The following is a 60,948-nucleotide window of genomic DNA, read 5'->3' on the forward strand; positions in this document are numbered from 1 at the left end:
CTCCCTTTTAATTATTTGAAATTCATTTAATACTATTACAGAATTGAATTTGTCTACATTGTTCCACCTTATACATTTATATTGCATAAAAATACACAAATTTATATGTAGATCATTTCTTGTAAAAATATATTGAAATACATAGATTTGCAGTTCCTATCGTGGTATCAGAGCTTTAAGCCCTTAACCACAGTAGTTTTCTTTGTCCCGCTTGTACAAGCTTTAAGCTCTTAAGATTGGGCTTGCTTTTATGGATCTCTATTGTCTTCGTCTTTTTTGATTTTGCGAACCTCGCCTACTAGCAACAAAATGGTCACCCATAACATTCGTTACACTTCTTCAACCAACGAAAAGTCTTTGATCAATTGGAGTCCAACACCTAACTAATGCAAGCATCCAGCCGCTGCAATATTTGAGTTTTACATCAGTCTTTGTCATCGCAACCCATCTACCCCCATTGAAACCTCAACCCATAAATCTATCCACAATTGCTAAGTAAACCTCCTTCGTGACCATGGGGATCTGGATCTTTGGGAATAACAGTTGGAGAACTTACCACTAGGTCGAGTGTGGCACCTCCAAGTGGATGGTTATTATCATTTAAATGTCTGGTTCACCAGCTTCGAAAATAAAATTCCAAATAATCATTTGCCAATTTTTTTATCTTTGTTATGTAAAATTGGCCTTATACTACATCAACATATATTACAAATTATAATAAGGCGTAGGGGGAAGAGCATAGTTCAAAATTTCTCAAAATCTCGATCGAGATTTCGAAAATTTTGGATATTTCGACCTCCTCGAAACGAAATTCCACATCGAATAAAAAAAGCACAAAAATTCGATCGAAATTCTCAAAGTTTTGAGATATTTCAAGACTTTTTCAACATATCGCGAGATTTTGAATTTATCGAGAAATTGCTTTAAGCTCTGGTTTTGCACTTTTGTTTGGTTTTTTAAGGTTTTTGCTCATTTCTTCTCCATTCTTCCACTTCCCATTTGAATTTTTGCCTCATCTACGCCGAAATCACTTGGAAAACAAACTTCTTAGCACATTTGTGAAGCCTTTTCACAATTTCAGGTAAAATCATATTCTCAAAATTGATTATTTTTAGGGAAATGCATGATTAACATGTTTGTTTGTGATGAAATAAATATATGTTAGACACCAGAAGCCGATCTACGACTTCACGGTGTCAAATTTTTTTTTGATATATATATTATTTATTTATTTTTCTGTTTAAAAAATTGAATTTATTTACAACAAAAATAAAAAAATAATAGGGGTTATGTATATTGTATGGTGATAAATTAAATATATGTTAGACACCATTGGCCAATCTACAGCCTCATAGTGTCAAAAATATTTTTCTGTCAATAATTAATTATTTTAATTTTCAAAAATTATAAAAATATTTAGAAAATTCAAAAAAATAGCAAAAAATATGAGGTTTTTGTTTCAAAATTACTGAAAAATATCAAAGTAAATTGTACAAACTTCTTATTTGCTGCCCATTTACATATCTTTTCAATTTTGTTGTGCTAGGCTACTAATTATTTGAAAAATATTTTAAAAAAATATTTTTAAATATGAGGGTTAGGGGAAAAAATACAAAATAGCTATAAGTAAATTCTACATGTTGTTTTATTGCTGCCCATTTGCATAAAATTTTGATTTTATTGTGCTAGGCTAATATTTATGTGAAAAATATTTTTAAAAATGAGAAAAATATGAGGGTTAGGGAAAAAAATACTAAATAGTTATATATTTATATACTTGTGTTAGTGCTCTTAAATCTTAATTCTTAAACATTTAAACTAAAAGAATTGATGTGCTTCAGTGATTAATGAATTATCTTTTATTCATGCAACAGTAAACTAGTCCGATTATGACGGACCGTGGTAAACGACAGAGCCAGAGGCAAGAGGGGCAGAGGCAGTCGACCCAGAACCAGGGGGAGGGGAGCACACCCAGGCGCACTAGGGGTGACATTGCATGATTGCATGGCACTCCAATTGATGGGGATAAAAGAAAATCCCAATGCAATTATTGTCACATGCAATTTTTGGGAGGTGGTGCCACTAGACTCAAACAACATCTAGCTGGAAATTCTCCTGAAGTGGTTGCATGTCCTTTGGTCCCTGTGGAGGTATCTAGGGCTGTCATTGATTACATGAAGGGTGGGAGTAAGAGGAAGGCTCAGAGGGAGAAGGTAGATCTTGAGGAAGCAGTGAAGTGTACAGCGGGAGGCCAATCAGGCCATCGTGATGATGATGATGATGACAATGATGATGTCTATGTTCCTGATGATATAGAGGCTGAGCAAGAGGCTAGGGATTGGAGACAAGCACAGATGATGAGCAAAGCCAGTTATCATGAGGATCGGGAGAGACAGAGAGTTGGTGGTAGTGGAGGAGCTGGTACCTCTAGAGCTGGTGCTAGTGGTAGTGGAGGAGGTGGGTTGCCTAATCCCTTTAGGAGATCACAGAGTACGAGGGCAGCTCCCCCTCCGCCTCCACCACCACGAGATGACCCAACACTTCACCAAGCATCTAGTGTTTATAGAAAGAAAGGCAACAAACAACCAAAAATCAAGGGAGCATGAAAAAATCTGAAGGGGATGGTGAAGGAATCTATAGCTAAATGGATGTTATACCATACCATCTCAGCAAACACAGCACAAGACCCCTTTTATCAGACTATGATAGATTCCATTGCTGAGGCTGGCCCAAGGTATAAGGGGCCCACCCCATATGAGATTATGAATGTGTATTTCCACCAGCAGAAGAGAGAGCTTGAAGACTACATCAATGAAATGAGGGGGTTGTGGGAGAACTATGGGGTGACCATAATGTGTGATGGTTGGACTGCTCCTACAAGAAAGTCCATCATCAACTTTATGGTGCATTGTGATGGGAGGACAGTCTTTCTGAAGTCTGTTGATGCATCCAAAGAGAAAAATGATGCAAAGTATATCTACAAATTGCTAAAGGAAATGGTAGAAGATGTAGGAGTGGGGAACGTTATCCAAATTGTAACGGACAACGGAAGCAACTACAAGAGTACCGGTGAGAGGTTGATGCAAAACAGTAAGTACCAGTTGTTTTGGACTCCATGTGCTGCCCATTGTATAGACCTCATGTTGAAGGACATGGAAAAGATCAAATTGGTATAACATGTTGTGGAAAAGGCAAGGCAAATGACCAACTTTGTCTACAACCATGGGTTTGCACTAAACCTCTTGAGGGAGAAGTGTGGAGGTGACTTAGTGAGGCCAGGCATAACTAGATTCGCCACCAACTACATTGCACTCAAGAGTATAGAGACCAAGAAGTCTGGACTGAGATCAATGCTTGCTTCTGAAGACTGGTTCAACTGGAATGGGTCTAATACCCATGGTGGTAGGGAAGCACAAGCTACCATTTCATCAGATGACTTTTTATCTAAGTTGCATAAAGTGGTACAACTTCTGGACCCAGTGGTTAAGGTTTTGCATATAGTTGATTCTGCTCTCAAGGGACCAACCATGCCACATCTATATGCTGTCATAGACTTGATGAATGAAGGTGTTTACAATTCAAATCCACGAGGTAGCAAACGCTTTCTCAAAATTATCAAGGAGCGTTGGGAAAATCAACTTATGCATCCACTGCATAAGGCTGGTGAGTGTACACTCTTTGTTTTTAATGCATTACATCTTTTAAAGTTAATTTGAAGGATATATCACTAACTAGTCAATATGTAATATCAATTTCAGCATATTATTTGAACCCCAAGTACCAATACAGTCATAGGCTTGGGTTGAATAATAGTCTTATTGACGTATTCAAAGAAGTAGTTGTCAAGTTGGAGTTGAATAGTAAATTACAGGCGATATGCAATAATGAGGTGAGTCTTATAAGTTATAATTCATTTGAAATTACTTAATTCAATACTAAATAGTAATGAGTCATTACTAATTTTAAATATTTTTCAAATGATTATAGTTGAAGACTTTTAAGGATGCATTGGAAAGTTTTGGAACCGATGCTGCAGAGCAAGGCCGGACATGCGGTGATGCTGGTACTCATTAGTCATTACTCAATTCAATATCTTATTCTTTTGAAATAAAGGTGACATGTTTCTTTTGTTGTAATGCAGCTGAATAGTGGGTGTTGTATGGGGGTTTAGCAAACAATTTAAGAAAAATAGCAATCAAGGTTCTCTCCCAGACATGTTCAGCATCTGGCTGTGAACGAAATTGGAGTACATTTTCTCTCATCCACTCCAAGAGGAGAAATAGATTGGGTTCTGAACGTCTCTCTGACTTAGTGTATGCGCATTATAATTTGAGGTTGAAGATACAACACATACGCATAAGACAAGAGGGTATCATGGAAAATATGGATCTCGCCGACATTTTTCAGGTGGAGTCAGATGATGAAGATCCTATTGTTGATTGGATGAGGGTAAGAGGTGAGCCAGTGTTAGATCAGCCTGGAGGTAGACCTGACTCCATGATAGCTGAACACATAGAAGCTAATGTGGATGATTTCATGGCTGCAGAGGGTGAGGTACACGCACGGGATGCGTCACCCATACCTTTCCAGCCTACTGGTGGTGTTGATGGGGAGGATGAAGATTGGTCTATGTCATCCGGTGGAGATGGTGGTGGTGGTCCTGGTGGAGATGGTGATGATGGAGGTGATGATGAAGGTAATGATGGACGTGATGATGATGGTGATGGTGGTCAAGCATATGAGGGAACTCGAGTCCCTTTTGTGGTATAAGAGCAGCAAGAGATAATCCGTGCCCCCACACCAGCCACACGGCCCACATCGTCCACCTCGACCTACTCGAGAAAGCAGCGTGGCCAGTCCTGTCCTGGTGGTCGTGGTAGTGGTACTACTAGGTAGGCTGAGCTTATGGACATTGATGCCCTATTTGGCTCTATTGGTGGACTGAGTATTGGCGATAGAGACAGTAGATCGAGTGGGCATTTTCATGCCCCATCTTTTCATGTAGACAGGAGTCCATCTCTAGCACAATCAGAGCATGGTTCATCTCATTCACATCCATATGGCGAAGGGCATTCTAGGCAGTACCCTTGGGGGCAGCAGCCTATATCTTCTCTATCCATTCCCAGTTTTGAGTATGATTCCCACTCACAGGGATATAGTGGATTGTCTTTTGTGGATGACTTCTTTTCCTACCCTGGCTACCCAACCCACCAGTCGCAATCGTACAACCCATAAATGCTCCCAGAGCCGTTATATGACTCATATCATAGGGGATCAGTGGGTAGTACTTCTTCATAGTTTGGTGACCTATATCCTAGGATAGGTTACCTTCAGCATGTTGATGATGCAGTTTACATGGCCACTGTGGATGACTACACTCTCTTCTTCTCCCAGACTATGACGTGGCATGCATTGTCCTACAGTCGGAGAGCAATACACGTCGGCTCCAGCGGACCATGAGTGGGGTTGATCCTGAACAGCGGAGTAGTTATTATTAGCAAATTTATAAACATTTGATATGAATGATGACTAGTTGACTACTTGACTTGTAGCCTTGTAGGAGACAATTGGGGATATTGTGATTTGGAATGTTTGATATCATTTTCTTAAATCTTAACTCTTAAGTTGTTATTTGTTAACTTGTTATTGACTTGATGTCTTATGTACTTAATATTATGATTTATGACTTAATTTATGAATCATTATGTTTCCAACTTAGTTCCAAGTCAATTTACTTGTTTAATGTACAATGTGTATGTGTAAATGTGTAATTAGCTAAGTTATACATTAGGGCTCGACCGTAAGTTGCCAATCAATGGTGCACATCCAAAACACCATTTTGGGTGACTATTTTTATAATTTGAACATTTAAATGTGTTTAAATAGTCTAAAATAGGGTTTCCATGAAGTTTCAGGCCTTAACTTGGGCTAAAACCCACCGAAATGACCTATCGAAATATACCAAAAAAAATACAATATTTCGACCAAAATATCCGAAATTTTGAATATTTCGAATATTTTGGTTAACCCGAAATACCGAAACGAAACGAGTTCTAGAACTATGGGGAGGAGTATCCAAAGTGGAAGACAAGAGAGTCAATCCCTTAATCTTTGTTGTAAAGCCACTAGTCAACTACTCTAATAATTACCTTCATGGATCTTTATCTTCTCAAGTGTGGTGCACTGCCCAGTGCAACTCACTTGGGCATCAGACGATGCACTGGGCAATGCACCTTTAAAATTCATCCTCTCAGTCTCATGGCCATCGTCGGATTCTCAAGTGAGGTGCACTAGGCAGTGCACTGCACTGCACTTGAGAGGATAGAAATTCTTACCTTCTTATCAATTTTATTTCACCTTTACTCTTTTTTTTTCTTCTTCATAGACAATTGTTTCCATTATGAAACTATTTCTTATCACATAATACACTTTATGAAATAGATACTTTCGTATTTTAATTTCTAACCATTGTATTAATAAGGGACACCCCTCCCACCAAAAGTGAACACCACCATCATGCCCCATCTAATTAGGGAAACCATTTCCATTGATGATTAGGAAACCATCGTCAATGGAAATGGTGGTTTCAAAATTAGGTTGAGGTGATTCTCAACTACATTCTCCGTATATTTCTCTTCAACACATCTATAACGGCTCCATTTGGTTGTAAGGAAAATTAGAGGGAAGGAAAGTGAAATTTTAAAACCTAAAAGAAAACTTTTGTGACCATTACCCTATGTGATTGTATAAACTACTGAAATATCTTCTCATATTTCGTAATGATACATTTTACATCTTCTCATATTTGGAATGATTTTGAATTAGTGATATGGTTTGTGGTAATGATTGCAAGAATTTTCTTTTAGGTTTGAAAATTCTCACTTCCCTTCCAACCAAATGTAGCAAATAGGATTTGCAAATGAAATCTTGAAACCCCTAAAACCCATCTTAGGCCAAAGTTCAAGCATGTGGGATGCACAACGACATGATTGTGCAGCTCACGTTTATTATTGGCCATGTGAGTAAAGAGGGCCTCTCAAGTCTTATCAAATCTGATTAATAAATTTTCAAATAGGATTACCCATAACGCCAATGTGGGGAGGGATTTACACGCCACACTAATGATGGTACAAAGAATGGTATCATCCACATGGGACCCACATGTGTCAGGCCCCAACATCCCATAATGTGAGGAAACACAGTTAGAATCAACACTCACTTCTTTTTTCCCTCAAATTTTATTCTATTTTGTAGCCAAATTCCTTTGATTTGTGAATGAAAATAAAGAGTACATAAAAAAATATAGGGGCACTGTTCTAGCCGCCAAGGCACATGGGGGTGGACGCAATAACCACCCTGCCCCCCTGCATAGGCTACCTATGTGCTTGGGCACAGGCTATGTTGCGGCACAGAGAACATTCTCCCAAAAATATAATTACCACTTGGGAAAAAGATCTTTGCCCGTGAATCTCTCTCTCCTCTCCATATGAAAAGACACTTATGCCCCCTTATTTTGAGGAGGAGAGAGAAACACATGAGAATACTAGCATAAGCCACACTCCCAAAACAACTTCCCATACCACTTATGATAAGAGTTATAAGGCAAAAGTTTTCATACTACACCCATGTGAAAACTTCCACACAACAAGACGCAAGAAGGTGAACCCCACCCACTTTCTCCTCAAAACCCCCTATTTGACAGTTCACACCTCATTACCAAAAAAAAATAGACAGTTCACACCTTAATTAGTACTCAGGTGTCGTGGGAAACCCTCTCCTAATTAAATTACACAATCATCATTACAATTTTTTTTAAAGTAAATTTCACTTCCCTTCCCTCCCCTTCCGTTTTAGGTTTTAAGTTACACTTTATACTTTACAGGTTGGAGGTTACAAGGCTTTAGTTGTTTCGAATTTTCTAGCGTTTTCCTACGTAATCCAACAGCTTTCCTGCTGGCATGATGAGAGGCCTTAAGAGAGGGTATGGCCCAGAAGCTAACGAAGTTTATAGTCTGCAATGCCTAGACCTGTAAATTATAACAAAATTTCATGATTCCTCACACTAATATACTTTGTTTTTTGGGGCTAAAGGTAGGCAAAAGATTAAATTAAAATAGAAGGATGTACAAGAATTTAAATTCCAAGATGGGGAATATACAAATTTATCAACAAAATTTCATGATTCCTCACACTAATCTACTTAGTAAAGGTAATTTCTTTCAGTAAACATTGTTTGATCCAGTCAATCGAAGTTTAGCAGCGATTCCATTGCTGGAGAATGTTAGCTTTGAGGAACTGTTTCCAGATCCTCAAAGGACCAATTTCCTGAAAGCTTGTACATTTATTCTCCTGTATTCTGTTGTTCATAAATAAACCCTTTGCTGCAAACCCCATTAATCCAGTTGGGTCCATATAACCACGGATCCTTGACACAATCCCACCTTCATAAGAGAAACCTATCCTAAAATATCTATCAGAAGAAGTGTCTCTTGGTGCTTGATCAAGATTTACCTTCAGCTGGGCTTCAATTGCAGGTCTTAGAGAGGAATGATCTTCTGTCAGCATGTAACTTGCCATGCCAAATGCTTCCCAGTCCACCTGCTGCAAGAGTCCATTTGCACGTTGTGCATTTGGTAAAGTGTGAACTTCGACTTCAAGTAACTGTTCAAGGGCCAATCTATCAACTTGGAGTTTTAACTCTTTAAGTCGATGACCAATCCTAGATGATATGGCATCAAATAATGCTGCTCTAGATACTTGTTGGGTATCATCCACAGTAAGGAGCAAATCGTCAAATTGGATTGGATCACCAATAAGCACTGTCACCTATACAATGCACAAACACGTAAAGAAAGAGATTAAATCAACAGCAACTCATAAACATAGAGATTAACATGATTAAAAGTAAATCTTGCAGATTTGTATACTAGTTGTGTACAAGCCTACAATCTGCTGATTCAGTAAGCCTAAGCTTTACAGAACTGTCTCTTGAACCAGAAATGAAATTAGTTAAACTATTGCCCATAATTGTTAGGCGTTAGAAAAAAAAAACGTCTGAGATGTCTACTTATGTAGCTGCCAACTCCAATCAGAAGGCTGTTGCACCAGCCAAATCGGAACTTTGTACAATTTATCCAAGTACAGAAAATAGAACTTGTTGCTTAGAGTTCCCCCCAAATAAGAAAAAAAGGGAAAAGAAAGAAGAAAAGCAGCCAAGGAATTGGTGAGAAAGCTAGAGCAAATCAGGTGATGCTGTCATCAAGTTCTTCGATTTGAAACAATCTTGCTATGACAATATTACCCTGTTGAGTAATGACTTGCAATATACATAAACCAAGCAAGGACAGATTCTGTATTTTATCCTACATGCCCAAACTGCTCAAAATACAATTGGTACCTGGGTAAGGAAAGATGATCACTAATTGATCACTGATCATCACATAGGGTGTACCCAGTGCACGAGGCTTCCGCCCGCCACTGCAGGGTCTGGGGAGGATCATAATGTACGCAGCCTTACTCCTACTTTCACAGAGAGACTGTTTCCAGATCTGAACCCGTGACTACTTGGTCACAATGGAGCAATCTTACCTTTGCACCAAGGCCTGCCCTCTGATCACTGATCATCACAAAAGGTGTGTAAATCATAGTTGCCATGGCATCTACGCGACCCTAGGCGTTGGAGGAGGGGAAAAAAAACCAAGGTGACACCAACAAGGTGCCCTTCCAGCAAAGGTGCCTGGACACCTAGGCAACACCTTGACAACTATGGTGCAAATCATCACTAATGTCAGGTTCTGCTTGAGGAAGTGATAATCAACTTCTATATGCTTGGTGCAATCATGTCAGAGGCTTTTAGCAATTCTAATATTTTAGTTGTAAATTTCATTTCATATTGGTTTCTCTAAAATTAAAATATTTTTACATCCCAATAATTTTGGTTTAAAATTTTGACGAAAGAGATAGGTCTACAAAGTGATATTTAGGGCAAAAATTGGCTTTTAATACAGATGAGGCATCAGAATAATTTTTAAGCTGAAGCAGAGGTCCTGGTTGCATTCTCTCTTTTTTTTAGGGGGAGGGGGGGACAAGAATGCACATTAATTTTAAGCTACTCAAAGTTCCGCTTGTTTCACTTTAATTTCAAACATTGAGAACCTAACCTACTAGATTTTTAGTGTTTTATCAAATTTTGGCTGAATACCTGAACATTGTCCATAAAGCTCTCCTAATTTTCTTTTGGCTTCTTGCTCACTTCCCCCACCTCTTAACCTCCACCCAACGCCAACACCCCAAGGCGAAGGTGGGATATGACCCCAAGACATAGCTATGACATTGACGAGCCACTGCCCTTACCAGCAGCATTGGCTGGCACCTTCAGCTGTCATAAGTTGCTGCAAATCTAGATGTAGAAGAGGGTCTGGAGTCACATTATAGACCTAGTGCATCCTTTTGTTAGCTTTGGCATTGATAGCATGCAAACAATTTGGTAATTGTTGCCAAGAGTTTTATTATGCTTTTCTCATCCAATATAGCTAATTACATTGAAATCACAAAACTACTCCCAATATGTATAAATAATTATTCAAGTATTTATAAACCTAGAGAGACCAACTATCCTTGCACAACATTACAGTGATCTACCAAAAAGTAATGCTCATACAACGCTTCTCCTAAACCAACAATGAATTTTTCAAATGATCCTATATCCATCTTTTAAATGCCCACACACAAAATAATGCAGGAAAAATATCTACAAACTCTCAGATTCTTACAATCTTTGGTGTAAAAGATATATGGGACCAATGGTAGGCCTCGAAATCTCTATGCATAAAGGTCCCCTCATGTTTGGTGTATTTGTCTAGGAAGAAAATATGACTTCTTTCCACTCTTTGTTGGATGAAAGTATCAATGTTTCAGAGCTGAGAACAAGGCATAAAGGGGCTATCAAAAGATCAAAGAGTAAATACCGTCTTGCCAATCTTTGGGACACTTGAACCTATAGGCATGATATCTTGCATCCCTGTGTGTACAAAGGGAATAACAACAGGCATAGTGTCTGCATCCATCACCAACCTGCAGGAGAAGTGGAAATAAAATGAAGATTTCTTTTTTGACATAAAATTAAATAAAGAGTCAAATGAAAAGAAATATATTTGAAAATAAGGTAAAGAAGAAAAGACAACAACCAATAAAGTGAAACCTTTTCTAAGAAACAAGCAAAATGCCTTCTTTTGAGATCGAAACAAGCTAAGCAGATAATCACGCAAATCAAATAAGAAAAATGTATTACAATAGAATAGTTTCATTTTTATTTGGTTTAACTCTACCACTTTAAAACAGCAATTCTTAGGAAAGGCATAATCAGGTGATTAGGTTGTGCCATATGTTGATTATTCTTGTCCTACATCAGCCATGCTGATACAGCAACAACAACAACAACAACAACTCAGCCTTATCCCAACTAAATGGGGTCGGCTACATGGATCCTTTCAAAAACAAAGTAAGAGGAATGCAGGTTAAAAATGAAGAAATGGGATAAGAAAAGTAAGTAATGGAAAATGAAAAATGAAAGTAAGAGGAAAGAGATAGCTCAGGAAATCAGGAAAAACTCAGCTACATGGTGTTGATACGTGGATCCTTTCCCACCAAAAGGCTCTATCTGAGGTCATACTTGGCACAAGACCTAGACTAAGCATGTCATTCTTCACAACCTCACCTATGGTCATTTTAGGTCTGCCCCTAGCTCTTTTAGCTCCTTCAATCGGCATCAGATTACTTCTCCTTACTAGGGTGTCCCTAGGCTTCCGTTGCACATGGCCAAACCACCTCAGACGACATTCTTGGAGCTTGTCGCTGATCGGGGCAACTCCCACATCAGCTCTGATACAGCAAGAGGTCTAAAAATGAGAAATGAACCCTGTATTTCCCTTTTGCCTTGAAATGCCAAGACATGATGAGGGTGTTTGTGATGCGGAATTGGTACATCGATTGAGTTTCAAACTGGGTCCATACCTGGCCCATATTATGGTATTATTTAACCATCGGCCAGCTTTATTTGGTGGGAGCATATAGCTATTGATCTTGCTGATTTGAATGGGGATTAATTCCAGGTCAATCAGATTTATTTGGAGATAAGTTTGAGAAGATTCTGTGGGACCCATGCCAGCCTGCATTAGAGAAATATGCTACCAAGAAGCCATATTGCATGAGAGATTTTCTGGTGGGACCCAGCTGCTTAACGATGTGTTGGATTCCTTTAATTTAGGATTTTAAATGTATTGCTTATCTAGTCCTTGTGTGGGGGACTTAGTAGCTTTAAGGTTGTTTCCCTTTTAATTAGATTTGTTTATGTAGTTAGTTGTTTTTATTTCTAGGACTGATTCTATTTCAGTTATCTAGATTGATTGGATTTGATTTGTAATTAGTTTCCAATTAGTATAATGCCTAGCTTGTAAGGGGGGATTTCTTTCCACGCAAAGAATGATTCAATTGCTGTAATCGTTTAAAGGTTATAAATAAGGGTAAGGTGCTGGATTTCAGTGGCCAACGATGTGAAGAAAAAAAAAGAGAGTTTTGGTTTTTAAACCATGCTATGCTGTGAGATGCCTGTACCTGTGAGCGGGTGAGAGACCCAGGAAAGAGTAGGATACTCGATCTAATCCTATCCTTCTTCTCTCTTTTCTATTTCTTTCTTTGTTTCTATTTCAATTGATTTCATTGCGTGATCTGCTACAAGTTCATCAATTGTTGCCCAGTTTTTTGAAGATCAAATCAGCAGCATTAAACTTTGTTCAAGAGGATCCTGCCTGGGGCTAGGTCCTTCGTGATTCAGCTCTACATTATTTTGGTATCAAAGCCTACCCTAGGCAGCCATGAAGACGGACGTGCATAACAGGAAGCTTTGTCCAAGAACGATCAAAACTTGAGGACGAGTTTTTTTCAAGCAGGGGAGAATTGATACAGAATTGGTCCATCAAGAGTTCAAACTGGGTCCATACCTGGCCCATATTATAGTATTATTTAATTCCAATTTCCGAGCCTATTGGAGGGCAAGGATCCATGTTGCAGACGCCATTTAGCTAAGATTTTCCTGACTTGCTGGGTTGTACCTCTTTCCTATTATGTTCAATTTTCTTTTCTTTTATGGTCCGTTTCTCATTTGTCATTTCCATTTTTCATTTCTCATCTCATTTCCCATCCCTCTCTTCTCATCTTTTCATTCCCCTTTTTTTTGTCTGGACCTCAGTTTTCCTTACTTTGTTTTGTTTGGATCCATGTAGCCGACCCCATTAAGTTGGGATAAGGCTGAGGTTGTTGTTGTTTTACTGTATTTAAATCCAATTTCCCACCCTATATTCTGCCCAAGGATAGCCATCGGCCAGCTGTACTTGGGGGGAGAATATAGCTATTGATCTTGCTGATTTGAAGGGTGATTAATTCCAGATCGATCAGATTTATTTGGAGATATTTTTGAGAAGATTCTGTGGGACCCATGCCAGCTTGCATTAGAGAAAGATGCTGCCAAGAAGCCATATTGCGTAAGAGATTTCTGGTGAGGCCCAGTTGTTTAGCGATGTGTTGGTTTCGTATAATTTAGGATTTTAATTGTATTGCTTATCTAGTCCTTGCATGTGGGACTTAGTATTTTTAAGATTGTTTCCTTTTTAATTAGATTTGTTTATGTAATTAGTAGTTTTTATTCCTAGGACTCTTTCTATTTCAGTTATATAGATAGATTGGATTTGATTTGTAATTAGTTTCTGATTAGGATAATGTCTAGGTTGTAAGGGTATTCCTTTCGCCCCAAGGAAGGATTCAATTGCTGTAATCGATTAAAGGTTATAAATAAGGGAAAGCTCCTGGATTTCACTAGTCAGCAAATTGAAAAAAAAAAAGAACCATGCCTGTGAGATGCAGTGGGGAAGGGTGAGATGCCTGTACCTGTGAGAGGGTGAGAGACTTGGGAGAGAGTGGGATACTCGATCCAATCCTATCCTTCTCCTCTATTTTCCTTTTTTTGTTTTTTTTTTGTTTCTATTTCAACGATTTCGTTGTGTGATCTGCTACAAGCTCATCAATTGTTACCCAGTTTTTTGAAGACCAAATCAGCATTAAACTTTGTTAAAGAAGATCCTGCCTCAGGTAGGGTCCTTTGTGATCCAGCTCTACATTAGTTTGGTCTAACATTAGTTAACCCAACATGCCAACATCCTGGATCTCTAATGTCTTTTTAATAATAGATTAAGAAAGAACAAATCAACTATATATATTTATGACTTGTTGGATTTGAACTCATTAATTTTTTATTTTCTCTAAGTCAACAAAATAGCCACCCTACCATGAGGTCATTGGTTGCCTTTCATATATATTGCTAACAAACATATCTGATAAGATAAGTGATCCAGAAACATTTTCCTTTTTCCTTAGATCTCCAAAAGACCAATTGGAGTCAATTAGAGAACATTCTATTATTGTGGGAATATGGTATTGTAATTTGCTTTGAATTTTAGAGAGGTCTGCGCACATGTATGAGTAGTAGGGTTAGTCTAAATCATAGTTGTCAAAGTCCAGGCACCTTGGTCGCCTAGGCGTGTAGGCGCCTTGGTCACCTATGCTGTGTCGCTTGTGTCCAGGACCCCATAGTCCGAAATCTCGGGTCTTGGGGCCATCTCAGCCTTTGAAAAAACTGAGTTGGGCCGAGATCTTGTGCACTTTTTTTTTTTCCGACTCGGAAGCCCGTCTCATTGGGTTTTAGACCTCTGTTGGGTCTGAAAATCAGTAGACAGCCTATTTTAGGCTATTTAAACACAATGGCATTATTAGATTTTGCAAAAACAAAGTCCAAATATGACTTTTACATCGGACCCTGAGTTGGTAGGCGGCGACGTATTAAAATAGCATAGTATATGCATTAATGACATAATTTATGTACATAGAACTCAAACAAAACATTTAATTAATAGGAAAACAAGTTAATAAGCATTACAAACCATCAAAAACCTTCACAAACTTGAGCAATCCTCCAAAATTGAGCTGCAATCTTCACTTTGCCACCAAATTCAGCTTCCAAATGTTTCAATCCAACCAAAAAATGAAGAAGGGAAGAGAAGATTGAGAAAAGAAGAGAGTTAGAGAGAAGAGAGCCAAATAATAGAAAGCAAGGTTCGATAGAACCTTGCTGTTTACAGCATGTATATGCCTAACATTTTAAGTTAAATGGGTAAAGTGAGTGAAGTGACCCATATCCAGCAACCGAGACCCAAAACTCGACCCGAGATCTCGCCGAGATCTCGCAATTTGTCTTCTGTTTTTCAATAAAAATTCAAGATGATATCGAGATCCGAGATCTCTCGCCGAGATATGGTACTTTTCTGTATCCCTTGCCATCTCGACTCGGCTTTTGAAAAAATCGAGAATCTCGGCGAGATCTCGCAAGATTTCGGACTATGCAGGACCCTTCCAACGCCTTGGGTCAGCTAGAAATTGCGACAACTATGGTCTAAATGTGTTTCAGATAAGCCAAGATGAGCTTATTAGGTTAGCAGCTTGGTATACATAAAATTTAATAAGATTTGATAAGTCATATGGATTTAGTTGTTTTAGTCTTTTAGATTCATTGTCTATGAGACAAGTCCATAAGGAAAAGACTTATCTCGGCAGACTGGGGTAGCTTGCAAAGGTCTCCTCAAGAGATTTTATCCAACAAAAAGTTATTTACATATGCTGTACTTCTTTATCTCTTTAATTTTCTTTCAGGAATGGTATCTTTTATTGGTTTATAAATATTGATTGTGAATATGCTATAAAGAATTAGAACTTAGAACAAAGCCTAGCCCAATTAGTTGAGTTATAATAATCTGAATACTAGGATCAGTCACAAGCCATATCTAGTCTCAGTAAATTCTCTGGAGCAAGCAATTAATCTTGGCTGCAACTAACCTTGAGATATTCCTTCACAGAAAATTTACTAATATAACTTGTACATTGTACCAATTTTTACCTTCCAATTCCTCTCTTGGCAGATCCCATGGTTTTCCCACCATCACGAGAACGACTTCCTTCTGGGAAGATATGAACCCACCCACCAGAATTCAGTTTTGAAAGGGCCATGTCCAAACCCTGCAAAAGGTAGAATATAAATTGAAAAGTACTTGAGAGAAACACAAAAAACACTATATAGTGGAAGGATACTAGAACCACAAGGTCATAACATAATTATTGCAATAAGTCCCATAAATTAGGATTCCACATCAAGAATGCCATTCCTTCGGGTGAAAACACATAAGACATCCAATATGTCCTGAAGCACTAACATCCACATAAAATTAATCTGCACCCATAAAACTTTCAGAATCCAAAACTATCTATGCAGGGAGCAAATATGAAGAATCATCTAAGATCCACTTCAAGTTATATATATGCACAAAAGTTGGCATCTACATTAGGCTGCACCGCTGCAGCCATAAGCCTTTTAGAGTCCAAAACTTTCTCGGAAGGCAGGAGCAAATTGAAAAATTGGCTAGGAACTTTGACACAGATGGAAGTTGTTTCAATGGTTGAGCTCCAACCTTTAGTGCAAAGCTGTCAAAATTGTTAACAAGCAACTTGTCGACTGTGTGTTGGATGGTTAGATCTTAGATGTGTCCAATCCCTCAAATGTTTGGACAACAATCAAGAGTTTCAACAAAATTACCCAAGTCTCATCATTTTTCCTCGAAAGAGCCACTTTGATTGACACTTGTGTCTGGCAGGTGTTTGAGTCTGCATGAGTTGAAATTGATGAGAAGAGGCTTTTGGATATCTTGTTGCCCTTTCCTGAGTTTGACTGATAAATTCTGATCCATGGGCTATCCAATACAATTTTTGAAGTACTGTCTTATGGATCACAATACCGAATGTACACGGAATGAAGTATGCTTTCTAAATGAAAATAATTATATTTTTAAATGTGTAACGGAACTTCTTCAGCAACTAAAATTCTAGTACATAGTCAAGCAAATTATAAATAGTTAAATAAACATAGAAGCATGGTTCAAAAACTCGTCGAGATCTCGAAAATTTTGGAGATCTCGACCTGGTTGAGACGAGATTGCATACGAGATCTCAAACTTAAATAGTTTTGGTCGAGCTTACCGAAATCTCGGCGAGATCTCAAAAATCTTGAATATCTCGACCTACTCAAGAAGAAACTACTGTCGTTTCTTCTTGGACACTATGACGTGACATTCTTATGTCAGCAAGCACATCATAGTTCATGTTAGTAGACAGTCACAGACTCACGATATTGTATTGTTGGGACATGGAAGACTAGGGTGTCTATGACATATGTATTGTTCACTGTACTTGGGTGTCTGTGCATTGTTGACTGTACTTTGTAGTTTCTACTTTAAGTCTTTAATTATTTCTTATATAATTACTCAATATTATGTGTGTTCATCTATTATTGCATAATTTACTGGTTTTACTAGCCAATTATGTCTCATAGCACTCAATCAATGTGTAAAATAAGCAATATTACATAAGGGTTCAAAATTTATTGCCAACCAAGAGTGAAATCCAAAACACAAAATTTGGGTTTTTTTTTTTTTTTTAAAACAATTTGAAGATTTAAATATGTTTATTAAGCCTAAAACAAGCTTCCTTTCTAGTTTCGGAGCCAACTATGGCCATTTTCCCACTGAAACCCAAAAAAAATGTACTATCTCACCGAGATCTCGGTTGTCTTGACCTGGTTGAGACACCGAATCGAGACAAGTTTTTGAACCTTGCATAGAAGTTATCTTGTAAAATATAAAACAAAGGAATAAAAATAAAAAATTTGAATAAAAGCCCCCTTTGTATACATAGTAAAATAGAACTCGTTATAGGAGAGGAATATTGTGTCTGGTAAATAATGCATACTTTATTTGGCATTTACGGTTCATGTTTGTTACCATTAAGACATATGGTCCAAAATAATACTACATGATTTGATTGCTATAGTGTAGTAAAGCTTAAAAAAAATTCCCAACATGAATTCTGGTTTCACAAGTGAAAATACAAAATATTTGGGAGTAGGGATGACAATTTTCTTTTTGTTCTATTTCTACCTTCTCCACTGCCTTTCACAAAGCTTTGTGTCCTCAAGTTGCATAAATTTTCTTATACTTTTCAATTTAATATATTTCTCTTTGCTAATAAAACTACAAATAAAAGGCTGGATGGATGCAGATTAAATTAGTACCGAGAATAAAAAAGGATAATCATGAATTTCTGTTAAAAAAACAAAAATGCTCCTGCAAACCAGCTTTCTGGGGCTTGAGTGAGCTTCCAAAAGAGGGAGCTCACTCCAGCCATTTCTTTGACCCCTGGGGACTTGGCACCTTTTCAGGTGTGTTGTTTGTGGGTTCTGCTCTCCTTAATCCCAAGATTGCAAACTCCCCGTCTTTCTTTTCCCGTTTTGCTCCTTTTCAATTTTCTTACAGAAATAAAAGGAGATGAACACTGAAGCTTTTTCTTTTAATTATGCAGAAAGAATTGCAATGCTCTAAACTGAATCCCATGAACTAATAGCCTAAAGTTTCTCATTTCGCCATTACTATTTCTCACTGAGAATAGGCTAACAAAAATAATTTTCAACTAATCTCTATTCCTGATATACTGCTGACATATATGAAGGCAATAACACATGAAAGCAACCAATCAAGGGGAAACCTGAACATTGACAGGGTGAAGTCAAACGAACATTGCTCGCACATACACCAAGGTTCCCTGGATGTGCCACATATATACAAACAATAGAAAGACTCCCTGCTAGTATAGAACATAGCAAGGTTCAAGAACTCGGTTTCGATACTGGTTTCAGCCAGCCAAAAAAACCGAGTTCGGCCGAGATCTCGGCGAGTTGGTGCATTTTTTTTTTTAACTCAAAGGCTGATTTCGGAGGGTTTTAAACCTAGTTTGGGCCAGAAACTTAGTACTTAGCTTATTTTAGGCAATTTAAACACAATGGCACTATCAAATTTAGCAAAAACAAAGTTCAAATAGGAGTTTGACTTAGTGGGACACCAGGACAGACACTTATTTATGAATAATATCTTAAGTAAATGCTAAACCAGTACAAACACTTATTTATGCTATTGCATTTACTTCAATGATATTAGGCATAAATAAATGCATGTCCTAGTTTCTGGCATAAGTAAGTGTCTGTTCTGCTTTCTGACATAAATAAGTGTCTGTATACCAAGGTTTGCATAAATAAGTGTCTGTATAGCAAGGTTTCCCACCAAGATGACCGAGACCACCGAGATCCTGCCGAGACACTATAATTTTCATTTCGCCTTCAATCGCGTCTCGGTTTTTGAAAAAACCGAGTTATTACCAAGATCTCGGTGAGTTCTTGAATTATGGAACATAGAATGCTCTCTGATGTCAAAGACATAAAAACTGTGCAGAAGCATTTAAAAGGTAAAACAGTAACAGAATTTCTGAAAATGAGCATATTAGTAGAATACCTTTTGATAAACCCCATCACCACGAGAAACAGGCAAAACTTTTACACATTGGAAGAATGCAGAAGTCACAGGATTTTTAAAGCATCGATCAGTTGCACAGAGTGTCCATCTCAATCTGTGAGCATCCAACATAAAACTTGGTGGTAACAGAGAGGCAATGACAAGTGGATCATCCATGGACGCCACATGATTGCTTACCTGCGGGATGTATAAGCAATTTTATGAGCAGCAAATAATGGGGATGCATAAGCCTTTTGAAATAGCTAACAGATTTAAAGAAATGGCTTAAGGCCATATTGTTTGATACACCTGACTGAAGACAGACGTATGGGAGGCTTGTAAGACAATAATGCACCTTATCATCAATCTTCTTCCAAAAAAATTAAAAAGAGAATGCAGCATAGGATCCACTAGCTGATTAACTCCCTCATCTACCTTATAGTAAAGATATGACATTTCAGCTAGACATGGACTGTTGAATATGTTCATCATAGGTTAAAGGTAGAGAACAAAGGGGAAATGATAGAATATAATGACCCATGTAGGAATAATAATTCAGAGGAAGTAGAAATATAATAAATATAAATTGAAAGTTAGTATCAGATGAAGTTCCAAGTGTGTGCCTCATGCCAGGAAATGTTACACTTACACCCTCATTGTCTTGAACAATTTGCAACCAACTGATCTTTATAAGAGGATAAATAGAATAGAGCATACCGTTATCAGGGGTTTCCCTTCAGGTCTCTGCTGTAATGCCTGATGTAGCTTTTCTCCACCATAGATCTGCAGCACCAACAAAAATAATCAGTCCAGACTTACCCCGGGCTTAGTCCTAGTTACTCTTCGGAACGGAGTGGAAGAAGGGAGGAGATTCTTGAACGAGGAAAAGGATCTTCCATTGAAGCAGGAATAAACACACAAATACCTGTATGTGGTTAAACCCATGCATAAACACATGACAAACATTTCCAATAACTGGAACTGCCAAAGCTTGTAGCATGCGAAGGATGACTGAATCTTCAACTGCATCAATATCTCTATACACTGCAGTCGTATGAAACCCACAAAGTCTGAGAAAATTATAAGTTGCAAACTATAATCTCACACTTTACAAGGTCTGAAAAAATTATGTGATTTTTCATTTGTATTCTTATCAAGTTCAATCATGTAGCCTTTTTTGAGAGTAAAAGATTAAAGATGAAGCAACGCACCCTATATCACATTCATATTCCTCACATATCAATACGTTGTTCAGGGACTGAGCAAAGAAAAAAAAACAAACGTTACCTCGCTTCCGGTAAAATGCTGAAGAAGCAGGCAATGAATCTCTGCGAAGATTTCGGAGGCGAGTGACCCATCGTTGCAGCGACGATGATAAAAAACCATCTGAGAACCCACTCTTACGTCGTTCCCTATCAACGGCGACGCGAAAACGATCCCTAATGCGAAGCTGCAATGCTCGAGCCCTGTTCTTCCACAAATCTCCCCGATCAACCCAGTCCTCCGCCATAGAATCGAGCTACTAGAAATCTCTCCAAAGTGGATGATCGGAAGTTAATAAAATAGTTGGAATAGAGATTTTGTTTTGAAAATGATAAAAAGGTATATATACTAGTGAAATGGAAAAGGATCTAGTGAGTTTTTTCAGGGTTAGCAGATAAAGGTAGAACGATTTTTCCGGATAGTTTGGAGAGTGAGAAGAGAGAGAGAGAGAGAGGGTTTGGCCTATGTAAAGGATTTTCCACGCTTCGCGCTGAGAAACTGGAATGTGTATCAGAGAGTGGGGACTGCGCCTGTCAAAGTATAAGATGTGCAAGGTGCTCATAGGCCGCCCCTCATCGGGACCTTTACACGTCGGCACCAAGTGCCATAATGGACCCACCGACCGCAAGATATTATCTAAACACCAAAAATTATAGACGGTTAAGTACCGTCTATAAGCGACCCTGCGTCCCTAACTACGCGCATTTCATGGTACACACACACCTGGTCGATCAATTTCCGGGCAGGTTCTCGTATGGCTCCCGTTTGGCTGCAGGCAAGGCATTGATTGAGTAATTGGTATCAGTCTGCCACTCGGCCCACCCCGTATCGGTATATTTGTACAGATAAAGGTGAAAAGGTAAAGAAATAATTTTTAAGGAAAAACAAGGGTAAATGAGTAAATCCATCTGGACCAATACCGATCCTTAACTGCAAAAGGGGGAAAACAAAAAATTTCAATTTTAGTGTTTGATAGTAAAAAAAGAAGTGAAATATATTTGGGAATAGACTGGGCATACCACCCGCATAAGCTAACGCCCGTCATGTCTATCTCTCTCTTCCTCCATTCGAAATAACCTTCATGCCTCTCTTGTATGATGCATTGATGCCTCGTCCCTACAGCCCCATTGGTGATGTCACCCATTAGCTTTTAATGCACACGGACGGTGTGCCTATCCCTCTTGTAGGAAATACAAATATTTCCATTCATTTCTTTGTTTTTTTCCATTTTTCTTACAATCAAATGGAGCCTTATTATAGAAAAAAAAGTTCTCTCTCTCTCTCTCTCTCTCGTGAAATGATTTCTATAAAATTGTAGTGCAAGAGATCATTGTCTGGGCCTCTAGAGCCCGCACACATGTGATGGCCAATGAGAATGTGTGTGCAAGCATCGACCTCGACGGGATTTTTCTCATTCTCATGGAGACAGGGTGGTATTGTGTTTACGCGACCAGATAGAGTTCTTTTAGGGTTTTAACTTTACAGACAAAGTTTGAAGTCCTAGATTTGGTGAGGAAGCCTACATCATCTCTTTTAGGGATAATTTTGGGATTTAAACACTCCCTTTCATTACGTCTATCTACATTTAATTAGGCATGCAATCGAAGGTTAATTATCCAATACAACTAAGCATCTCATTTCAATGCTAACTCCTAGTCTCCTACCACTGTACTAATAATTCCCAACCCAATCACTTAGAAAAACATCTGACTTACATGGGGACCCAACACCTCCAAGAAGTCCATGGCACCGAAAATGTATTAGGGCTCAAGTGATTCACCCAATCGACTTCTCTTTTCTTTCTTGTGTCCCATGCTGAAAAATCTGTTTTGTAACCAGCTTCCAACTTACAAATTCTTTCTAAAATCCAAAGTGGATACAAACTGCATTATTTCATAGCGACTCTACTTAATTGTAAGAAAAAAGAAAGCAAGGAAAAATGAAATTAATTTGAAGAAGGAAAAAGAAAACTTTCGTAATCAAACTTATTTTTAAAATTTAATTTTGATTTAATTTAATTTTTTAAATTCAATGGATTTAATTCTAAAATAAAATAAAGATTAATAACCAAAATTGAAATGTTATGAAATTATTTACATGATTATTATCAGAATGATTACAAAAGTTTCATTTTAATTTTCCCTAAACATCACTTCCTTTTCAATAGGTGACAACCATCATGGTTGATTGAACCTCCAAATGTTCTAATTCCCTTCGTTATAGAGGTATTTTAATATATCAATTAATGAGACTGTCTACATGATACCTCTATAGTTTGTAAGTGATTATTCTCTTGATTTCCTTTAATCTTATTCCTAAAAATTGTTAAATCAGGGTTAAAAAAAGATTGAAAAAATATTTGACAGTGATTTATTAATTGTCATTATTTCAGGACAAAAGGTTTCATGAACAGCGGTGCATGATTCACACTTGTACTTGAAACCCAATAGGGATAAAGATTCTTTATATATACCAAAACCCACCTCCCACCCAGGGATGTAAATGAATAGTTGAAATCCATTTTCGTATTCGTGTCTGTATCCGAATCCGTACGAAGGCTAAACGGATACGGATATTGATAAGGTATAGCTATCCAAAATGCTATATTTACATGTAAATGGATAAAATATCCAATCCGTATTTGTGCCCGTATCCATTTAGCACTATCCGAATCCGTCTAAAAACTAATCGGATGCGAATATAGCACTATCCGAGCCGAATCCGATCCGTTTGCATCCCTACTCCCACCCTCTTTTATTTTCGAAGCTTCCAAATACCAAAAACGATCAAATTGAACTCCCTCTATTTCATTATCAAAAGTTATTGTCTTGCACATTTTTTCAATTGTCAATGTGAAATGATAGGATTTACCATTATTGAAAAAGAAAACATGTCATACTAACAAAGAAAAGAAGAAGGTTACAAATTATTTGACACCATAAGAGGTGTCAATAAGAAAATCCCTTTAAATAAGTTGAACGATCATGAGTAAAGGATGGAAACATAACCCTTGCAAACCTTCGTTAATATTGTCATCTTGGTTTATGTCACTTTTTTAGTTAAAATTTTTTAACAATGACCTATCTATACCATTTCAAAGATATCCCATGGTTAGATTTGCCACATTACCTTTCCATGTGACACAACAAGCGTGCACATCATTTGTACAACAACTTGCAGACTAAACACATGGCTTTGAGCCACTCAATACTGAGTTAAACCAACTTAGATGCTGTACTGCAATACCATTATCCGGCACATAAAATGATCCTTTGGCTCCCACCTAACTTTCAAAGAGTGGACTAGACATTCTCTGGATTATTATCCTTTCCAATTCCCTATAGTTCGGCAGTGCGGCAGTACTAATGTGGATGTCCAACACATGGCAGTTTGGACATCCAACGGTCTGAGCTCAACATAGTCAATGAGCTCGAACCGTTGGATGTCTGAGCTGAGCTCAACATAGTCAATGAGCTCGAACCGTTGGATGTCTGAGCTGCCACGTGTCGGACATCCACACTTGCACTGCTGAGCTATAGGGAATTGGAGAGGATAATTTTCCAACATTCTCTTGATTCCTCTGAGTTCTACTCACCAATGGATGGTAAAGATCTGGACACCTGGTTGTTAAAACTCTTTTTACAAATATAAAGCTGAGGCCCAATTCTTTTAAGCTCACAACAATATAAGTTTGCTTTTGACATGAATTCATCATTGGATTCTTTAGGCTTCAGGGGCAGCATCCTCTTTTTTACAGTAGAATATCATCCAAAAGGGGGAAAAGAAGAAAAACTAGTTCAGTAAATTTGTGATGAATGCATAAAAAAAATTTGAAAATCACAAGGCATCTACAGATAGTGGGAAATTTCCCACGAGGTAATGTTTCATTGAAGCATCTCTACTTTAATTTCCTTTCATCTGCTCTACAAGCCAACCTCAACAGTTGAGAACAACCATTATCAAGGGAGATGAATGTGAATAATTCAGGATCCTAAAGTTTCTGCAAAGTGCAAACAGTGGAGGTTTTCCAAGAAGTAGTGCTTCATTTCAACCATCTTTCTTATCACTTGGATTCTTCTGCAATTCAAGCCAAAACCATAAATATCCATGTATGAGTACTAAATGAAGATTTAAAAAGCAAAAAAAAAAAAAAAAAGATATTTGTTTTGATGAATAACAAACAAGTTGTAAGTATAGTATGGAAAAGGGGGGGGGGGGGAAAGGAGAAACAACCAGCTGCTAATGCTCTCTCTTACTCCATCCCAAAAAGACAGCCCTTATTCCCAGTTTTGGTCATCCCAAGTTCTTTGTCGACATTTTAAATCAAGTACTGAGTTTTTGTGAAGTTTACTAATGTGCCCCATTGCATTGATTACCACATTCATTTATTGCCCAATTTGTAAAGAGTTTAAACAAGTAATAGGAGAGAGACATTGAGAAATGAGAGTTTTGACTGCTCTAACCACTACTTAAACTTCGGACTTTTTCAAAGTGGATAGTAATTGCAGGATGGAGGGAGTAATCAGCCACAAAAAGGTTCTTTCCACATCCATATAGATGCAAGACACATAATAACAATACAAGCATCCCTACATACACATGCTAGATTAAGGCGTACAAAATTCATCATCAATTGACAACTATTTATTCAAACATTCATTATAATAAATGAGATGAATCATATGAGAGACTAGCCAAATTCCAGTTAACACCAATGTTTCTCCCCAGATATACTGCAACTAACTCAACTAGAAAGGCCAATTGAAAATTTTTCTTCCCTTATGAAAGAAACTTATCCAAGAATTGAGTGTTTTCACAGAATGCAACTTAAGAACAAAGTATTAACTCAGAGAATAATCTCCTGATCTTGACAACAATTCTGCTGTTTTGTAATTGTTGACAAAACAAGGTAATCAACATTCCAATTGGTGTATTCCCTTTATATAGGTGAGATGGCAGCATTTATGCAATGTGAAATTTGATAATGGTTAATATAGTTATTCTGTTAGACAGTTGTAGAAAAACACATGGCTATTTACGTGGTAATTAGAGTGGACTCCAGAAAGGTCACTCTCCTTCAATTTTCAAAAAGTCTCGTTGGAATTTAACAAGTTTATATTTGAAGGATTGGAGTTTGAGGAAGAGTTGCTTACAATCTTTTTATCTCTCTCTTTGGGTAAAACACCACCTCTACATTAAGAAACTACTATTCACATAAATAACTAATGGAAGTACTTTCACACAAGCAGATAATAAAAAAACATCAGGAAAAAAATAGGTAGCTTATTATGGACATTAAGGTTCCTAGAGAAACATTTTCACGCATCCACACATAAACACAAACAGTAATGATAAATAAATAGTGACAAAAAGTATCACAAAACAGCCATTCAGCCAGGGTAGGCTATACGGGCAGTTGTAATTTAGCCACGTGGAGGATCCCTGTAGCCAATCCGAACTGTTGGTTTGATGGATCACCTTCTTGATTGGTCAGATATCAAGTTTTATAGTACAACTCAACCATATGGCCCACTTTGTATTAGACTTTCCCCATGTATTTTAAACTGCTGAACTGTTATGCTTCTTGTCATTCCTATTTTTACTTTTTAGCCAAGCTTTGAACATATTTTTTGCCGCATGTAAAACTTCATTTAGACTGAAAATTTACAAATGGATCAGGATTGGTGCACCCTACCTGAGGCTAAAATTTGAGCACCAAATATTTTGTCACATGAGAGTTGTAACCTGCCCCGGCTGAACAGGTAATCAGCTACCCTCTTCCCATGAAATATAATAAATCAGAGAATACATTTTATCATGATTCTTAGTATGCATGGCTAATAAACTTTTATAACGAAAAATGTTTACCTTAAAACGGGTTCAACAAATGAAAATCTTGTAATCAGCAGCCCCTTCTCCTATATTCAAGTAGTTGACATCAACTACAACATCCCCGAAATCATCTGAAAAATTGCAATAGCTTTCTTTTAGGTTAGTCCTCCCTATCTTTCCCAAATAAGGATAAAATACATAACCTTCTAATGCATCATATGAATAGTAACCTGAAAACATTATAAGGTTCTAACCTTCATAGATGGTCCTTGCATATTGTACATAATCTGGTATGATATCCTTATATATGATACCTCCAGGATAAGCATCCAGGACCACCAGGACTCCTATCAACAAGAAGAACAAAACCATTCAGATACATTTCATGAAAACAGTAGTAATATTTAATTTGTGTTCAAAATGAATGACTAGTTACGTTATCCCAGACAGTAAACATGATCATAGTTAGAGGGAGAAAAAGGAAAAGGTAGTCCCATCTCTAGATCATCACAATGAGGAAGAGGCATTATATTTTGAGTATATCACTACACTAACCTCCCACAATTAGTATTAGACAAATATTTCCAACTTAAAGAAGATTAATTTTTTGCTTATTAGACTGAATTGAAGTAAACAAAACATCATAGGGAAAGAAGACAGCAGATATCAGCTTAAATCATGCATAGTGGCCTTGTGGAACAGAATTCATGTAGCTGAACCCAATTGTTTGGGTGAACACTTAGTTGGGATGAACTGAAAAACCTTCCATTATTAGCATGCTCTTTACCAGAAGATATTCACCTAGATTTCTTTGGTAGGTGACTCACCTAGCAAACCCTTTCATTATTAGCATACTTTCTGGATCCTCTGATAGGCATCCCAAGAACCAAAACGATACACATTCCAGAATGATGAGAAAGTTGCTCATGTGTATTGATGTGCATGGTTTGAAAGATGCAACAAATTGTCTAACATGGAACTAGGAAATTCATACTCAATTAAAACAGACAAACATAATTTGTTTGCTTTGAGCATAAAAGGGAGAGGTACCAGGCGACAGCCAAGCTTTAGTGGAATTGCTAGGTAATGGAGCCAACCAGAGAATGTTCCGCAGATTCATTGAATCATCATATCTGACATTGGATCCTGCAAGACATACATAGTTATCAGACCATTGGCAATTCCTTAGATGACTGTAAACGACCAACAATGACCAATATTACCAAAAAATATGAGTCAACCCACTCCAATAGGTTAAGGGGAAAAAAAAATTAACAATTGAATAACATATAAGTGAAAAAATCACTTACCTATTTGACAGAAGCCCATATTGTAAGGAAATACAACCTTTTCATAAGCTGGGTATTCTTTAGCATGGAACCTGTCAAATTTGAAGAACTATGTCAGAAAATGCTTATCTATAAGGAATCCACTTTTTATATTAAGGCCATAAACATCAAATTAAGGCGTCCAAATAAAGTGTTTCTATGCAAAATTTTACAGAATCAAATCATTAATTCCGCGTAGATCAAGCATCCAGCCATAGATCTGACAAGCAAATCATGGCACACTAAAGGAGCATATGTTCACATGAAGGGGGTGATGTTAATGGGTTCATCCCTAGATATCCAACTATAGGAGTACATGCTACGCTGAAGAATTGATTGATTGGATAGCATATAAGCAGCAGGATATTTAGTTATTTTATTTTATTTTTTATTTATTCAATCAGAACTCAGTCAGAACATGAGAAAACCATTCCAATTGGCTCTCCAGAAGGGCAAACCTAGAAGATTAGTAACCAACGAAATGCTGTTCATAATGTCAGTTTCTTTACATACATCAGAGTATCAACTCACAATTTACCAAGCCTTCCAGAGTCTGCCGCAAGAAAAAGATGGCCATGAAAGAAATCATAGCGATTTAATGATACAGTCAATCCAACAGAGGGACCACGAGCAGCAATAACTTCGAATAAGAATGCAAGATATGAGTTCAATTCCTGCACAATTATGAAATGTGATTGAGATGAACTCGAGCAATCCAGTATAAGGGCTCTATGATTAGGGGAGGGGGAAAAAAAAAACTTCGAAGAAACATTCATTCGATGCAAACCTCATTGATGAAGCGTCTTCCGTACGGGGTCCTTGTAAGCTCGCACCGGTCTTTTATTGATCCTTCGACATCAGGTACCTAGTATGTTACTAAGGAATAGTTGCTTCCGTATCCATTTAATAATAACAGAAATAAGTTTCAGCAGGTACGCTTTACTATATGAACAAGTATAGCTCGTGATCAAAATCCAAAGTTCCAAACCAAACCAATTTATTTCTCACAAAATCGGGGAATGAGAACTCACAGGCAACGGCGTTGGATCTAGAATCCTCTGTATCGCGGCAGGATCCCCACCAGAGTCAACGGCGATACGAGCGAGTTCCATCACCGGCTCTGGCGGCCACCAAACAAGCTCGTCCTCCTGCTCCCGTTTGGGATCTGAGATAAACTTCCTCGCGAACTTCCGTTTGCTACCTTCTTCTGCGGAGAGAAAATTTCTTCCTCGGATGCAAAACGTCTCATATTCCTTCTCCGAGGGAACAGGATGAAATGGTACGAGAAACTTGAAGCAGGACCTGAGCTCTTGTGCTGCTTTGGGGTTTACTGTGGACGCTTGTTCTCTGCTTCCAAGGAGTGAGAGGATATCCGATGCAGAGGCTTTGGGAGTGGTCGAAGAAGAAGCACTTGTCGAGCATGAGAAAACTCGATGAAAGAATGATGAGCATGAGGACGAAGAAGAAGAAACGGCGAGGGATAGGGAGAGAACAATCGAGAATTTGAAGCAAATTGATGAAATTCCCATTGAGAGATGCCTAGCATAATTTATTGCTCCAGTTCTATAATCTATCTCTTCTAGTAGTACTCTAGATTTCAAGGACAGAAAAATGCAGGCCTGATACCCTTAGTTCTTGATTCCTGGAAAAGCTGAGATCGCCATGGAACCATTCTACACTCTGCAATCTGTAATGGTGCCTTCAAGAGTTCAAGTTTAAAAACTCCTCTCAATCTGTTTGATGGATTGAATATGAAACCAAATTCAAAACCGATAAAAAACTGAAACTGAATCAAACCGGGTCGGTTCGATTTTGGTTTTGAAAATGGTTTCTATTCTCTATTAGATTTTGGTTTCAGCATTCTGTATCTTGAATCGAACCGAATAACTGAAACTGAACCGATTGATACCCTAAGAACCAAAATATCTCTTTGATCGTTTAGCATCTCTTTTGGTATGATTTCTATTTTAATTTTTGGTAAATTATTAATTACTAGTAGACAAAATAGATTTTAGAATAAGAAATAAGTTTGGAATGTCCATGCAAATAATTAAGTAGTAATGGAACCTTATCCCATGTGTGTGTATGTGTGTAAATAATGATTTGAAGTCACCATTTCAATGGTTGTGGTCTTGGACTGATAGTAGATGTTCATGGCTATAGAAGCATGGTTCATGAGATTATATCGGGTGAAATATAGGAAACCCATTCATTTTATTTAATTTCATCATTGTTCTTTCTTAATCATATCTTAATCTGAAAAACAAAAAGAGTTGGTATATAATGTATCAAAAAGGTCAATTATGACGAAATTGTGTAGTGCGACAGTTTGGGGTAGAGATGTCAACACGTGACACCTCGGACATCCAATGGTGTCGGGCTCAACAAAATAAAAAAAAATAAAAAATGAAAGTCAATGAACTTAGACCGTTGGATGTCCGACATTCCACGTGTCAAAATCTCTACCCTAAATTGTCGCACTGCACAATTTAGGGAATTGATGAGAATTAAAATCGAGTCTCATAAGTATTAATAATGAGAGAGGAGAGAGGAGAGAGGAAGTACAAGAAGATGTAAATATAAGGGGTCGTGTACATGGTTCATGATCTCGGTATCGATTGGATCGGATTGGATCAGTCGATATGGATCAGGATCGCCCAAACTCAGGCAAATATGACACTTTTGTCCCTATTTTCTTATAAAAAAAATTAATATTTTATATTTTTACCCCTGTCTGTACAACGATCGGATTAGTATCGGGATCGGTCTCGGCCAATCCGATACCTCAAACCATGGTCGTGTATACATCACTTTTCCAATAAAATATTAACCCAAGTTTTTTTTTTCTTTTTGAAGATTCTCATTTTCCTTCTCCCCTTCATCAAAAGAATGCTATGTTAATGTGAAGAAGAGGATTTGGAAGAGGGTGTACATTTTACCAAGAGGATAGAGAATGATACATAATAACCAAATCATATCAAGAAATGAGGGGTGGGGGAAAGGGATCGATTTTTATCTTTTACTGTTACAGCACGGTGCTACAACGCATCATGCGGCGGTTGCAGAGGCCATGTGCACCATGTGGGGCCCGTTGTGCCACATGGCCTCTGCAGCGTCGCACGATGCGTTACAACACTGTGTTGTAACAGGAGAGGATAACGATTCGAAAGGGAAGGAATCACGGAGAGAGTGCCTTTGTTCCCAATGCTCCCACTCAGGGTATCAAAAATTGGATCAGATTGGTGAGGCTAATCCCGATTCTCGCTGAATCGTCTTAGGCTGATTTTGTACGAAAAACCCTAGATGCCTGTAATATACCGATTTCAAGGTCAATTCGAACCGAGTTTGGCTGATTCCTATCCGGAGACTGATTCTAGGTTTCTAAACCCTATTCTCACTCCACTCCCAATGCCAATTACAACAACCACTGTCCCCATGAAGGCACCACCGCCTGTTGTGGAGGTAGAACTGATTGATTTCCATGATGCTCAATACAGAAGTGAATTTTGAAATAAGAGGGGTGAATTGAGTATGGGGATACTTACAGGGGGTGTCATGTAATTTACCCTATTAGAATCCAAAAGAGCAGAGCTAATGAAACTGATTAGTGAAGGAGTTGTAATAAGTTCAGATTTTGACTGTGATGATACCTGATTTATTAGGACAGAAGCAGAACCAATCATTCTAAGACTAATGCCAAGAAATATTTATCAGAGAGATGTGCTTAATAACATTATTTGGCAAAGGGGTCTGCAATAAGTTAATATTCCATTCGTAAGGAGATCACTTACTCTAGCAAAAAGAGGATTGGGATTCATAGAAGCTGGAATTTTGAAGTTGGGAAGGATAGGAATCCAAGTATCAGGCCAAATGTTGATAGTGTTCTCTTTTCCAACTCGTTTGGTAGTGGTCTTCTATCCAATTCGTTTGTATGCTAAACCAATTAGATTCATAGAGAGTAGGGGTGTCAACGGGCCGGTTCGGGCCGGTTTTGGTTCGGGTTTTTCGGTTTCGGTGTGACTTTTATAGAAACCGAAACCAAACCATTAAGAAATATTTGGTTTCGGTGCAGTTTCGGTTTTGGTGTGGTTTGGTTTCGTGTCGGTTTCGGTTTATGATAACGGGTTGATATCGGTTTGGTACCGGTTTTATATAACTAGTAAGGTCCGGTTAGTGCTAATTTTTCTTCTCTTTCTCTTTTAAGTACATAAAATATTTCAAATACAATGCATCTTTGTATCCTATGTCCTATGGCCTATGGATACAATTGGTTGGGTAATCACTAACAAAGGATATGAGATAAAGTGAGAAACTATCACAACACATTTAGGGGGCAATGGGGCATAAGGCATTTATTGATTTACTCATTTATCGGGTTAGGTCGGTTCGGTTTGGGTTCGGGCCTAACAGTTCGGGCTATCGGTGCACCGTCGGGCTAGCCCAAACCAAACCAAACCGTTTGCCTTTTTGGATCCACAAACCGAACCGAACCATTAAGAGTTCGGTCCGGTGTGGTCCGGGCTCGTTCGGGTTGGTTCGGGCCGGTTTCATCGGTTCGGGTTGGGTATTGACACCCCTAATAGAGAGAATACCACTCCAAACCTAGGACCCTTTTTTCAGATTAAAACAGACCCAAAAAGAGTACACCCTGAAATGCCACTGGGCCTCTCTCTTTTGCCTTCCTATTTTTCACTTTCTAAAGAGTGTATAGAGAGAGGAGCTTGTAGAGTTTTGTAACACTACTAGTTTGTGGTGCAAACATTTCGTACGGGATAGATCTCAACAGAAAACTGAAGAGTACTGGCAGCAAGTGATTGAGTTCAGTAGTTCTTCATATCAAATTTTTGACTCTAGAGATATGGTAAAATGGAAAAGATAAAACAAATTGTTTGAAGCACCGACAGAACCGGAAGCGTCCCTTGTTTCAAAGAGAAGAGGATGACTCGATTTAGATCGAGAAAATCATACAGATTTTATGAGAGGGATCCATCGAAGAAGACCCCTTACCTTTCCCTTTGTTCGAAAGAAAAGGAGGATCTAGACAAAATAGATGAAATGGAAGAGATCCGAGTGAATGGAAACAAAAAACACAAAGGGTGAATTCTATTTTCACTTTAAAGAGACATCCTATAAAAATGACCTAGTTTTAAAAGATTCTTATCTGGATGGAAATCCAAAAAATTCAAAGTTAGAAATACTTATACACCCTTGTCTCTGTGTTTTCAAGTCGAAAATTCTTTGCAGGTGAAGAGATGTCAAAGGAGGTTCTTACTTCACAAACAAATCCTCCTACATCTATGATCAACCCTTACTTGAGAAGTTTAGATAATAAAATACATAAAGGCATGCCTGAGTCTGTAAAGTGCCTTCTTTGCCGTGAGGTGATCCATCAACTGTGAACGGTGCTGATTGAGATGGAGAGCCGACGGTTAAGAGGCTAATGCATTCACCTCTGTTCTAAATGACTTTTCAGAAAACAATTTAATGGTTCCAAACTTCCAACACAATACCCTCCCCTTCCCCCTTTCTTTTTATTTTTTCCACTTGAAGCCTAAGAATCCCTTTACTTTTTTCTTTCCTCCATTTGAAGCCATAGAATTTAGATATGGAAATAAAATATTACCAAGACTTTGTCTGATTGCAAAGGAAACAAAGGGAAGGAAAGTGAAATCAAATCAATTCTAAAATGGTTTCTAAATTTTTTTTGTAAAGCATTGCTAACATGATCTTGTAACCAAATCCAAAATATTCCAAAATCTGCTTACTAAATTTTTGGGGGAGAGGACACTACCTGGTCATGTTGTTCCAGCACCAAAACACAGGAGACACGACCTTACCACACCCATGAAATCAAATATTCCCATCCATGTTGATACCCATGGGTGCACTCTCATTGGCCCCTGCGCTGAATTCCTTCATTTAAAAAGTAAAATAAAGATTCTATTTGAAAGGCATGATTACCATATTTAGTAAGAATTTAAGGGATTCACATAATCATGATTACAAAATTTTTATTCTCTTTAAAATTGATTTCAGTATTTCACTTCCCTTTACTTTTAACCTGACGGAGCCCCAGGGAAAGAAAAAAGATCAGTAAAACAGTGAATGTGATACAAGGTCAGACATGGTCTCTGGTGAGTGGATTCAACCCTGACAGTTTCAATCTTGACATAGTGAAGCAAATATGCTTTGATCAACCTTTTTTTATTCTTATGGAAACACTAATCCAGTTGCTAATGACAATCAGTGAAAAGAGCATACACACCCAACATCAGAATCACCTCAACATTTGCTTAGTAAAAATAAGAAGAATTCAAAGTATACCCTCACTTGGCCCCATGGATTAGCGAACCGCCATTTCAAATTTGTAGCATGAGGTATGTATTTCTATGACCTGCTTGAGCCCTAAACTTCACATTGGCTTTTTAATGGATATTGTCCACAGAAGATCTGAATCTGATTGCACTGTGATCTTTTCACTCTTTACGATGTTTGATGTGCTTATCAAACCACCAAACCTCATCTCTGTGTCATCTGGAAATAAATAACATTCAAATTTACCCATGCATTATGCTCCCATACCAGTAGATCTGGGTTAAAGTAAGAATCACACGAAAGTAATGAAATAAGAACACAAATGATAATAGGATTTACTTACTGAGATCCCATTGGAGTCCAGTTGTTGTGGTCTTTGCCGATGGCATCCCAATGGGAATGAGCCCACAGTGTGGACCCTCAACAGATGACAAGATATGAATCTCGTGCTGATGAGTCCTTGGGAGAAGGTGAATGAGACAATCATCAGATATCAGAATTATTCGAATATTTGAGAAACGGAAAAGCACATTGATGTTTCCAATCTCATGATCAAACCGGCCACCAAGAGCTCCTGTAGCAAGAATGCATAACTGCAAGTATGGATAACCAGTGAGAAAACAACATAAGCAAAGAAACTGTGACAGGTATAGGTAGAAAAAATTCACAAAACCACAGTGACCTGCTCCACCCAAAAATGGGACATGGTTGCGCCGGCACTCAGATTGCAGGTTCACAATCACTAGAGCAAGAGCAACCCAGGCCACAAACTCGAAATTTTTAGAATTTCTCTCCCTCTGTCTCTCTGCCCCCCCCCCCTCTCTCTCTTGCTCACTGTGAGAATGTGAATGTGCCCAATCATGCCTCTTGTTTCTTGTGTCTCCAGAAGTTCTCGTCGGGCTTCACCTAATTTCCTCTTTACCTCATAGTTTTAAGAATCTTAGAGAGGGGTGGGGGTAAGATAACTAAACTCCCAAAAAAATAAAAGTTGTAGAACAACTTGGCTACGTAAATCACTTTCCACTGCATTTAATCAAAGATCATATCTAAGGTCATATCACCAGTTAAATCATAAAAACTCATGATTTTTCTCATCACTACAGAATTTTTTTAACCTTACTTTTGTCGCTAAAACATCTTCAACTTGCACCAGGCTAGGTTATTGAATACAGATCTCAACAAGTGTAAATCTTACTAGGATACACACTGATCAACATTCAGACCCAAGTCCCAATGAAAGGGGAATACAAATAAGGAATGGCTCAGATTTGGTAATGCTCCAATTTAACATCATCATCATTTTGGAACATATGGCAAGACCTGACAACCAATAAATCCAAATATTAATCTATAAAAAACAAAATGGAGGCAGTTTGGCACGAATGGCCTAAACATGGAGCACGGCTGCACATAGTTCTGTCATGTGGCAGCCCAGACGGGGCTAAAACTTTGTGGACAGATAGATCCCAAGGTCCCCTCCTCACATGTCAAATTTCAGACCAATCCAAGTTTTACCAGTGGCAAAACAGAGTTGAAAAAATAGGGACTACCAAGGAGCACGGGACTACAACGGGGTACATGGACATGCACAAAAGGGTATAAGGAGGGTATAGGAATGAATTTGAAGCTGAAATTTGACATATCGCCAAGGTATACCATTTCTAGTTATCCAATGGTCAGATTGACCACATTGCCCTTCCAGGTGTCAGAACAGCGTACACCCGTGCAATGATACATTCAAATAACAATTTAAATGAGTCTTTATTCATCTCTTTAATTCTTTCCTAAAAAATGTCAATTGAATTGGCTCCTCTCATAGGTTGCCATGTACCGAATTTTTACCATAACAAATCTAAATCCTAATGAACTCAATCCATCCAACTACCAAGGATTGGTTACTGTTCCACCATAAACAAGGGTTTGCTACATGAAAAAGAAAAAACATGGCCAACCACTTGAGCCTATTTACTATTAATTTTTCCCATTCTATTATTGTCACTCATCCAACTCCGCCAGCATTTGCTGCTGGTCCCAAGCCAAGATAAAGAAGGGTTGGTGCGTCAGCTCAGCAGCCAGCACCGAAAAAACCCTAGCCTTGGTGCATCAGGTCGGCAGCCGGCACCGGAAAAATCCTAGCTGAACCCTTTTACATGGATTCTAAAACCTTATATTATCAACATTACGCTAAGATGTTCCCCACTAGAATAAGCAATGCGCTACACTATGACACAAGTGTAGTAAAAAGTGAGCAAGGGTTAGCAAAGGTGTCCCCTGTAAGTGATGTGCCGCGTCGGCGCCCGTATGCAGTGACAAGTAGGCAAGAGTTCTCACACCGTGGATGAGTGCGGGGTAAAGAAGCTAGTCCAAAAGCGTAGGATTAAATTAGCATATAAGAACATTGGATCTTTAACAGGTAAAAGAGTCTAGAATTGATAGATGTTCTGAGGAGAATAAGGATTAACATAGTCTCTATGGAAGGGGAAAAAAGCTAAGGAGTTGGACGACTTTAAAGCTTGGTATACGGGAGATAAAAGAATGATGTAGTGGATGTTAAAAGATTTGGAGATAGGATTATATCCATCAAGCTTGTGTCCATAGTTGTCAAGGCGTCGCCTAGGCGTCCAGGCACCTTTCTGTCGCCTTGGTTTCTAATGTCGACTTAGTCGCCTATGCGACGCCTTGTCGCCTTGCCACCTTGTTGGTGCCGACTTGGTTTCTAGTCCCCTCAATCGCCTTGGTTTGCCTTGGCTCCTTACCAACTATGCTTGTGTCGGAGAAAGAAGTCGTCAATATAATTAGCGCTTACACACCTCAAGTGGGATTGGATGAAAGTAGCAAGTTACAATTTTGGGAACACATGGATGGATTAGTGCAAAGTTTTAGTCAAGGAGAAAAGATTATTATAGGTGGTGATCTAAGTGGACATGTTGGGAAAGATAATAGAGTTTATGAATGTGTACATGGAGGATATGGTTTTGGAGAGAGGAAGAGGAGGCGATCTCAGATTTAGATTTTGCTGTGGCTTATGATTTATCCATTATAAACACTTACTTTGAAAAGCAAGAGGAGCACTTAATTTACCTTCAAAAGTGGGCATCATAGTCGCCAAATAGATTTCTTCCTAACTAGAAGGTTCAAAAGATTATTAAGGACTTTAAGGTTATACCTAGGGAGAGCCTAACCACACAACATACATTAGTGGTCATAGATGTATGCCTCACTATGCAAAATCGTAAGAAAGGTGAGATTATGTGCCCTAGGATAAGGTGGTGGAGCTTAAAAGGAGATACTTTGCAATCATTTATTGATAAAATGGTCAAATAAGGAAAGTGGAACTTTGAGGGAGACACGAATACAATGTGGAATGAGATGACTACTTGTATTAAGAAGGTTGCAAAAGATGTTCTAGGGGAATCGAAATGAAAATGTCATTCCTCTAGGGAGACTTGATGGTGGGATGATGAGGTTCAGGTAGCCATTAAGACTAAGAAAGCTAGTTTCAAGACATGGCAAAGGACTAAGAATGTAGAGGATATACAAAGGTATAAATTTACCAGAAATGAAGCTAACAAGATTGTGGGGGAAAGTGAAAGCAAAGAATTATGAAGATCTTTATAACAATCTGAGCACAAAGGAAGGGGAAAAGATATCTAGAAGATAATAAAACGAGGGAAAGGAAGAGTAGAGATCTCAATCATGTTAGATGTTAAAAGTGAAGATGGTGAAGTACTAATAAGGGATGAGGACATAAAGGAGAGGTGGAATACGAAAAATTAGTGTCTTAAGTAAAAGAAGTTTTAAGGAGGATGAAAGTAGGCAAGGCACAAGGCCCAGATGAGGTCCGAATAGAAGTGTGAAAGAGCTTAGGAATTTATGGTTTATCTTAGCTACCCAACTTGTTTAATAAGATTATGAGCACAAGGAAAAATGCCAGATGAATGGAGGAGAAGTATTGTGGTTCCGATGTACAAAAATAAAGGTTATATTCAAAATTCCATTAACTATAGAGGCATAAAACTAATGAGTCATACTATGAAGTTATGGGATAGGATTATTTAAACTCACCTGAGACAAGAAACTACTCCAATTTGGTTTTATACTAGGAAGATCCATGACAAAAAGCAATTTACTTAGAAGATCATGGAAAGATTTAGAGATTGCAAGAAGGATCTCCATATGGTCTTTATTGACCTAGAAATTGCTTATGACAAAGTCCATAGAGAATTAATCTGGCAAGTACTAGAGAAAAAAAGAAGTGTTTCAAGTAAATATGTGGACACAATTACAGATATGTACGATGGTGTGGTGACTAGTGTAAGACCTGTGGGGGTCAAGGTAGTGAATTCCTAATCACAATTGGGTTACATCAAGGATCAGATTTAACCCTTATTTGTTTGTGTTTATCATTGATGATTTAACTAGAGGCATTCAAGATGAGGTTCCTTGGTGCATGCTTTTTGCTGATGATATTGTTTTGGTGGATGATACAAAAGCAGAGATTAACACCAAGTTGGAGAGTTATGGAGATCAACCTTGGAATCAAAAGATTTTAAGCTAAGTAGAACAGAGATGGTGTTTATGGCATTATGGTGTGTAATTTTAGTTACAGTAGGACGGATAATGATGTGGTGAAAATTGATGAGAGGGAGATTCCACAAAGTGATTATTTTAGGTATCTGGGCTCAATCATAAATAAAGAAGGTGACATCAAGGATGATGTTTCACAGAGAATTAAAATAGGATGGATGAAGTGGAGAAGTATGTCCGGAGTGTTGTGTGATCGACGTATTCCTTTAAAACTTAAAAGAAAATTTTATAGGACCGTCATATGACGGGCTATGATGTATAGTGCAAAATGTTGGGCAATTAAGAAGCATCATATAGATAAACTTAGTGTAACGGAGATGAGGATGTTGAGATGGATGAGTGGCAAAACTAGGAAGGATAAAGTAAGGAATGATCATATTAAAGCTGATTGAGAGTAGCTCCGATACATGACAAGCTACAAGAAAGTCGTTTGAGGTAGCAAGGCCATGTTCAACGGAGTTCTTTTGGATGATTTGGCACGGAGGACTGATTTGATTCAGATTGAAGGAACTAAAAGAGATAGAAGTAGACCTAAAATGACCTTAGGAGAAGTGGTGAGGAAAGATATGCATAGCCTAGGCCTTGTATCAAGTATGACCTCAAATAGAGCTGATTGGAGGGCAAGGATCCATGTAGCTGACCTCATTTAGTTGGGATAAGGCTGAGTTGTTGTTGTATTACTCATCCATCTCAATATGCACATCTCTACCATGTTCATTTTATGTATGCGTTGCTTTTGGATCTAACATTTTCTACATAAGGGACACTGGCCTTACAGCTCTCTTATGACGTCGACCCTCTAATCCAATGGACACCATCCCCTACTGCTCCCCCTTCTAAAAAGAGTGTGCCAAGTGTATGAGGCTCCCGCCATTTGGGGTCTGGGGAGGGTCATAATGTACTACCCCCCTCCACTGGATGATAAAAACAAGATATCAAGAATCAATGATTTAAAATATTTCTCGATCATCGACTTAACTACTCCCTCAAGCGTACTCATATTTCTAAAAAACACTACATTACATCCATTCTATTTTCCTAAAAGCCTTTTGATTTTTGGTCAACAACCTTTGATTCTAAAACATCCAGACTTGGAGTTTTCCAATCTCTAGTGTCATCCTTCAAACCATAAAACATAAGCTATGGGAATTCTCTTGCATACGTCAAGTCAATCATCCATAACTAAAGTAATAAGATGTAGACCCAATTTTCCATCGCTGGTGTAAGCTTCCCAGATTTGCAATCTTACTCATCTCTCGCCCAATTTTTCTAAAACTAGATAACATTCCTCCATGTGTACCTCAAAAGTCAATATATCTACTTGGAATCCCTTTCTTATCCAGAACCCACTATATGAACTAAGGGCCCTCCCATATACTCTGTCAACTCAGTCGAGCCTTACCCCAATTAGTTGAGTTGGATAGATAGATCCCTGATGTAGATTGGACCACTTGAACCAGAAAGAACCTAGTCATAAGGTGGACTGGGTTCATTGGGAAGATCGAGCCAGCCGGCCTTGGATGGACCAGTCAGCTCGATGGGGACTGAGTATACCCAAATCGTGGGCTTGATCCAGTCCACATGGGCTTAGTTAGTTAATTAATTAATTGCTATTTATGTTTCCTAGTTTAAGTAGGATATTTTTTAGCTATGGTTGTAATCAGCAACTAAATAAAGCAGTTTGATTAGGATTAGTGTTTCCTATTCAGGATAGGACTCAATTTATTTGCTTTCTATTTAAACTTTAAAAGGAGCCAAAAAGCTCCCATGATTTGGATTTTGGAATAAGATTGAGTTGCTTGCGCATGAGGTCTGTGAGAAACAGCTGGGGTGAGCTGCCTACAACATGAGATAGGTTATTCCTCTCTTCTTCCTCTTCTTCCTGTTTATGCTCTGCTTTTCCTGATTTCTGTTACTGATTTGATTCTCTATTAATCTATTCTACTGTTGTGTTTTGATTGTTTAATCTGAGCTATTTATTCCTTTACAACATACTATCCACTATAGTATTCTGTTGGTGTTGATTTATAACTGAGAAACACTGATTACACCTGGCGGATACCCTGTTTCTTTGTCAATTTCATAATATATTGATTTATTTATTGCAATTCATCCATTAATCTGATTCCACCCAAACCTTGGGGAATCAAGGCCAACCCTAGAGCTCTACTCGACCAGGGTTTGCGGTTATATTGAGCTCTGGTTTTGATGGCACTTAAAAATCTCTGATTTCTTCAAATTTTGTGTCTCAGATCAAATATTTTTAAAATTACTATGAGTCAGACCATCTGATTGACTTCATACTCTGGGAATACTAATAGTTTGCTAAAACAGAGATTCGGTCCAAGTTTCAGCCCATTTCATTGGTTCGATCTGATTTAATTTTAGCTTTCCTATTTCCTGGATCTCAGATTCAGAAATCCCTGTTTTTCAGATTACTTTAAATCTGGCTGTTGGAACAATCCCATCTTTTGAAGGGATCCTATTCCCTATATCTGTATTTGATTCCTAGAGTTTGGCTCTCATCTGAGAGAGTTCAATTTTCTGTCAATTTTAAGATCTGTCTGAGTTGGGTTAGCTTGGGATTCTATCTGGGAGGGTTTTAGTGTTCATCCTACCAACCCTCCATCAGTCCTGTTTTGCCTGCTCTATTTAAAGACACAGTAGCTGTCATGTAATTCATCTAAGTCACTTAAAACAATATGAAGATCTTTTTTTCTTCTCTCAGAATGTTTTTCCAGTAGTTTCCCTTGTCTCCGTAGGGCAAACTAAAACTGGTTTTCTAACACACTATCCATGTCTTAGTTTGTCATCAATCGGTCCCACCCAAAGTTTAAAGTAGTGGCACATAAGATTGATCTAGAGCCATTTGGTGCAGCTGTGGATATCTGGGGCATTTTCTCCATTGATCCCAGGATTTCTTCACTTCTGGTGATCTCTTTTGAACAAACTAGTTAAACAGTTTAAGCCAGTGCCCTATGCCTTGCCAAATCTTAGCTAAGATACCATCTGGTCCATAGTTATCACGGCATCACCTAGGCGTCCAGGCTCCTTGGCCGCCTTGATTTTGGACCCTCTAAAACGCCATGGTCGCCTTGCCATCTTGATAACTATGATCTGGTCCTAAGGCACTTTTCTACCTTCACCTTCATGAAAGCCTCTTTGACTTCAGATTAAAGAAAGTAACAGCAGTCTCAAATCTTATTAAGGTTGTCCAGTCCTCCCAAACTATCATCCTCTATGCTCTGTAAAAATTTAAAATCATGCATCAATGTAATTACCCATCAATTTAAAATCTATAGACTGTCAATTATATAAGGGTAATGGTAGGAATAATAACTGTCTAAACAGAGTTTGTCATGTAACAGTAGAGCATTTTTTATACAGAGAAACATTAAAAACAGTTAAACACCCTAATTATTTTGCAAACAGGGCACTATTTAAAGTGATCATATTTAAATATTTAAATTTGCAGCCGAAGTTACAATATGAGATTGGTGTAATTGTGTCAAAGAAAGAATTTGAACACCTACACCGAAAAGATAAGACTTTAGCCATAATCATAGAATAAAATTGAGAAATCCTGCAAGTAGGGTAGACCCAACAGTGATGTTAATCTATGCTTGACAATAAATTTATTTTAAAAGACCAGCATGCCACTTACATCAGATTTATCTAATTCTGGCGTAGAGTCTTGGACAAAAGATACGCATTTGTGTAGATCTGTGGTGTCCTGATCATTTGATTCATCCAGTATCTTGGTACCCTGCAATCATTGAGGAGACATATACATCCAGAGCAACATGGTCAATCGTGAACAGACTACTGGGGAGGGTCATAGTGTACGCAGCCTGACCCCCGCTTCATGGGAGGCTGTTTCCCGACTCAAACACGCGACCACTAGGTCACAATGGAGCAACCTTACCGCTGCACCAAGGTTAACCGTGAACAGATAATGTCCCAATAATGATACAAGGGCCATTGTATCCCACAATGATTCAGAGGAAAGGAAGTTTAGACTCATGGAAAACATCAACTTGAACCAATGTTTTCAAAAAAAGGATCCACAATGACTACTCTATTGTTTTTATTCACCACTAACTGGGAGAAAAAGTGTCCTACCACTCCAGAAGGATACTCTACCACAAGTCAACTTGATGACCCCAATAAATGAGTAAATAAAATTGCACAATTATTCGCTCCAAATCTTAATTTAGTCAATCAACATTAAATCCTCTCTACATGACATCATTAAAAAAAAAAGGTGTACCCAGTGCACGAAGCTCCCGACAAATGACAAAATTAACTGCTCAAGTGGAACTTTATTGCTGGCTTACCATATTTGAATAGAACTCCATTACATCTGATCTAATTGAATCCATGTCTCCTGTGATCACATCTGGCTTGTACCTGAACAAAAACAGATATACCTAATAACAAAGAAAATTGTGAAAAGTAAAAGATGGCAAGTAACTTAATTGAATAGTGTCAAAGAAGAAGATCAAGATTGTACAAGGTCATACACCAAGAACTACGGAAAACGTATTCAGCCTTAAATCTGTTAAATTTCTCCCATAATGGGCTTATTAATTATACTGTTAAATGAATTTCATAGCAAACATTGATTCAGCAGTGCGAACCCATTGGCATGCATTATACAAATAAGTTGTATGACTTATTAAATGAAGATATTTGTTTGGATCAGGAATTAACCATAAGGTACAATTCTAGGTTCCCTGCACATGCAACAGCCTACAGTGCCAAATTAACAGCAAACTAGATGCTTTCAGGAGTCTAAGTTTCCTGGTGTGAGTATATATGGGTTTGACAATGAAGACAACGCAGAGAAGCTAACCGCCAAAATTGGAAGGTAAGAAGAAGACCTAAAGTCTAAACAATATCTTGTAAGATAAGATAAGTAGGAAGGCCATAAGTTCGTTAGCAGCAAATTTGTTGCTAATATACAGCAAGATTAACATAAATTCTATTCTAAGCTGGGTGAATCCATGATTCCTAGCACTGAAAGGGAAGTCTAATGGAATGATTGCCAAAACTCTATGCCCAACTCAAGTCCACATAATCTCATTGCAAAAATTAACAAACAAGAAAGGAGGTTTGAAAAAGGAAACATCTAAACCGAGTATGGGTACTGAAACATCTAGTAATAAAACGAAGTCCTGTCAGGGTGTTTACTAAGAACTAAACTCAATTAGGATTCGAAATTACAGATCTTATAGCCAACTGAGTACGTCCTTCCCCTAATCAAACGACAGAGAATCCAGAGTCATTCAACAAAGATCAATAACCCAGAGCTTTCTTTCAGGAGGGGAAATTTATGTTTCTCAACTGTTAAAAAACACAAAGAAGTCAAAACCTGTTTCGGACATGCAGAGAATCTTCCTGGGGGAACAGCTCAGGCATTTCATCGAAAATGCGATTAGCTCCTCCATCTGCACAAAGACGCAGCTGTGCTGCTCTACAAAAACGACGAAACGCTAACACTTGAGATCCACAGACGATTCCATCAAGAATTCCGAGAAAAAAGAGAAACTTCAAAGAAATAAAAATTTCCGAAAACCCTAGGGAGGAAGGGAAATGATGAAAAAAGTACAAGTAAATAAAGTACCATGCTTCCATAAGAGAGGAGTAAATCGGGGGAGGCGTTGGTTAAGCACAACCAGGGCGTAAGTACGATTAGGCTTAATGTCAACTGGGATTGAAGGAAGAAGAAAGCTGGAAGAATGGTGCATCAAATCCATTTGAGAACGAATCAGCTTCAGCAAGTTTCAATGCCTCCAACCTCAAACCTGTTTTGGAGGGAGAGGAACACGAAGAGATGATAGTTTTAAAACGGAGAAAAACGACTTCTTTGACCCTTTGTTTCTCGGTTTGGTATTGGCAAATTTGTTTTGTAACAAGTCGGTGATCTGTCCTGCTATTGTCTTGTGAGCTGGTTTGAGGAATCGGAATTGGCCGATCCCGTATCGGTGGATCGGTATAGATAAGGGTAAAAATGTTAAAAAAAAAAAAAAAACTACGCAAAAGAAACAAGGGTAAACCTGTCCAATCCGGATTGATATGGACCGATCCGGACCGGGCAATTTAATCCCGACGATACCAATCTGATACTGATTTAACGATTTTTATTAATATTTAAAAAAAAAAAATCATTTTTGGTATTATTAGTTATCTGTCATTATCTTATTGGTTGTATTACCGATTCTGATCGATATTGGATCAATCTCTGTAGAGTCCCCAATCCCCATATCAAATGCTCCACAGCCCAAACACCACAATACCACATGCGGTAATTTGATTTTTTGAATGAGTAAACCATGTAAATCTCTGGTCCACATGAGACTCTACTCGGCAGGTCTAGGTGCCATGAGCCCATGAGAACCATGAATCTTTTTAATTGGGTGGCCCTAGGGGTGTCAACCTGTCGGTTTGGACTGGTTTTGGTTTAGTTTCATCGGTTTCAGTGTGAGAATGAGTGAGTCTAAAACATAATCCGATAAGGGTGCACTGGTTTCGATTCGGTTTCCTATCAATTTTTTTCTAATGGTTTACTATCAGTTTGGTTTCGGTTTACCATGTAAATTATATTAAGAAGTATATATAAAAAAATGTGTTTTTATATGAATTTCGGGCTGCTATCAGTTTATTATTGGGTTATTTTAGTTTCAATCCGATTTTTAAAGTTTGGTTTGGTGTCTTATCGGTTTCGATGCAATTCAATTTGGTTTCAGTGTCACAAAACCCTTGCCCAAAACATGATCCAATAAGCTCATATTGACTTTAGTTCGATTCAGTTTCTGTCAGTTTGGCTTGGTGTTGTCAGTTCAGGCTAGGTTTTGACACCCCTAGGTGACCCAGGGTTCAAGAAGAGTTGAACTCAAGAGTCTCAAGACCTCCGCTCCCTTTGACATGATTCCGTTACCCTTTAGACCCCATTTGTTTAAAGGAGAGTATGGAAGGGAAAACTTGACAAATAGGTTCCACTTGCTGACGGGTGAGTAACGAAAATTGAAACCCAGGGGTATTCTCATAAATAATGCAAATGTTTTTTTTTTCCCTAGCAAATGTTTGGTTGGCTCCATGGAGAAAGGGAGAAGGAGTAGCAGATAAAGTAATCTTTTTTTATTCCGTGGATAATCCAAAAGCTTTGAAAGCTTTGAAAGAAGATGGAATGAAATTTGCCTCATAACTTTTCCATCCCAACTAACCAAACACCATAATATCTTCATAGAAATAAAAAAATAAGTATAACTTTTTCATTTCTTAAATCCCACCCCACCAAACCAAAACCTATCTAAACAAAGTGGGTCTTAAGGTTTAATTATTTGATTCTTTGTCAGAAGAGGATGAGCCTTCAATAATACAGGTGGGAGGAGTTAATAATGGTATTCACTTTTCTGAGAGTCCAATTATAGCATTAAATCATGGGGAAGGCATTGGAACACGGTAGATTCCGGCATTTTTATCCTCTTCTGTTACAGCACGGTGCTGTAATGCATCGTGCGACAGCTAGAGAGGTCATGTGCACTATATGGGGCCCGTTGTACCACATGGCCTTGGCTGTATCGCACGATGCATTATAACACCCTGCTATAATAGGAGAGGATAACGATTCGTAGATTCCGTGCATCAATGCATTCAATAGGAGGTGGGGGGGCTTTATGGTCATTTTGGATGGGCATTTATGTCCATCTGGTGGTACTTCATACAGGCTGTGTGCTTGTGTACATGCACGACCGTGTATCAAAACTTTTGCCTTAAATCATTATCTCTTCGCCTTGAGGTGTACAATGCATGATCTGGCTCCACTCCAGCACAGGACAGATGTTGACACATGGATGGGGTGTCGATAGAACGGCATCCCCAAGTTGCGAATGGTGCATCTGCCCCTATGCCAGACGATGTCCAGCTCGGGGTTGCGTTGAAGAGGAGCCCCATCCATAGAATGCATTCCAAGAATACACGCCAAACTCAACCTAAATGTCAAAGTTCCAAGGCAATGCATGGGCTTGTTGGCATTCCCAAGTGTCATTCGACCATATCATTGCATTGGTAGTTAGGATTAGCTCCGTTGTATCCTTTCCCTTGTCTCCGTGTGTGTAGGATGGGTTAATGCTCTTTTCAATATCATGAACACCCTCTCTGCTGGTATAGTCAAGGGGTTTCGATTACTAGTATTTTCTACCATTCAGCAATGTCATAGTTTTGTTCAAGGGAAAAGGAGTGTTAATCCGTCGTTGGACGCGGCGTGTACCTGCCCCAAAACACAACCTTGAGCAAAATGACTGACACACTCCTGGTCCTTTCTGCCTTTCCAGGGGTGCGTCGTCATTTCATGTGCGATTGTGTTTGGGCACAGGTATATGTCGCGTCTGGCGACCGGTTAGCGCTTGTTATCCCTTTGTTAAAATAGTAACATTCTTGTTGAATTATGGGAAGATTTTCAAGACAATCCAATATACTTCGAAGAGTTAAGCGAATGTCTTCAACATGATCAACCTTCTTTCTCCCTTGATTGGATTGAGATCCATGTTCTCTAACATGTCTCTCTCCTATTCTGATCATGTTGGACCCATATAGATGATATCATTTTCAACTCCTCATTGGTTGTAGTGTGCAGATTCCTTCTTACACTGTCCTTGTAGGAAACTCTCTCCATTAAAATAATTACTTTAGTTTGAAGATAAGATCATAGAGAGAAGGTAAAATACACAATACATAGTAGGGGGATTCGATTTAGGCCATCAAATTTAACATGTGATATATCAAGACACCAAATGATCAATCTACATTTCAAAATGGACCAGCATTCTCTATGAGGGGAGTGTAGCCCACGCATGCATGCGGAGACCAATGAGAGCACACATGTTGGCATCATAGGGGCAGGGCGGCCATTTCACCTTGTGTCGGGGCATGGGTGGTATAGTCCCCCAGAAAGACTTTTCTCCTTTCAAAAATATACCAAATAATCAGTGTACATTCCAATATGCCAAGCAGCCTGAAACAAAAGTAATCAAACCTAAAATCTGACAAGATTGTTCTCCTTTGATTTCGGGAGGTAGATGCATGAGTTGGCTAGGCTGGGAAGAAAGAAAGAAAGAAGAAATTTCTGATCCAGTTGGTTTTCTAACATCCTAAATCGAGGTGACTCTAGAGGAAGAAGAAAGAAGAACAAAAACAAGAAGGGATAAAAAAAAAAAGATGAATAAGAATAAGAAGAAAGAATGGAAGAAGAAAATAAGGTCCGGATTGGGCTGGGCTCAGCCCAAGGTCCTGACCCTGACCCTGACCCGGCCCGGCCTTGACTATCAGAAATTCCCAACTCTGACCCGCCCTTAGGGCCAGAGTATCTCAATTCTCAACCCAGGCCCTGTTCGGGCTAGGGCCGTTAGGGGCAAACTTGTACCCCTAGGTGCAGTGTGCCCTGGTGAATAACACTTTGGATTTATTGAAAGAAACGAGAGATGCCATTGAGGAGAACAATCTTTACCCATTCTTGCATTTATTGCCTTAAGGTAGCCTCATTATGGCCACCACACGCTCGATCTTTGCTTGACTACGTCAAGAATCAGGTTCTGGAAGGATGCCATGGAGGAGCTATTGGAGAGGGAGTCCCAGTCAAGTCTTCCCAATAAAGCAACCCTTTCATTCCCCGCAGCCTGAAAATTTTACTTCTCTGTGAGCTCTCCCTCTATAAAACTCCCCTTTGCATTTGCTCCCATTCTTCACTCAAACGCTTATCTTTCTGCTTCATCTCTGTTACAAACCCATCAAGTAATGGCTGAAGAATTCCAAGAGTATGATGTGTTTTGGCCTGAGTAATCCCACCGGAGAGAGGATCACCTTCACCAGTGTCTTTCAAGACAAGAATGTCGATCCAGCCGAGGTGATCATGAACAACAACTCTATTGCTTCTCAAAAGAATTTTACATCGACTTCATAGGAAGAAGAGCAAGAAGAACAGCTCACAGTCCCATTCCCTTCTGGTTAACATCCCTGCAACAGGAATGAGCGTAATAGTAATAATAATTCATTTTTTCATTACTCATATTCAAATGAAAGTGACTACAACCTCAAAGATGCAGAGATGGTCTGAACATTCTCAATGCCATCGCTGGTGAGTTGCAGGTGAATTGGGATTGGATTCGGTCTATTTCAATTCAAAACCTGTCAATTCTCCCAATCTTACTCCAATTTCTCAAACCGTATGCTCGGTTGAAAGGAAAACAAGGATTTAAAACTCAGTATCAGATATGGGAATGGTGTAGCCCAATCCTGATCCAAACTGATCCTGCCTCATCTTTGACTGATACAGTATCTACGAGATCAGTTTTGGCAACCTTCCTCTATGTTAGAAATGCAACAGAACTGCTTCAGGAGAAGATAGAAATACGAAGATGATTATTCCATTCATTGAATTGTTTTTCAAGTACAACTGAAAAAAAAAAGCAGGAGCCTAAAAGAAAGGTACAGTTAGGCCACTGGCTTCCAATGCAAGTAAAAAATCTTATGGATATTAGGGCAGTAAAACATCAATCATATAATACATGGAACCCTGTGATGGAGTACCTATCAGTATCAGCGCCTAATCTTGCGAGATATTAAAATGGAAAAAAAAAATGGACTGTACAAATAGTATAGCTCCTCTACATGAAATAGCTGAGTTGTATCTTCTTCCTTGACCCACCTTCACCATACAACTCATTCCACTGGAGAAGCTCGTTCATATTTGCAGACTCTGATGATACACTGGCACATACCTACATATACAAAAACAGGAAGTCTTGAAAAAAGATATCTACAGAAGAATATCCAGAATATGCCCCCTCATGGGGAGTGCTAGCCCAATGTGCACAAATATATTATGCTGCGGATCCTACCCATACAGCGGGTCCCATACTAATTCAGGGGTGGACACCACACTGTATCCACAGTAATTGAACATTTGACTAGAACTCTCGCCGTTCAATGTGGAAACTATTGAACCAATATGAAGAGGGCAGCAGAACCTTGGCCTTAAGAATATACAATCCCACATATCAATCACACAAGCATACACCCACCCATCCACTCACATACACAAACACACACAGTTGCTTTGGAAGTGGAAGCAAGACTATGGCAGTCTGACCATGAGTTAAAGTATATATGACACTACTCTAACTCAAATCTTCATATATATATATATATAGCATTCCAAAACCTAAGAAAGCAACAAGGAAAGCGCATCCCCACTAAGGAGGAGTCAGCTACTCTCATTATTCCCAAATTATACATTATTTTTTTTTAATATAAACAGAACAACAATGAAAAAGGAAGAGATTTAGTATATATATATATATATATATGGATATATGGTAACAATCTTCAAATATATCAAAATTTGAATATACTGCATTGATATGTGCAAATCAAAGTACTGAAAAGTGTGTCAGATTTTTATACGAAGCAGAAAATATCATGAACTGGTAAATAAGCCAATGTCAAGGAAACAAATTGACTATGCGATATGTAATAAGGTTTGTTTGGAGGAGGTTTGTAGAGCAACACTTCGGTGCAATTCCGCCAGCGCTGCGCACCTCCATGCCCTCCCTGAATTTGTTATTAAATAACAATACTATTAGGCTGTATAACTTGCCAAATGAAATGAAGGTGATTGGAAAAACACATGCACCCATTTAAGCAGACTTAAATATAAAAGGATAGGTTACAACTACTTCACTTGCGGTTAACTGCTTTTGTTTCCTAGCACATTATCAATGCTGACTCTTGCATTGCTCTGAATCAATGCCCTTGTTTGAAAATTACAACATAATAACATCATACTCAATACAAATTTCAGATATTAAAAACATCTGATAAAAATAATTTCCCATTTCAGAACTTCAGATAACTTCCTTATTGTGCATTTATAATAAGAGTGCTTTAGGAGATATGCGAAGCAGTGATACCTGCTCATGTGCGTATATCAGATCCTTCATGTTCAAAGGACGAATGTCTGTACTGCCATGAAGTGCAGGGAGAGGACTGTTCTCTTCCAATGCTAAAGCTTTCTCCTAGAGTGACAAATAGTCATTAGAAGGTGAAAAGGAAGTTATGCAAACACCCACTCGCTCCATGTATCTATTTCAGGAAACCACTAAAGAATATGGGAAGACAATGGTCCACCAAAATAATCGGCTAGATGAGAAAATTCCATTATAAAAACACAAGGAATAGCAGCTGCATTAGAAAAATAAGTATAACAAATCATCTGCTATTACATTAACAATGCATACAGTCAAGGCTTTCCTTTTGATAACAACGGCTATAATATGGTTTGACTGTAAGTAGACCACATCAGAGTTGATATGGATGTAACCATGCAATGTATAAATATTTCAGCTACATTTACTAAGTAAACAAATCTCACATTCAATTTGCACATCCTTACAATGAAGGGGGAGGAATATAGATTTAGGAGCTGAGTAGACCTTTTTGACGGAGATGTTGGATGCTGATAAAATCTACAAACCCTAATATCAGCCTTGTATCAAATAAATCGCCCCCCCCCCCATATCGTACAGGCTAACTGTTACACATACCTACATTGTCATTTGGAGTAAGGATAATCTTTGAAGACCATCTATACTGATAAGGTAGATAGTCTTGGAAGAAAAGATGGTTCTAGCTTAACACTTCTAGTAACAATAACTGTAACCTAGTGATGTTCTACCAAAAAATTTAAAAACTGGAACCTAGTGATGCCAACTGTTGTTATGGGGTAGCTTCAGAGCACATGCACCAGTGTTGGATCCTAGCAGTTAGATCCCATGGACTGAGGCATGATAATTGCAGTATGTATAAAAGGCCAAAGAAAACATTGAATCATCTTCTTATGCATTTTCATTGTTGACTTCAGTCCCTGGGGGATGTGATCAAAGTTGTCAACTTCTCATCCTTGTTTGGAATTCCATGGATATCTAAAGAAAGTTTATTGGCCTTAACAGTGTCAGGACAAATAGTAATGCGCAACTCCACAAGGGTAATTGAACTCCGGAAAAAGAATGCTATAAAGAGCTCTTGAACCATTTTACTTGTAATTTTTTTCCCAACTAATTTTCTACTTAATGAAATAAAACCATTACAGTGAAAACAGGAATACTGCAGCTTGCATAACTGCCCTAGAATTGAACCTCTGTGGATGCCATAATCAACAATCAAAATAAGTGAAAGTATTGGCAGGCAAAATGACTAGATATAGTAAGTCACAAGCATGGTTAGTAAATTCAAGTTTAATTTGTGTATCGTACCATATTTACGAAAAAAGCAATTTTCTGTAATTTTTCAAAGATACGGGAACAAAATCTATTGTATAAACCCACATATCATATGGGAAAACTGTATTATTCAGGTTTAAAGAACACTCCATTATCTTTTCCCCTTTCTTTGCAGTCTCTTTCAAACTCCAAAATCTGACAGAATCCCCGTGAACTCTGAGCTTGCAGAGGCGACCGAGTCAATTGATGGTGCCGATGAAGCTTCAATCCCACTCCCAGCTTGCCAGGTACTGAAGAGAGTTTCTATGTTTTTAGTTTAACTAATTCATTTAACTATATTTTGTTTTTTTAAACTTTAACTTAAATTAAACAAATTAGGTATGAAAATGTTAAACAAAACAAATTTAATGGCTAAAAAATGGTCTAGTTTTAGTGAATATACCCCTATATTTATTTTTAAACAAAACTGTATTGAACACATATTTTTCCATATCCTTTTTAGTGTATGCATTTTCTATGCCGAGTTCTTAAAAGTACTATTGAAGTCCAGGTCTGTTTAGTACCTGTAAGCATAGTTATCAAGGCATTGCCAAGGTGTCCAGGCTCCTTGGTCGCCTTGGACACCTAGGCGGCCACCTTGCCGCCTAGACGGTGTCGCCTTGAATTTAGACCCTCTCAAAGCCATGGTCACCTTCCTGCCTTGATAACTTTGCCTGAAAGTATCCATACCCCTTTTTTGTTTTTGCCCTGCCCGTATTTACAAACTATGGTCACAAGCAACAGAGGTGAAACAGATCCAATGGGTTGTTTTAAATCATGAATGACTGTGTCAGATAGTGAGAACATGAGACTAACCTTCTTTTCTTTATCTAGAATTTCCCTGATGGAACAGTGTGCTGCCGCAACACATAAGTTCTGAAACCAAAAGATTGATTAGAGCATATCTAATACGTTTTTAAGAGATTTCATTGACTGAAAGGAAAAAAAAAATGAGAACTAGAAACCTTTAGGTCACTCCCAGAATATCCATCAGTCATATTTGCAATTGCTGCGAAATCAACATCAGGAGCCATTTCTTCTTTTGCTAATATAACTCTCAGAATTTTTTCTCTATTGGGGGCATCAGGCAAGTTTACCATCAACCTACAGAAAAGCTAAGTTAATTACAGAAGAATAACAAAAAAAAATGAAATCTTTACGAAGACACTTATCAAAGCAACCTTCAACCTTTACATGCGTACCTGCGAGGGAGCCTCCTTATAACAGCCTCATCAAGGTCAAAAGGCCTATTAGTTGCAGCAAGTACCAATACACGTTCTTTGTCCTTTGTACGCAAACCATCCCAATTTACCATGAACTCATTTTTCATTTTCCGCATAGCTTCATGCTCTCCTGGATTTTCACGTCTTCCTAACATGCTATCAACCTGTAAAAAGGAAAAATTGGAAAAAGAATCATGGAGGATGTAGGCCACATATTAGAAACAGGTAAACTACAGTATTTTGCCAGAAAATAAACAAGGAACCACAGGTTCATTAGTTGACCACAATCGTCATCTACCAATAGAAGAAAATGAATCCTTAATGCAATATTGCAATCAACCAACCTCATCGACAAAAACAACACTAGGGGCAATTTTACTGGCTAGAGAGAACACTGCTTTCACATACTTTTCTCCTTCACCAAACCACTGCAAGCAACATGAGTTTTCATCACCAGATAAAAGGAGTAGACAACCACGTCCCAACTAAGAGGGGGGACAGGAGTGGGGAGAGAGGAACAAAACTAACCAGTTTAGTAGTAATACCTTTGAAGTTATACTTGACATTGATATGTTGATAAAGTTCGCACCTGCCTCTGTCGCAACAGCTTTTGCAAGCATTGTTTTTCCTGTACCAGGAGGTCCAAACAGCAGTATTCCCTTGCAAGGCTGGAAATAGAGCAACCATGACTGTATGCTGTAAGTATAATACTCTGAGAAATCAGAAAAATAACTCAGAAAGGGTACTCGCAGTTAAACCTTTGTTAGCTGTCCTTTGCAAAACAATTCTGGCCTTTGCAAAGGAAGCATCACCAATTCCTGCAATGTGTCCTTTACATTTTCCAATGCTCCAATATCATAGAAAGTGACTCCAATATCATCTGCTGGGATAACATCGGCAAGAAGTCTTTTTTCAAATTCATTCTCAGTGACCACATCCTGAAAAACCTCAAGGTTCAACCCAATGTGAGTATTAAACCATAATTTCTTGAAAAAAAAATAATGGAGGCGCCATGTGCAGAAAGACAATTGTGGTTATCTTAACCCGAGGATTTAAGTATCAATACTTTTTCCTTGGTACTGTTCAGCATGTATGAGTTTTCTGCCTACCAAAGCAATACCAACAAGGTAACCAGAATTCTGTTAATGTCAGTGGTATCAAAGGTATCAGCCATATAAAATTACACCAGTCGCTGCATTAATATCAATCTGAGAGTAACAAAATCTAGTATTTTCTTTTATCATTTTACATTAGTTTAGTATATTGTTCATACAACTTAAACTATAGGTGCATCAAATGCATATCAGAGCATTGATTATCTAATATAGTTCTTGATACATGTAGATGAAACAGTTGTATTAGTTGTGTATGTATTTACCATATTTAATAGTCTTTTAAGCCTCAAAACAAGTATGCTTCATTTATTTGAATGATTTACGTACTTTTACCTTTTCCTCAAAAGGTTTACATACTTTTGCCTAGGGTTTGGCATATCAAAAATTTCCAATGTATCCAAATCTGCTGATGATAAGTCTCTAAAACTTGACTTATTAATATTGACAGTTAAATGATTAAGAGTACCACAAAGAATTGGTAAGAAGTTTACCTTGAGTGATTTCTTCGAGCTCTTAGACTCATTTAGTATACCATGGAGAACGTTGAGCCCATACCTAATGCTGCAGTATTGATAAGCAAGCAGATAAGAGTTCACGAAGCTCCTTTTCTTTCAGATAAGTAGATAAGGCTTTCCTATTGTCAATGATAATGACCCATTCAAGATTAGAAGGTTATAGTACAATTACCTTTCACTGGAAATTAAAAGTTTAGAATCTTTGGTCAGAGCTTCAGTGCTATGCATGAGGTGATAACTTAATGCCCAACCAACTACCTTTCCCACATCTGTAAAGCCAGATGGCAAAAGCAGAAAGCAAGATCAGCTGATTAGTTCTTAAGTAGAAGATTCATATTGAAGTACAGGATGGTACTGACTTTCACTTGTGAGGGCCTGATCTTTTATGCAAATTGTTTCAAGGTCAGGGCACTTCAATCCATTTTCATTTAGAACCTGAAATAAGAAGTGAAGTGGTTGACATTACTTAAATACCCAAGATAACAACAAAGATCAATGTCATGGGTCTGGAAGGATTAAGGATAAATTAGAGGCAATGCGAGCCGCAATAAAGAGGCAGAACGTTGAGATCTCGCCAAGGCATTCTTTCCCTTTTATTCCTTTTTTTTTAATTCTTTTGTAGGGAGAATTCAAACAGCAGTCAATCCTGCGACTGTTCTCTATATCGCAATGGTAGCCTCCCATTTAAATGTAAAAAGAAGCCACCTTGTCATGAAATGCAACAAATAGCTATACAATTAAAATAAAAAATAAAAAACAAAAGATGATCGTGACCAATAGATAGCATAGAAATTACAATTCAATTTTATCCACTAAAAGTAATATGATCTATAACTTCGATGAAAACTTTTGTACCAATAGTTATCGCTTAATCAATATCTAGGTATGCCAAAAACGTTATCATAAATCTGTGTTTCCTTTAATGGAAGTAACAACCAAAAAAAAAAAAAAAAACACAAGAAATTTACTTTATTCAAAAGTATTTAAACGAAAAAAACAGAAGATACAAATCCCCGCAGGGCAGCTAGTGGCCTCGTAAACAGAGAAAGAGATAAACAAAGAATACACAAAATTATTCTAGTTTTCACTTTGACAAAATCTCCATGGAACACATTACAAATTGTGCTTGCCTAAGGGTCTGTTAAGGGCTTTAGAAATTATTGTAGGGTTTATTAAGTAGAAGAACCTGGTCCAATTTATCCTAACATGCACACACACATACACAGGAAAACAGGCACACACACGCGAGAGAGAGAGAGAGAGAGAGCAGGGCAAATTTGGTTAGAAAATGAATTAAGCTTGTCCGTAGGGAATTTTAGGGTGAGAGTTTGGTAACAGTGAGTGAAGGGACACTCCACCCTTGGCTTGATCTTTCATGAATATCAATTCAAAGTCATTGATTCATCAAGCTTAGAACAGATCCTGAACAACCCAAACAAAAGGTAACCCAATAAAATATACGATGGATCAGATAAGGAGATTTTGGAAATCCACAACACCAAAGTGAAGTAGGATCCAAGTAATAGAGCTATATCCATGTACAATATTATTTCTTGCTCGTCAGCTGCATTAATGGGCCAGGTGTGAACTGTTAGATCCAAGGCAGATTTTTATCTTCATATGCAAGTGTCAAATGTTTTCTCTAAATTTAGTAAAAGCTTTAAATGTCATGACCACGACCCCACAATATAGTAGTGATGACTTCGTTGTGACCTTTTTTACTTTCCTCTCTAACCCAGCCCTCCACCCATGCCTCTTTGGCTAAGGCAGCTGAGTCTAATGGGCCAGTCCGCCCTTTCATCTCGGCCCATTGCTCTAACTCCTCCGGCCTTACCCTCCCTGACTTGGGCCTTAAATCCAATTCTGCTTTGAATCCCCCTGCTCTCCCGCCTCTTCATGTTTTTCGTCGTCGTAATACCAGCTCCCCTCCTTTCCCTAAGAAACGTCCCTACATTACCTACTCCCTAGCCGGTCCGGAGATGAATTCGACTCTCAGCCTGGATATCAGTGATCCCGCTTATTGTTGCGAGGACCGAGACCAGGGATAGAGGGTCTTCGTGGAGCTTGGCTTGGTCGTCTCAGTTAGCCAGGCACCAATTGTTCTGCTGTTTTTGTAAGGGCTTTTGCCCCTTTTGTTTAGTCCTTGCCTTTTGGTAGGGCTTTTGTTGGCTCGTGCTTGTTTGTTTTTCCCCTCCCCCCCTTTCTCCCTTTGGTAATTGAATTATGGGTAATTTACACATACCACCCCTGAGGTTTGACGAAAGGATATTTTTACCCCCCAATTTTGGAAAATTCTGCGTACCCCCCTGAGGTTTGCAAACGGTAACAAATAAGCCCATTCCGTCAGTTCAAGACTAACTGCGTTAAAATTTAGATCTGAACTGACGGAATTACCCTCATAAGAAGAAACAAAAAAAACAAAAAAAAACTGCAACTCATCTTTCCCAAAATCCATTGGGGAAGATGAGTTGCAGGTATGGGAACACCACTAAGTCGGTCTGAACTCTGAATAAGGCATTAATTGTCAATCCATAGCAAAGAAAGACCAAAACCGCCATTTCCACCTCTAACTCACCACTCTGCACCATCAATAGACGCATCAGTTTAGAGGTTCCCTGAACCCTTTCTTCTAGCTATCTTCATGTGCACATCCTACAGACCACAGCTTCCTATCTTTTTCAAGAAGAAATAAAGCAACGATTGAACTGAACCCCCAAGGTGGCCAGGCCCCATCCCTCCTCTCTCTCTGTGCAATCTCTGTTTCTCTATTTCCCTCTATACGATTGAACGGTTACAGCTTCTTTTCAGCTCTGTTGTGGGTTTTCTTCTCAGGGAAAAACGTGTTGAAGGAGATGATGGTTTGAGGACTGCAGAGTATTTGAGAGGAAGATTGCTTGCAGAGAGAACAGCTTCAAGGGCTGCAAAAGAAGAAGCAGAGCTAATGAGTAACAAAGTCTGTTGCTTTTGCAATCTGTAGTAATCTTTGTAACCGTTCTTCCTTCTTGTACAGTTCCCTGATTCTAATACATTTTATTGCAGTAGATTGAAGATTTTATTTACCCTAATAAGATCTGCAACTTTTCATTGCTTTAGATTGATTTGGATGCCCTTCCTTTTTCATTGTTGATTCTGTCTTACAGTTGATAGAGTTGGAGAAACACATAAAGGCAGAGATAGAGGCCAAGAACAGAGCCGGCGAGCCTCAGGCATTGTCAGGGATCTTTCCCGCCAAGGCATTGTCGGGAAAGGTTGAGAAATTCGAGGCTATTGAGCCCACCGACATACTGCGGCAACGAACCAGAGATGACGTTGGAGAGAGCGAGTGATTGAAACTCAGAAGCGTTGAACAACGAGGCGGGTAGAGTTCCATTGAAGGAATTATTGGAGAGATCGAGATGGCGAAGGTGTTCGATCATGCCCAGGCCTTCTTCTTGTTGAGATAGTCCAACAGATTGCCCCATCTCACTCAACATCTGGTCGACAGATTGCCCCATTACAGGCGAACAAATCAGAGTTTAGGGTTAGGGTTTGATTGTGAGGATCTTGAGGGAGATGGTGATGAGGGTGGAGCAGAGAGTGATGGTGAAGACGCTGATGATTCGGTTCAGGCAAAGAGGTTGAAGAGGAGTGATTGAGTGGCCAACGTTTAAAAACCAAAATCAATGGGGCGCTGGGATGGTTGCAACTCATCTTCCCCAAAATCGATTGGGAAAGATGAGTTGCAGGTTTTGTTTTTTTTTTTTCCGTTCTTCTTAGAAGGGTAATTCCGTCAGTTCAGATCTAAATTTTAACTCAGTTAGTCATGAACTGACGGAATGGGTTTATTTGTTACCGTTTACAAACCTCAGGGGGGTACGCAGAATTTTTTAAAACTGGGGGGTAAAATTATCCTTTCGTCAAACCTCAGGGGTGGTATGTGTAAATTACCCTTGAATTATTTATTCATCCAAAAAAAAAAAAAGAGTTTATGAAAGAAACTGGCTTTTCTCAATGAATATAGAAAAAGTTAATAATAATCAATGCATTCGCTTTTATCAATTACAGATACACACACAAGCATGCGCACACACACACATACAGAGCTACTTTTGTGATTTAAATTTAGTTTTTTCTTTAAATATGAAGGAGCATTGCTCCTCAAACTTCATAATATATAAATGCACTCAAGAACCACACAAAACTTACAAAGAAAAACAATATGCAGACAGCAGAATAAACAATGAGAAAAAGCATAGAAGATCAGCAATCAATACTTCCCAAAGCTGTTGGGCACCACTTACTGAGCGAATGCTAACAATGTTTGACTGTGCTTTCAGAGTTTCAACGTCATGATCCAATTTCTGTTTCCAATCCAAGAGTAAAGCTTCATCCTGCCACAGTTACCAGAAACGTCAAGTCACTGCAACAAAATAGAGCACAAGAAAATATTACAACTAAAAACTAGAGGTTGGTCCAATACTTGTGGCAGCTGAATGGTCACTTTGTTTGGGAAAAGTCGAGTAAGTTGCTTCATTGCCTTGTGAATGTCTTTGCCTCTTGCATGTAGCCTACCGAAGTTGTCCTGCATGATTTCCAAGCATCTATTTTAAGTCCTCATGGATTGAGAACCAAATAAACACCATGCATTTTATTATGATTGTGCGCTCAATGGTGAAGAACAAGAGGAATTTTCTTGCCTGACAACCCTGAACTATTGAGGTTCCTGTCAATGCATTTCCTCTTCTTATACTCAAAATTATACGAACAAGAAAATCTCAAGGAAGAAAAGCCAACCATATGCAGCACTACATGGTGATATAGAAGTCTGTTATTGTTAGAGAATGTTTTGAAAAGAAAATGGCATGCATAATCTACACAACACAAACCATAAAGTGTGTTAAAGTCTACCGGTATAAGGTCGTAAGGGGTACATGACCATATGTACCGTGGGGGTACATGTGTCATGTACACACCACTTGTGTAGTTGGTGATATATCTGTTTGTGGGGGTTCATTCTTAGTATTTTCTAGATATTAGTTTCCTATTTCTTGTCTAATTTAGTTTCTGTTTTAGTTTTCAGAATTTCTTCATCTTCTCTCTTTATTTCTCTCATTCTTCTTCTTCTTCTCTTCCTTTGATATTACTGGTTTATTAATCTTAATACTGTTACAAGGTGCATATAGATCATCAGGGTTATTTCTCTCTCTCTCTCTCTCTCTCTCTCTTAGTGGTTTCAGCCACCACCACCTCCACCTCCACCACCTACACCATTCACCGCTTCCGCCACCTCTAGCGCTCCTCCATCTTCGCCTCCTTCTCAGTTCACCCTTGGTGGTGAATTTTCTCCCATTAAGGGATTTTTTTGACCACTCAATGGTCTGATTCTTACTCCTCAACTAAGAGGTCATGAGTTCAAACCACCTTGGGGCCTATCCCCATCCCCTAATCCCCCCCCCCCCTATTTTTTTTAAAAAAAATGGTCTGATTCTCCTTTGATTCAAGGTGATTGATGTTCTATTTCGGATCCACTTCGTGTTGATGTGTTTGTGACTCTACTCTGACCAGCAACCATGGGTGATTCTGAGATCTCCTCCACATCTACTGGACAGGAATGAGTTAATCAACGAGATCTTCTTCCATTCCCTGCTAGCTCCATTAAATTAAATGGGAGCAATTATTTGATGTGGTTGTGATCTTGCTACCTTGCCATTGGTTCTCGTGGTCTTTCAGGCTACATTACAGGAGATACTGTTGTGCCTACCACTGCTGGTCCTTCCCAAGACAAATGGATGACATCTAACTTTCTTGTGATGTCCTATCTCATCAACTCCATGGATCCTACCATAGCCGGGGGCTATCTTCTTCTCGATACTGCTGCCAAGATTTGGAAAACAGCCAAAGACACGTATTCTAAGGTTGGTAACGCTGCTCAATGTTATGAACTTCGCCAGAAAATTTATGCTACAAAACAAGGGGAGTCAT

At 38.4% G+C, this 60,948-nt stretch overlaps 4 protein-coding genes and 1 long non-coding RNA gene across 9 annotated transcripts; 1 reads left to right on the forward strand and 4 right to left on the reverse strand.

Annotated features, from left to right (window-relative positions):
* Positions 1-8,200: 8,200 nt before the first annotated feature.
* On the reverse strand, positions 8,201-21,095 carry LOC122660323 (tafazzin). The gene is made up of 7 exons (XM_043855577.1): positions 20,781-21,095; positions 20,419-20,537; positions 20,211-20,276; positions 19,494-19,691; positions 16,001-16,119; positions 10,968-11,073; positions 8,201-8,826 (listed from the first exon to the last, which is right to left on the reverse strand). Exons 1-7 carry the CDS (start codon positions 21,001-21,003, stop codon positions 8,254-8,256), a joined length of 1,404 nt encoding a protein of 467 aa, XP_043711512.1. The 5' UTR covers positions 21,004-21,095; the 3' UTR covers positions 8,201-8,253.
* Positions 21,096-26,624: 5,529 nt separating this feature from the next.
* On the reverse strand, positions 26,625-29,499 carry LOC122658939. Of its 2 annotated transcripts, XM_043854104.1 has the most exons (8): positions 29,375-29,498; positions 28,948-29,326; positions 28,704-28,781; positions 28,448-28,590; positions 27,899-27,969; positions 27,639-27,734; positions 26,843-26,935; positions 26,625-26,719 (listed from the first exon to the last, which is right to left on the reverse strand). In XM_043854104.1, the coding sequence occupies exons 1-8, from the start codon at positions 29,443-29,445 to the stop codon at positions 26,637-26,639; spliced, it is 1,014 nt and encodes a 337-aa protein (XP_043710039.1). In that variant the 5' UTR covers positions 29,446-29,498; the 3' UTR covers positions 26,625-26,636. The 2 variants fall into 2 exon arrangements, with proteins under 2 accessions (XP_043710039.1, XP_043710038.1); XM_043854103.1 differs by having other exon boundaries at positions 28,948-29,499.
* A 4,678-nt stretch (positions 29,500-34,177) lies between these two features.
* LOC122658940 (thiamine pyrophosphokinase 1) lies at positions 34,178-44,609 on the reverse strand. 2 transcript variants are annotated; one of them, XM_043854105.1, is made up of 6 exons: positions 44,445-44,609; positions 44,193-44,289; positions 43,156-43,228; positions 42,483-42,584; positions 34,575-34,824; positions 34,178-34,450 (listed from the first exon to the last, which is right to left on the reverse strand). In XM_043854105.1, the coding sequence occupies exons 1-6, from the start codon at positions 44,575-44,577 to the stop codon at positions 34,329-34,331; spliced, it is 777 nt and encodes a 258-aa protein (XP_043710040.1). In that variant the 5' UTR covers positions 44,578-44,609; the 3' UTR covers positions 34,178-34,328. The 2 variants fall into 2 exon arrangements, with proteins under 2 accessions (XP_043710040.1, XP_043710041.1); XM_043854106.1 differs by having other exon boundaries at positions 34,184-34,450; positions 44,193-44,294; positions 44,445-44,585.
* A 4,611-nt stretch (positions 44,610-49,220) lies between these two features.
* Positions 49,221-59,593, reverse strand: LOC122658651 (outer mitochondrial transmembrane helix translocase-like). 3 transcript variants are annotated; one of them, XM_043853693.1, is made up of 14 exons: positions 59,447-59,593; positions 59,268-59,357; positions 55,347-55,422; positions 55,160-55,256; positions 54,964-55,033; positions 54,116-54,295; positions 53,903-54,025; positions 53,702-53,785; positions 53,337-53,521; positions 53,100-53,238; positions 52,951-53,010; positions 50,788-50,892; positions 49,422-49,596; positions 49,221-49,342 (listed from the first exon to the last, which is right to left on the reverse strand). In XM_043853693.1, exons 1-13 carry the CDS (start codon positions 59,552-59,554, stop codon positions 49,483-49,485), a joined length of 1,431 nt encoding a protein of 476 aa, XP_043709628.1. In that variant the 5' UTR covers positions 59,555-59,593; the 3' UTR covers positions 49,221-49,342; positions 49,422-49,482. The 3 variants fall into 3 exon arrangements, with proteins under 3 accessions (XP_043709628.1, XP_043709627.1, XP_043709629.1); XM_043853692.1 differs by having other exon boundaries at positions 49,221-49,596; positions 59,268-59,359; positions 59,446-59,593; XM_043853694.1 differs by lacking the exons at positions 49,221-49,342; positions 49,422-49,596 and having other exon boundaries at positions 50,839-50,959; positions 59,268-59,359; positions 59,446-59,593.
* Positions 57,848-58,182, forward strand: LOC122658653. The gene is made up of 2 exons (XR_006332475.1): positions 57,848-57,940; positions 58,128-58,182. It is a non-coding gene; the product is annotated as an uncharacterized LOC122658653 (long non-coding RNA).
* Positions 59,594-60,948: the final 1,355 nt, after the last annotated feature.

Source organism: Telopea speciosissima, chromosome 4 (assembly GCF_018873765.1).
Source record: "Telopea speciosissima isolate NSW1024214 ecotype Mountain lineage chromosome 4, Tspe_v1, whole genome shotgun sequence".
Taxonomy (NCBI): Eukaryota; Viridiplantae; Streptophyta; class Magnoliopsida; order Proteales; family Proteaceae; genus Telopea; species Telopea speciosissima.

Bases quoted from the DNA above. Each gene is read 5' to 3' on its own strand.
- LOC122658940 (XM_043854105.1), bottom strand. From the start codon at position 44,577: ATGGATTTGATGCACCATTCTTCCAGCTTTCTTCTTCCTTCAATCCCA. The intron at 42,585-43,155 runs GTAAGCCAGCAA...CAATGATTGCAG, and splicing joins TGGAGTTCTATTCAAATATG to GGTACCAAGATACTGGATGA. The intron at 34,451-34,574 runs GTAAGTAAATCC...ATTTATTTCCAG, and splicing joins TGGACTCCAATGGGATCTCA to ATGACACAGAGATGAGGTTT.
- LOC122658651 (XM_043853692.1), bottom strand. From the start codon at position 59,554: ATGCAGGACAACTTCGGTAGGCTACATGCAAGAGGCAAAGACATTCAC. The intron at 54,296-54,963 runs GTAAACTTCTTA...GAGGTTTTTCAG, and splicing joins GCTCGAAGAAATCACTCAAG to GATGTGGTCACTGAGAATGA. The intron at 53,786-53,902 runs GTATTACTACTA...TGTTGCTTGCAG, and splicing joins TGTCAAGTATAACTTCAAAG to TGGTTTGGTGAAGGAGAAAA.
- LOC122660323 (XM_043855577.1), bottom strand. From the start codon at position 21,003: ATGGCGGAGGACTGGGTTGATCGGGGAGATTTGTGGAAGAACAGGGCT. The intron at 20,277-20,418 runs GTATTTGTGTGT...TTGGTGCTGCAG, and splicing joins ATGGGTTTAACCACATACAG to ATCTATGGTGGAGAAAAGCT. The intron at 11,074-16,000 runs GTAAAAATTGGT...CTTCTCCTGCAG, and splicing joins GCCAAGAGAGGAATTGGAAG to GTTGGTGATGGATGCAGACA.
- LOC122658939 (XM_043854103.1), bottom strand. From the start codon at position 29,445: ATGGGAATTTCATCAATTTGCTTCAAATTCTCGATTGTTCTCTCCCTA. The intron at 28,782-28,947 runs GTGAGTTCTCAT...GTAACATACTAG, and splicing joins TAGATCCAACGCCGTTGCCT to GTACCTGATGTCGAAGGATC. The intron at 27,735-27,898 runs GTAAGTGATTTT...TATGTCTTGCAG, and splicing joins TATGGGCTTCTGTCAAATAG to GATCCAATGTCAGATATGAT.